We start from the raw sequence: 60,948 nt of genomic DNA, 5'->3' as shown, positions 1-60,948 counted from the left end.
GCCTATAACATATTGGCAAGCCAAACAATTAAGTTCGAGATGGAGTCTATTGAGTCATTATTATACAAGTTCTTGGAAATACATGTATATCAACAGTTTGCTTTTAGGTACCCACTAGAAAAAAAGTATACGCTGACAAATGTCCTTTGCTTGCCTGGGGTTGTTTGTGTTTCTATGAATGCCTGCTACTACAACGTCATGACGTCTTGAAACAACGTCTTTCAATAATGGGGCTTTTAAAATCAGCCTAAATGGCTTAGTAATGCTTAGCACTAGGGGGGCGTCTGTCAGGGGGTAAGCACCATTTAAAATGTCTGTCAATTACTGTAACTTATTCAAACTACACTAAGGTAATATAGAATTCAATTTAGTGTGGTATCTCAAACATTGAATCTGGCACCAACATAAATATTCCTCACTAGAGGGCGTCTGTCAGGTGGCAAGCACTGTTTAAAATGTCTGTCGTTCATAGTAGATGATTTACCATTAAATGGTCCTTAATCTGACAAATTTTTAGTTGGTATCTCCAATACTGGATCTAGGCCCATATAGACCCCCCTTCAGGGCATATCTGCCAGGGGGGTGGTTACCCCCAATATTGTCTGTCATTACTGTTTCCATAATTAAAACACCTCATTCATCATGTATAAATTGGTTTCACTCAGTACCTCTAATGTTGGATCCAGACATGTTTTTAGGGGTCAGTTTAAGAGGGCTACTGTGGTCAGGCCCCTGATATATGCTGGCAGACGTCCACTTTTATTATTCAAGGAAATACCCGCAACTTGCTATAAAGGTGAACATTTGTATGTCCTTCGTTGGAGTTCGAGGGCCTGGGCTGCCATACTATAATGTCTTATGAGCCTCGGAAGGCGTCAGGAACAGGTTTCAAGATGTCAACTTGACTTTTAAAGATGTCAACTTGACTTTTAAAGATGTCATCTTGACTTTTCAAGATGTCGTCTTCTAGCTTTAGTCACAATGCGTGCAGCACGATTTTGTATCCTTTGCGACTTGGAAATTTGTTCATCAGTTACTCCAGAAAGTATGACATTGCAGTAGTCAATTCTGGCGACACGAATGTTCGAGCCAGTGCAGCAGTTGCACTTTCAGGTATAAGATGACGGATTGATCCTATTTGTTTATGTGAGAGTCAAAACTAAGGTTTGAATCTAAGAACACGCCAAGATTTGATATCGGAATATCTGAATTGCCTATTTTGGCAGATTTCACAATGCAAGTATTAAGTCTGTGGTCAGGTCCAATAAGGAAAAGCTCAGTTTTGTCGCCGTTAAGCTTTAATATGCTGGCGGACATCCAGTTTTTAATACCGCTTAGGCAACTTTCCAAATTGCCAATGGTTATAACTATCGACGAGGTTTCCAAGGGATTTACTATATAGTATTAATAAAAGTTATTAATGTCAACTCATAGTTAGATATGAGCCGAACCACTGTAGAGAAGATCCAGCTATTCCGTAGTCAGTCTTCAGTCGGTCAAGTAGGTTGCAATAGTCGATTGTGTCGAAAGCAGCTAGCACACTGATACTTACTGAATCGACGGATGATTTTAAAGCGTTGATGACACAACCCAAAGTTGTTGCAGTGCTATGTGCGGGGCGATAAGCTTACTGAAACTCATCAAAGAGCCCGGACTGGTTTAAGTAGTCAATAAAATCTTTGAGAGAAATGTTAGATTAGATACAGGATGGTAATTTTTCCAACAGTTGTGGGTCAAGCGTGGACTTCTTGATTAAAGGCTTAATGACTACCTATTTCTATATTTCTAAAAACATACATGTATATCATATTTTATTCACTGATTTATCACTGCAAATATTTGACCTGGATAGATCTATTTAACACAACCCCAAATTCGACATTACACAACCTAGCGCCAATCAATTTCACACAAATATCATTGTATTACAGACAGTGAAAAATAACAATCACCGTTATAAAATACAAAATTGATCTTGGAATTATTTCAACTTATAAGTCAATACAACACAATAATTGTATTACTCCGTAGTGAACACCGGGGACAGATTCAGACACGCAGGAAATGTCATTTGCATATTCATATATTTGTGATATATCAATAGATGTATCGCCACCTCGGTGTCGGATTTAGATGAAGGGAGGGCCTAGGCTATTCCACTTGTGAGGACCCTCCCAAACCCTGTCCTCACCCTCACGATAACGGAAGATGAGTGTGTTTTAGGCACAATAAAATTGAGCAAAGCCGAGGATGATGACGTGTTTAAAAAAAAAGTGTAAGAAAGACGTATTGCAGTGTCAAAAAGGTTAAACCACACCCTGGTTGAAGGACCATTGGATCTGGCGGTCCCCGTGTAGTACCATGGGTCGTCTGTCAGACGTGGAAAGCGGACATACCCTAAAACCGGTCGCCACATCCGGCATATGACCCATATTTCATATTACCAGTTATTTAATACAGTTTTTCCTTTTCTTAGCTTAGAGCAATCTCCTATTACGTGTCCTGTGTCCAAGTTACAATCTATCATGAGTTCAGTTATTGGGTGCTCGATTTTAGATTCATTCTTATCTGGTCATACACATTTACATTAAGTGAAGGTCCCCATTATCGAGGATGGTTAATTTAAGTGAATGATACATGGTGTTTCTTATAGTCAGTAACGAAGACATGTGGTGATAAATACATATCTTATTACCCCAAAAGACGGCGTTGATACAGTGGGTCATTTCAAGTCCCGGGTTACGCTTGTGTTATGGTTGTGTTGTAGTGGTGTATAACTGGTGTTCTTTTTAGTGCCTTAACCCGAGCCCCTCGATTTAGCACTAGTGTTTACACCAGTGTCTAAACTAGTTTAATACCAGTGTTAACACTGATGGAAAATAAAAAACACCTAACACTAGTGTTATCTTTAAATGTTGCACAGTGTTTTTGTCTTCTGTTATTTGCATGAGCTAGCCAACTAAAAAAAACAGAGGTTGCCAGGCAAGATACACCCACCTTTTCACGAGATGGATAGTTAAAAACAAAAGCCATTTTTCGTTCAATCAGGGGTCATAATCCAGAAAGTTATGGTCTGAAATGCGTAAATATCGACAAGACCTGAAAACTTTAGGACATAAACATATATTTAAGTTTCATGAAAATCGGATAAAGATTGTGACCTCTTCGTATTACACAATTTGCGTACAAAGAGCGAACATTTTGTCGGGCATTTTTGGTCCGATGTTCACAAAATTGAAACACAACCGTCATGTAACGGTGATCAATGTCTACGTTGTTTTTTTTTAAATTGGATACAACTTGTGACATCTAGAGAGTCCACAAGCTAAAAACATGATTTTTCGTATAATCAGGAGCCATAGTCTAGGAAGTTATTGTTATATATATGCCAATATCGAAAGGATAAATTCCAAGTTTCGTCAAAATCGGATAAATATTATGACCTGTGGAGTGTCCACAAACACATTGTGGACGGGCGGACGGACGACCAGGGGCGACGACATAATACGTCCACATGAAAATGTGGGCGTAACATAGAGCAAAAGAAAGGTAATTGTGGAAAACTAACCGCTTCCATGAAATTGAGTAACTAGGATCTATATTGAATTTTTGTAGTCTCATTTGATCATTATTCAGCAGGCTTGCGATCAACATTTCTTTGTCTTACGTTTTGGCCACATATGAGCAAAAAAAATCATTTTAAGCCTTTAAACTAAATCTAAAATTCTTAAAAGAAATTCCCTTATTGTCGTCTGTTGTTTCACACCAGTGCTGAAATAAATGACTTGAACTAAGATTTATTTTAACCCCTAGGGGTTATAGTGTTAGAGTTTTTTTTAACAAGATAATAACTTTTATGAAGTTATTATTATCTAACAAATTTTTATTTAATTAGAAATAATTTTGCACAAAGATCCTTGTCTCTATATTTTTTTCATGTAAATTTGTTTCTTAAATCGGTAAATTGATACTGAAAATATAGACAAATTGAGGGGTTCAGGCACAAGTTAGTGTTGGGTAACACAGATACGACACTGGTGTTGATGTTGTGTAAATATATCCTTGTTTAACACAACCTCAACACCACAGACCTTAACTCGGACTGATTTCAAATACAGAGGGGGACTGAGGTTGAGTTAGCACAGCGCTACACCAGTGCTACACTGATCTAACTGGTGTTAAACACTACACCATCTTAACACAGGACTTGAATTGACCCAGCGTCGTCGGTTTCTGAATATCAGTGATGTGTGACATGCGCAAAATCATCCGTGTGTGTCCTCTCTTATCATTCTTAAAAACAGTAGGAGGAGTATATTGATAAAGAGAACTGAATTTACATTCTGGAATTGATAATTATTTCATCGAAATACGGTTTTAAACGTCTACTAATGTCCTCGAAAAGGACCACCAATCAACACGTGTGTGTGTGGGGGGGGGGGGGGCATCTGGCCTACATTGTGTGTTGTAATAGTCTAGACATCGCACGATATAACTTTGGAGTATGTTTCATACACTAAAAAAAGTCATGACAAATGCAGCATGTGTTTATTCGGAACTCAATACGTGTTGATGAAGTAAGAGTAAGAGTAATACATGAAAGAATTAATCTATATGTGTACCTTACATAAAAAAGATCTTTTATAATCCCTATTATCAATGTTCGTCTTATATACGACGAATCAAGCTGTGCTTCTGTATTTTGAAAAATAACTCACATATTTTTAAAAGACACCTCCGACTTTTCATGTATACCAATAATTAATCATGTAATACTGTAAATGTGCAAAGTATTCCCGAACATGCGTTTATTATGCTATTCCAGGCCGAGTGTACAGTAGTCTTTTTTTGGGACCAGCAGGAACTGGTCGCTAAGCGCTACACTTCGTCTTCTTCTAAATCTTCTTCTTAGGGTGACGCTCTTTGAAAAAGCCCAAGGCCCCGTCAATTCAAGTCCGATCGACATGAAAAGTGGCATGCTTGTTCTTTAAACAATTCGGCATCGATTTGGTCAATAAGATTTTTGAATTTTATCCAACAACATGGTCAGTTCCTGGTTCATAGTACGATCGTACTTGTTTAAAATATGCGTGCTCTTGCAACCAAATGCCCACTCTATGCCCACCTGATATAAGTGGAATACCTAAAAATAATCGTTTCAAGTCCACAGTGCCACGGCCTGAGAAGTCAGGGTGTGCCGTCAACGTGGAAAACATTTTAACTATTTGAGGTGTTCCGCATTAGGCGGTATTCTACAGTTACGCTGTATATTTGTGTATCACGTCCGCGGTTAGTGTTTATTGGACAGCGAGAATATTAAGTCCTCAGTTAATCGATTTCTACCATTCACATCATATACGGTCACGTCGGAGAAATAAGTTATTTCTGCTACATCTAAAGTTAATTGAGAAAAAAGAAAGGTGAATGTTACTATTATTATTATCATACCTTTGACAAAACATCCGATGACCTGTGTAAGATAACCGTTTTCAACCCGTTGATCGATATTAAAAATCAAGTCATCTAGTCATTATATTACTTCTGACTCTGACTAAATTTTCGATCGTTTTATCTGGCATAACATAAGAGATTATTGCCGAAACAATAAGGATAAAATAATAAGTAATCAACTATTGAAATATTAATAAGTAGCGCAAGTTCAAGTAGTAACACTTGTTAGCACGTTTTAAGCCAGTTGCAATTGTTTTATATTAGTTTGTGAAATATAGTTAGTGATCTGCCATTCTCCAAATTACCAAAGAACTCAGTATGAAAGACTAGGTTTTGTTATTGACATTTTGATCCACACATCTTAAGTTATACTGGGTCCCCATATATGCCCTTTGTATTCTACAGGAAATGGCTTCCGGTTAAGGAAGATCCCACGCTTAACTTAAACAGTGTATTCCATGCAAGTAGTATGTCTTAACTTTTAGTTTTATGTCGAATAAACATACATACTAGTTAAACTCGTCTTGTTATGAAAATCTGTTTAAAATTTAGATTGATGAATTGTCGTTAGACTTTTGATACCAATGTTTCATAAACAAATATTCCATAAAGGGGAATTTTAGTCCAGAAATATCTCGTTTTCATATGAAGGACTATACGGGAGCCTATTGATACGTTTACGGATTTGTCCATTCATTATTTGTTTTCAATTAAATATCTTGAAAATGTAAGTTAGTATCTTGAGAATTCAAGTTAGTATCAAGTTAGTATCTTGAAAATTCAAGTTAGTATTTTGAAAATTCAAATCGGTATTTGAAAATTCAAGTTAGTAGTTTAAAAGTAGTTTAAGTTAATATGTTAAAAGTCTAAGTTCGTTTAAGTTAATATGTTAAAAGTTTAAGTACTTTTAAGTTAATATATTAAAATTTTAGGTTTATATCTTAAAAGATTAAGTTAATAAGTTGAAGATGCCTTCCCATGTACAAACTTGGTGATTTGATGATATATTTGGACTAAAAACATATTCATACTAATTAATCTATCAAAAATGTGCTTCAAATCCCTCTCAAAACATTTACTATCTATTTACCGTACATATTGAAGCCTAAGTTAATTCTTTGATTATTCTTTAATTCTGCCATTATTTTCCGCCATCGCATTACAGAGTCTGTTGTACGTTTAAACCCCTCAATGTTTCCAAAACCGCTTAACCATTCGATCAAGAAATAATAACCGCTTTCTAAATCAAGCTGGCAGACAATAAGCCGACAGGCTAACAGTTAGTGATACCCTGACATTTGTGCCCAGTGCTTGCCCCATGGCTGTTTTCAGAGAATCCGGTATTTTTTCTAGTAAGATTGGGTGTCTCTGCTTTCTATATATACTAAATTTGCCATACTTTTATTGGAAATAACTACCCTATAAATACTTTCGTGAGATGTATCTTTAATGTTTTAAAAGTTAATATCTTAAAAGTTTAAGTTAGTATCTTAAAAGATTAAGTTCAAGTTGGTATTTGAAAATGTTAGTAGTGTAAAAGTTCAAGTTAATATCTTAAATGGTTAAGCTAATATCTTATATTTTAAGATATTACCTTGAAATTTCAAGATATTAACTTGACTTTTCAAGATGTCAACTGTAACTTTGAAGAAACCAACTTGCATTTCAAGCTACTTACATGAATTTTCAAGATGCCATCGTGAATTTGCAAGATGCCAACTTGAATTTTCAAGGTAATAACTTGAATTTTCAAGGTACTAACTTGAATTTTCAAGTTACTAACCTGAATTTTCAAGATATTAACTTGAATTTTCAAGATATTAACTTGAATTTTCAAGACACCAACTTGAATTAACAAGACACCAGGGGTAAGACTTTTGTGGAATTTTTGCTCTTTAAATTAGTAGCACTGAATTAATTAATATCTTTGGCAAATTATTGGATTCACATATATGTAGCTACTTAAATCAAAATGAGCAAATGAGTGACAGATTGTTACATAAAAAAGAGTCACAATGTGGTAAACATTCAATTCTATGTTGATAACATATCTTGTAGGAAATTTCTCCGGTAAGTTTCCACTGTCCACATAAGGTTGGGTTTCGACGTCATTAGGATAATTGACCAATCTCCCTAATTATTTACATCATATTTGACCAATTAGATAATTGAGCGTCAGGGCCCGAAGCTACAAAACTATCATATTTGTGAGAATTCGAGAGACAGCAGACAGATTCTGGCAAGGAAAAGATGTAGCAATTTCTATCAGCAGTGGGGCGAGTGTGGCTGGATAGGGTTTGAGAGAATGACTTTTGTAGTGTAATCTACTATGCTTGTGTTTATGTATCCAGCTATGATATATAAAATGTAAAAACGAACAGTTGCATCGTTATTCCTAGTAAGACAAACATCTTAACTACTGAGGAGACAGACGTCTTACTATTTAGATAAGAAGAGAATACACAACGTGAAGGAGAAGCAAAGTGAAAATTCTAGACGATCCCAAGGCTACTAAGATATGTAGTAAGAAAAGATCCATGGGTCATACGTAGGATGTGGCGACCGGTATTAGTAGTGTGCCGCTTTCCACGTCTGACAGAAAGGCCCATGGTGCTACACAGGACACCAAATTTCAAGACACTAATCTGAGATTTCAGGATACAATTTTGTATTTTTAAGACAAATCAGTTTTATCTAACTCTTCAATCAAAGGGCGATCATCACTTTAAACTGTTTCTTAGAAGTCAAGTTAGTGCCTTGGAAATTCATGGTAGTATCTTAAGATTCAAGTTAGTAACAACTTGTAAACAATTACAAACAATCATTCAGTGAGGATCCATATTGGGGTTATCATGATTATAAGTAATATTACAAAAACGATTATTACAGAGTTTGTGCGGCCTCTCATTCTTCTACCTTTCCAATCGTTTTCAGCCCATTGAATACGGATAATGACGATGATAATGTTAATGATGATGCTGATGATAAATTACTGGTATATTGCTGCCGGAATGGAAATTTTGCGATCACTTGTTGGAGATCCGGATTCCCAGAAATAATTTTTCCCATGTATTCGATTGTTCACATACAGACTGTAAGACCTCACTTATATTAGTTTCGAAAATTAGAAGTTTTAAGTGGCTGAATCAATAAAAAATATTCTTTCAGTGACTAGCTACTCCTGTGGTCAAAGTGGGCCTGTTCTTGGATATAGAATGTTGAACCCATCCAATTTATATTACCGGTATTGATATATACTTGTAACGTCCTCGGATGTGAGTGTGTGTGTAGTCGGGTGTTGGTGTTCACCATACACAAAGTCCCCATTTGTCGGTATTAAAACACAATGTGCGTCCGCGGTTGGTCACATCGATAAATGACTGTTCTTTCGCGATATTGTGCCATGTACCAATTTTAAACAGTTATATTGTATTTTTTTCCCATGTGTGGTCAATAGAGGGGGGGGGGACAAAAACGTAGTTATTTACAGGTTAAAGACCACAATAAGTGTCAATTCCACAGTATGACAGTATAGAGCAAATTACCTCGTGTCCTCTAATAGGGGCTCGGTCGCTCGTAATACCCCAATTATTTGTAAACTCGTGTGTGTCCGAATTTCTTCGGTGGAAAGTCAAATGCATAAAATCTATAAATTGGGGTATAATTTATATCTTTTCATAATCATTTAATGTAATAGAGTTCAGAAATAACGGTGCTTTTCAGCTACATGCACTATTTATCAAGACCTAGATTAGCAGGATCCATTCAAAGTCCTCGATTTACACCATATACATGTATCTAAGGTGGCCGACATTCGCCTAATCAATATACAAGAAAATCCGAAACTGTTGGATAAGACCCTATAAATTATGAACATATATGTTAACGTTTTTGGAGCCATTCTTTAATTTGAAGGTATGCCCAGTGGTGTTAACTGGTCCTTTTAGGCAGTAACAATTGTTAAAATCCATGATCGCCGAAATCATTCGCCTAATGTATATACAAGGAAACCATAAACGTTTGACTTAAGACCCTATACATGTATTATGAACCTATGTATTAATGCCTGGGGCCATTCTTTCATATGAAGATATACCCAGTGGTAAACATGCATTATGCAAGAGCTAAATCTGTCTATTGCAGGTCTTTCTTTAGGTCTGAAATGTTATCTAAATTATTAATTAGACATTAATTAACCTATCCAGACCATAATCAACTCTAGATGGCAGCGCTCTAATGATGATAGAGGCTAGGCAGAAATTTCAAACGCTTAGTTCTCGATTCATACTGGATCAACCTGCGACCGAAAACCCAAATTTACCAATAAGTTTAACTTTGGTATCTGAACTAATGTTTTGGGGTTCAGTATTTCACTTGACGATATGCTCAGAGTGATTACTTATTGTCCCATTTCCGGGACAATCAGGGTACGCCCTGCCCCCAAAACACGTGGTCTCGAACTAAAATGTACGATCATGAAGAAATTATTTACCAATTTGCTCTACATAGAAAGAAGAATGCCGCTTCAATCTCAGTTTGCTGGCCTTGATAGTTTGCACCAGATTTACTATTAAACATTCTGCCAAAGTCAAGGCTATTTGGCACAACGATATTTTTTTCTATTCTAATTATACTGGGACGCCCAATGTGGAATAACTCTTGGAAGTTTACATGAGAAGGCGATTCACTGACACACGGGAACTTACATGCCAAATAAATAATCGTTTAGCAATACTTTTGGGGTGATTCTAGGTACCCTGCTAAGAATAAATGAAAGCGTTGGCCAAGAAACTTGTCCATTCTATCAAGAAGAGCTCGACAATAACGAAAACGGCCATTGTTGGTGGAAATGGTGCATTACGTATCAATAATGCTAGCACCGATTATCACCATGCAGACTGGCACTCATTCTTAGCACGGTACCTCAAATCACCTCAAAATGTGCTGCTGAACTCAAGATTCATTACTGCTAAAACATAACTGGTCTTACAATATGATACACAGAATAATTAGATTAACATTTTGGTAGTTATTTATAGAACAGATCCCATGTTTGCTGGCTTTAATGGTACTCAAATTGCGCGTATTCAAATGTGACCTGGAATGCAGAGACTACAACAGTTTCCGAGGCGATACTCGAAAAATCGGCAGCACGACAGCAAACCAAAATGATAGGTCGCTAATATCGCGGTGTGTAAATTTCCTAATTTTTACTTTTCGAGTTGCATTTTTGCTTGCTATGCGTGTTAGCGCCTTTCTTACAAAAATATGATTAAGTTAAAAGTCCACATCACGCTACACAAGCCAAAATGCAACTCGAAAAGTAGAAGTCCGCCACATGTATTGAAGTTTTACCTTACCTTGAGGTTACACCAAATGTATGACAGTAAACACGTATTTTAGCAAAAGTTGGCCCAGTTAAAGAAGAGCAACTCCACGTGTTTTAGAAATCATAGATGGCAGCACGTTTCATTCTATGCAGAGCAAACTGGTAAATAATTTCTTGCACATCTATTTTCTTATCTGGTTTCACTCTTCTACCACGACAACAGATTATGGAGGAAAGGGTGTCCCACCAAAAACATCTACGTACCAAATATGTCAGGAGATGAAATAGTGCAGAGTTACCAATATTCGTAAATTTGGGTTCGCGGCCACATGTTTTTGGGTAGGGGTTACCCCGAAAATGGTATAAGGAACCACATAACACCACTGAGCATATCTTCAAATGAAATATTGGCCCCCAAAACATTAGTTCAGATATCAAATTTGCTGTAATTATTATTATAAAGCAGTGCCGAGTTATGCATATTCCTATTTGTGCATTTGGGGTTTCGGTCTCAGGTTGTGGGGCTTGGGGTATCCCCGAAAATGGAATAAGGGACCATTTACAACAACTAGGTATATATATCTTCAAATGAAACAATGCCCCAAATAATATTAATTTAGAGGCCAAACTTGCTATTTTATAATAAAATAGTGCAGAGTTATGCCCTAATATTAATTAGGGTTCTGGGCCGCATGTTTTGGGTGTAATACCCCTAAAATGGTAAAGCCAAACGATTTACCCCAACAACCTAAGGAATAGATTTTCATGTATTTCTCTCAAAAATTGATGATTTTGTGCTTGTCTGACATTTACCCTAAAAATTCGGGACTTTCCGGTACCCCATTTGGGAAAACTTTTTTAAGTACCAGAAACCATCAAATACCCTTTTCTTGCACTTTTTTTAGGGGTTGACCCCTTGTTTTCATAAATTGACTGCTCTATTAAGGATAGCGCTACTCCTCTCGTGAATGCCCAGTGTTTTCGATTATATTGGGAAAAAAAACAAGATTTCACACTAAATTTGAAGGAAATGAAAAACACAATAGAAACGGCAGACTTCATCGTTTGGCAAGATATCAGAAAAAGCGGAGGCAACTCCGGGTTAGAATGTCACGGAATGTCGAATATCGATAGGGTTTATCCTAATGTTTCACTTCAAATTTGATATAAATTAGTTAAAATATAATTTAACCATATGTTAGTCCCGAAATGTCCTAGTGTGTGTATTGTAGGGTCCATAGTTTGTGACGAGTCGACGTTAATGAATACTGCTAATGAATATTGCTAATCTCCCTTAATTAATCATTGAGAGCGATTTGAGATTTTCACCGTATTTTTAACCCTAACTATTATTCGCTAAAAGTGTCATATTATATTTACAAATGAATTGCTATTTTGACCGTTGTAAGCGATGTCCAAGATATAGTGTATGGGAGATAACTCAAAGCAGAGAGAGAGAGAGAGAGAGAGAGAGAGAGAGAGAGAGGGGGAGGTCATTTCGGGACTGACATATCGTTCAATTTTATTTCAATAATTCGCTGCGCGTAGGGGTCATTACCTGTGGGAGGAAAACGGAGGACCCTGAGAAAACCCATGAAGTTGGATGGGGATCCTATTCCTTGTCACGTACAAGCGTGAAATCGAAACTACGCCACTTGGTTCAATGACAGACCTCATGATTCAACACGCACGCGTTAACCATTCTGATATCCAACCCCGTCAAAGCAAAGAGCCATCCACTTGTGACACTCCTTGATGATAAAAACTATGTGTTTTGTGTTGTTGTTTTCTGTTGGAAACCACACGATTAAAAACCGGAACATTTGTGCATGTGAGAGGCAACGGGACGTAATGGCAATAAGGACCCCTAAAACAGGGATTGTTTCAGTCAAACCGGGGCGAATGGTAACCCTATCCGGGACATGTTCATGTTTAAAGATGAATATCTATGCGTAGATTACCAGCAATATAAAGACATAATCTTTTTTAAGGTATTTAAAGAAAAGGAAATAATGATGATTGCGTCTCCTAATTACATTTTGGGTCCGTGGGTTAGATTATGTTTAACCTTGTGGGTTTTCCCCCGGTTCTCCAGTTTAACCAACTGCTAGGGTGCCCTGCTCGTCAGCGGAAACTTGAATATAAACTGTACAACACTATTTGCCCGTACACCAAAGATCTGCCCTCCTAATTACTTGAGTGTAGGTAATGAATGGATACGTCTGCAACAATAGAGCCTCCCACACGTAGCAAATTTCCCAAATTAATGCAATAACTTAATAAACTAAGTTTATTTAAAGCAAATACAGTACAAAATTGTAGCGAATTTCTAAAAAAAAAATGTTGAAACTTCATTATACTATTTATGTAGAGAGCGTTATGGAAAACAACATCTATAAAGCAATATATATGCAGATATAATTACAAACAATGAATTCTGTGGGTCAATACAGAAACCTGATAATCCGTAAAAAAATTTGAGATTAAGAAATGGTGTCCAAAAATCGACTAGTTCAATACCAATCGCTATCAAAGATTATTTTTTAGAACTTTAAAATTAAATTATGAAAATGTTTTATTATTTTCTATATGATAGAATACGGCAATGACTATCACATTATACATGTACTTTACTGTGAATCTGGATATAACCCACTATCAACAAGACGTATAAGGCACAAGCTTATTCTTATGTTTAAAATGGTCAATAAATTGGTTCCCCCTTTCTTAAGTCTTCTTCTAGTACAACCTAAAATTTTCTGAAGTAAATCCTTACCCTGTTCGTAATAACAATGAATTGAAACAGATAGTTTCTCTAATTACTATAAGAACTCATTTTTGCCTTCAACAGTTGACCAATGGAACAGTCTTTCTTACGATACGCAAAACGCCTCCACTATAAAAATTTCAAAATTAAGATAACTGTGAACGATCACAAAATACCCAAATATTATTACTATGCAGAAGGTAAATTTCAGATTATACATTCCAGACTTCGTAATTATAAAAGTGCTCTAAACTTCCATAGATTTTTAATGCATATTTCATATAATCCGACAGCGACAGCGACCATTATTTTCTGCACTGCCCAAATTAATCGTCTCAGCGTATCTCAACATTCAACACCTTCCCATTTAAATCCAAACATACAAAGGCGTTCCGATTGGCGACCCCAACGAAAGTAGATCGTACAACGAAGTGATTTTTAGTAAAGTTCACAAGTATTTAAAACTAACCAAACGCTTTGAATAAATGAGTTAATTGCCAGGTTGTGTTAAATAATGATAATGACGATGATAATGACGATGATAATGACGATGATGACCATGAAGATGATTTATTTATTTATTTACTTATTTATGTACTAACTTACTTATTTATTTATTTGTAAAAATCTAAAATATATACTTTTGAAATTTGTACATTTTAGCAATGTTATTGAAATCTATAATTTACATGGAGATAATCTATATAAGCTATGGCTTGTTTTCAGATCCACAATGTTATAATAGAAATAGAATATTGTTTAAACCATATTAATCATGTAGCACATTTTTAACCATGATGTTAGGTATCCGGTTTATGTATCGATCCACAGATTTCTATCAATAAATATTTTATTATTCTAATAAAGAAGATAATTTATTATGGAATTATGGTCTTTTAAAGTCCCGATGCGTCATTTTAGCTCTCACTTGCAAACTACAACATTGTGAAAGACGAATCTCTAACAGGAATATCAGTCCGTTCAGTATTTTCAAAGATATGTGGAATTGAAATTTTACCGATCTATTCTGCTCGTTGTGCAATAAGCCCGCCGTGATTTATTGATAGGCCCTTCTTTTAACCGGGACATTATCTAGTGTTGGTATTTTGATTTTGTTTTCTTGATTAAATGTTAAATAATCTATCTGGGTACATATTAGCGTGGATTAATCTGTGAGAAATTTGATATTTTTGCGAAAAATGCAAATGGCGTATTGGGACTTTAATCCAATATATGTAAGAAATATTTTGTTTTTAAAAAAGATGTAATCATAATTTGGTCCCTTAATCCAATATTTTCTAGATATGTTTAATATTTAGTTTTTTTTTTTAATTAACTATGAAACTAATTTGGGCTGTATGGAGAGGGTTTGGCTTACTAGACAGCATACAATAGGAGACGTATATGCCCAAAAAAGTGCAGAAATGTATTCTATAATAACATAATATTAAAACAAACACATACATAAAGAGGCACGTTATGTAGTATAGGTTAGTGTTCCTCGGTCATCTCATTTCTTTTTTAAGTTCATAATATAAAAGGATTTTAATTTTTATCAACAATAAACCTTATAGTAAACTTTAAATGAAAACAATATATGAAATACTAATACAATATATGAATACTTGAATCCATAGGAATAGAAAAACATTTTTACGGTGGCATTAATGGATATAACATTAGGGTGTTTTAATTTTATCAGTAATCTATAGCGAAACGTGATACTTTAATGTGGATTAACTGGAGTCAATATAATTACCCAATATGCAGTAGCAAGATTAATAAAAATATTCTGAATTGATTTCTGTTTCTTTTTTTTTAAACTTAATACTCGTAATTGCGCGAGGGGAGGTAATTTTATTTTAGTCACGATTGACCGGTCTACTTTTTGCCGCAGCACAGAATTCTAAAGGCTTCGTGGACGTTGCCTGTCCATCTATACACGGTCCATGGTGTTGTCAAGTCTCACAATTTCGCTCAGAATAAAGTAATTTGTCTGAAATTTACAATATATTCATTTTTCATTATCTGTTTAAACTATATATTATAGAACGACGAGCATAATGCATCTTTGAAGTATTATCATATATATGTATAATTAAAATATTTGAAGCATAATGAAGTGTCAACAGAGACCACTAAGTGGGAGGCACCAATGCGGGCGTTGTTTCGTCTGTAGAGTCTTCAACTGATCTTATACGCCTGCAAAAAATCGATATAATAAAAAGTCTTATGTTGAACCCATGTCAAGGTTCAACATGTAATGCAAAAGCAGATTTCATTCAATATTTTCTTGTTGATATACATTTAAAAGCCGATAGTCTAAACTCTACGCAGAGATGTATACTCTATACATTAAGTTAATGTTTTTAGGATTCTGTGGGGTGCAGCGGTTCGTGATGCCCTTGGTCAAGCCTTGTATGCACCCAAGACTCAATAAGTCAAACATTGGGACTCATAGAGTGTTTACAGGGTTTAGGTGACAAGGGCAGCAACTTTGTTCTTAACCAGATGAACAATTCCAACATGTTGGAAAAAACAAAAATCCCGTTGAGCGTTTGCAAGAATTGTGAACGGCAGAATCAATGGAAGGGTGGACATGAGTGCTGACAAAATCAAAATTATTCCCAATTGAAATGTGTGTGTATAAAATGCAAAGAATATAAACGTACCTTCGTATACAACGTAAGAAACTTACACCAACTACACCACCCAGTAATAAAACTATGACTGATAGTACTACAGTTGGTACAATATCAATTCTTGTGTTATAAGCTGTAGGCGTTCTTGTTGTGTCAGTCACCTTAGTTGTTGGCACTGTAGACTTTTCACTGAGTACAGCGCTTGCTGTTAATCAGTACAGAAAATAACCAAATTGTGAATGAGAAAAAAAAACAACAGTTATATACGATGGCCTTTTAGTGCTATACGTTGATTTATACATTTTTCTTAAAATTTACCTCATGTGAGAAATCGCAGTGAAACTATGATAAATCCGCGGTGTAAACCTTTCCTCCCCGGTGTAAACCTTTTCTACGCGGTATAAAGTTTTCTCTTCTCTGCAGAGAAAGCATGTGATTTACCACCGCGGAGAAAAAGTTTTCACCGCGGAAGAAAAAAGGTTTACACCGCGGAGAAAAGGTTAACACCGCGTGGAGTACACTGTACACCGCGGAGACTGCAGTTGAAAGGTTTTTCATGTTTTTTTTTATTTATCATAGTTTTTACTGAGATTTCTCATATGAGGTAAATTTCAAGAAAAATTATAAATCAATGTATGGCACTAAAAGCCACCGTAGTTATATACTAACTACATGTGCGAACAAATCAAGCCAGAAACACAAAGACAATATTTATTTGGAAAATATTGTACAATTTATAGGCATAAAAATGGAATACAAGCCAAGGGGTCTTATATTGTATAAGTACAATTGTACGTAGTATATGTAGAGACAAAGCACAAGTACCAATAAGTAAGTAAGTAAGGTTTTTGAAACCTGGCTTGCACGTGTCAGCGGTGATTTTTGTGGGGCCGTTAAGGAAAGACTGCTAAGTCGTGCGTTGTTTTTTTTCGAAATCGAAGAAGAGTAGCCGAAAAACGCAGCCATAATTCAGAGCTGCAAATATTCCAAAAGACCAATTTCAGAATATCAACATAGACATACAGTTTGACATAGACATACAGGCGGGACTTACAAGTAAAGTATCGTCAATCGCCAGGTCATTCGGATATGGCAAAAAATCGATGTCCACCCGTGTACACATTGACGTGTACGTAACGTTACGTATTACGTCAGACATGTATGAGAGAATATATTATTATTTCAACTCACCTTGTCTTAGTTGGCTGCCATTACTTGAAACAATCGTAATAATATACGTTACATTAGATCTCTCGAAAGGGATGGGGTTGAAAATGGTTAATGAAATGCTTTCTATACCATTTGACACGGATCTATTAAATCGCATTCTCTCGTCATTGATTGTTTGTATAAGATCACCATTAATATTCCATTTGGCTATCATTCGTTTCTATATATAGGGAACATATTATGCTAATTACATTGAAACACAATTATTTTACTAATAAAATTTAAATATAAAATTGTGCTAATAAAATTTAAATATACAATTGTTCTAATATGAATGAAACATACAAATGTGTTTATGAACATAAAATCTTCTTTCCCATTTCTACATAGGACTAAACGAAGTTTTTTGGTGTGTTAAATTTCGATTTTGTTACGTACACGTCCAAAATGACCACCTACATCAACATCCCCAATCCTTTCGTCCAATGGGGATTAACTATAGCTCGACACCAAAAAGAGAGCGAAAATGGTGTTTAACGTCCACTATACACAAACTAAGCCATTTCGGGAATAACATATGGTTCAGTTTTATTTAGCAGTGGGAGGAAGCCGGAAGACCCGGATAAACCCACGGGGTTGGAAAGGCGACTCTTCTGCTCCTCGCCACGTTCACGCTGGTAATAGAAACCATTGCACTTGGCACAATTAATGACCGTATGATCTAACGCGCACGCGTTAAACCATTCGACCATCCAACTCCCCGATACAAAAATAAACCGACCCATCAATTATTTCTGAAGTTCTTGACATATCCTTTTCCACTTTTTGCATGCCCGTTTTTGTTTATAGTTTCGTCCAAAATTGATGGAAAAGTTTTAAATTATGTTTTTCTGTGAGGATGTTAGTTTACAAAATATTGATTTGATTCCTGAAAGTTTACTGTGATGTAGTTAGCAGAGGTACATATGCTTACCGAGGTAGATAATATTATTTCATTCTCAACATCTGAGGGAATGTACGACCAGGTTAATGTTCCGACAGAACAGTTTAATATAACACAACTTGTTATACTAGCATTCATATCTGGTAGTGTGCATCCACCTGTAATAAAAATTAGCTATGTTTTTGCTTGGTTAATTAAACATACCCTGTCGCATACCCGATATCCAACACTGCTTGTATTCAACCGGGCGATGAATTGGATCTGGAATTTAAAAGTCGAGGTCTATTGGGTTTAAGATAATCTCGGGACCGAAGGCCACCAGCAGAGTACAGCAAACTATTGTTAAACGACAAGTAAATGGACACGTCTGCATTTAACTCGAAACTTGTCTGGGCTTAATGTTCCATTCTAACCCAATATTTTAAGGTTAATAATATAATGTTATGTACTTACTGCAAGCACCAAACACCGTGATTACAACTAAAAGTCGAAGCATATTATGCCGAAGGGCCTTGGAAGAAGGGAATTTTGATCTTTTCAGTGAAGAACGTTGATCGATATCGTCCGTCACGTACTTGTCAGGTCCACCAAACATTAGGGTGATTACATCTAAAAATCGAAGCATACTATGCCGAAAGGTCTTGGAAGAAGCGAATTTCCATCTTTTCATTGAAGAACGTTGATCGTTACCGTCCGTCACGTACTTGTCAGGCCCATCTTCTGTTGAATCTACTTGGTCGACGCTCTCTGAAGAAACTTCCTCATTTTGAATATCTAGCATTTGCATACTGCGGCTCATTTTCGTAGAGAGCTTATCTTTTCGTAAGATTTCGCCTTCTTCGAAATGTCTACCATTTGCTGGTGAATATACCACGCCCTCTGATGCACCATGATATTTTGCGGACATAAAATTTAGATTAATATTATCCTGTGCCCGAGCGTAAAGGTATAAATATCCATATTCCATATTAATGTTTTCCTTGGTTTCAGTGACGTTTATTGTCTTGGTATTAAAGAACTTATACATGGAGGCTAAAAAAGCTAACCCTTTCGCTTTTGTTTCAAACGCTATATTATTCTGAAATAGAAATGTTAAGGGCTGTATTAATCATTCAAATATCTCATCCCTGAGGTCCAAAACGTTTGTTGCATTGTGATTCTTTTAATTAATAAAATTCAAACGTTTTATACAGTGAGGCAAACAAGGACTTATATAATTCAAATATAGAATATAAAGTTCATGTAGATTCAACGATATATATTAAAGCATTCGCAAGAATCTACAAAGATAGCATGGGCCATAATTCTACAATATATGTCACGGAGTTCACGAAATTTTATATGGCAAGGCCAATAAACATATAAATAATACTAATAAATAATAATAGTTTACTTTCGTTCATTTAATTTTTTTGATCATCAAATAACCCCGGGCAATATTAGCATGACCAAACTTTATATTTAAAAATAAATATACATCTACCGGGAGTATTTACCCTCCCCCCCCCCCCACACACACGCACCCCAATCTGGTATGTATTCGTAACTGGACGCTTCCGCATATGAACTAACACGTACATTATTTGTTATGATAACGTACAAGAGATGTCATCTCTGACACGAATATTATGCATACATACCTCAACTTGAAATTCGGAAATTGAGTACTGGTTGGTCACCATTTGAGAGATGTTGTCTTTACTACGCATGATCGTAAATCCCTTAAAGAAATTAAAAGAAAAACATAAATGTGGGTAAATTATTATTAGCACTGGATTGTGTTTATCATGATGAACATGCGTTTCAAACCTTGCAAGCTACCCAATTTCTATAATCCTATGACCGCAACAATTGATATAAATAACCAAGAACCAAAATATTGAAACCATTTGGAAATTGAGAAAATTTGAAGTAATAAATTAACCATCGGGGAAAGGTTGATTTAACATATCAAAATAAATAATTATCTAATAATATATTACTGTGGTTGGCACAAATATGCTGAGATATTTAGACTAATGGTAAAAAATTGTTTACTAGACAATTTAAAGACGCATTATGCAAGAGCTATATAAATTATTAATTAGACATTTATTGTCAAGATCATAATCAACTCTCTATGTCATCGGATGCTCTTGATTTTCAACAGATTTAAACACGATTTGGGGTTAGTGACTTAATTTAACAAGAGCATCGCTAACGCTGCAATATAGGGGCTTTTACGGGTTTTCATTTTGACGTCATTTTCGGTCATGCGCAGACATTGGCCTTATTCTTAGACTGAAACCCATAGGCCAGTGTGTGTTTTTTTGTGAAAATACCGTCGTACAGTAAGCTTCTTTTACATAAAATGGAACTGAATGCCATTTCTATATACGCGTAAGGTTTACCGACCGATGACAGAAAACGATATTTACAAAAACTTCGATATAGGAAAGATACGGCAAGTTTACCAGACCCGTAATTGGCTGTTTGCAATTGAAACATGTGGATGACTGATCCGTGCTCAATCGCCCGAACTAAACTTAAGTGAAGTTTATTACGCATTTTACGGTCAAACAGATGTTATATATTAATTACGGGACTATTAACACAAAAGATTTTTAAAAATGGTCTATCCTATTTACATTCAACTGCCGACTGGACAGATCTTTGCGAGGTTGATATATCGTCTGCTATAGCACTGCATGCCACGACCCTACGTCCTCGACACAAAACACGGTACTATGTTGGTCTTTGTTTGAGGCTGTCGACTTGAAAATAATTCCAGCTAATAATACTATAAATAGTATGCAATATGCAAATAAGATTGTTTATGCATGCGTGCGTGCTGTTAGCCAATAGCTATTGTAAATTTCCCCGCGTTTAGACGGCTCTTACCAATGATAAAATAGTTATTTGGTGCACGGGGTAAAACTTCAGCCATTTTTATAAATTTTTCTCTTGATTGATGGGATATGAATAACAGAAAGAATAAAACGACGATCAAGTTGAATCTGTGAATATTTTTTAAAACCGTTTTTTTTCTGTTAATTGTAGTCACATAAATCGTCTTGGCTCAGTTTTTGGCACTCAGTGAAATTTTAATCCAATTAGTTTATCTTGCCGCAACCAAGAAGAAGAACGATACATTTGTGTCCATTTTATCAATTTCTAATTCAGTATTTGGTTCAGAGAACAACTGTTGAATGAAAATATGTAACTGGACTCGGTGCATTCTATACATTGTGATTATTATTTGTTCTCTTTTTTATTAGATGTGATACGGTCGTGCTTAAATTTTAATATCGTCTTGAATAATTCTTTTGTGGAACCGCAGGTCACCATCTCTAATTACCCATTCTATAAATATGCTCTATTTCATGGCATTTTACAACCAAACAGATGTTATCTATTAATTGTTTGCAGTAAAATTAAAACAAAACATATAAATCGGCTTCATACGGCAATGCATCTTTGTAATGCTTTTGCGTACTGCGGTCAACTGGGCCGTGTGCGAGCTTGACATATATCGTCTGCTACAACGCAGTATATCGTCATTAAAACAAAAAAAATAATAACTTAGACATGATTTGAAATCGGTAATTTATTACGAATGCTACACGCAACTTAAAACAAGAGTGGCATTAAAGAATACGTTTTCTATAAAGAGAAAAAGAGGGAAAACCCCGCTTTCCCTAGCATTTACCATGTTAAGATACGGATAGAAAAAGGCCAGGCCAAAAATAGACACCGGAAGTACGTCACGCGTAAAAGCTCCTATACGTCCACATTCCTGCTTTGATTGATATGGTACTTTTTAAAATGAAGAGAATGAAATATGAAATGGCTGTGATATGACAAGAGGCGAAGAAGGCTAGGCGTTTGTTTTGCCAAATTTACAGACAAAATATTATACAAAAAAAAGTTGGTGAGACACTGCCCCAAGGGATCGGGGCATGCACCAAAATAAATAGTTGCTGTCTTTACGGTATAAGGAATAAATATGTAAAATTCCAAGATGATCCATTCAGAATTGGAGCCTGTAGACGATAAATACAAAAATTGGGCGTGGCTCTGCCCCTGGGGGTTAGATATGGAACAATATACATGTAAATAGGTACCAACCTGTTATTGAAAAGATTGATATGCTGAATTTGAACAAAATCTGTTATTTATTGCAACATGTAGAGTATTTACCGACAGAAACTAACAAAAAAGTGGGGGTGGTACCACACCCCTGGGGGTCGGGACATGCACCAAAATAAATAGTTGCTATCCTTACAGTATAAGGTATAAATATGTCAAGTTCCAAGATGATCCATTTAGAATCCAAGCCTATAGACAAAAAACACAAAAATTAAACGTGGCACTGCCCCTGAGGGTTGGACATGGACCAATCTTAAGCTGCATCATTCCAAATTGGATCCAAATCTGTTAATAATTGCAACCTGTATATCATTTACAGACATAATATCAACAAAAAGTGGATGTGGCACCGCCCAAAGGGCAGGGGTTGGGGTGGAGGAGGGGGTCGTGCACCAACATCAATAGTTGCCGTTCTTCGGGTATAAGGAATAAGTATACCAAAGTTCCAAGATAATCCATTGGGCGTGGCTCTGTCCAAGGGGCTCGGGCATGCACTAAAAATAATAATAGAGGTAAGCCTTAGAGTATAAGGAATAAGTATAAAAAAGTTTTCAAGACGATCGATTAAAAATTGCGGGCTGTAAGTGACACACAGACACACAAAAATAAATGGACGTGGCTCAGCCCCTGGCGGTCGGCAATGTACCCCAAATGATATGGATGTTCCTTAGGGTACAAAGAATAAGTATGCAATGTTTCACAGAGTAGTGATAGTTAAGAAATGCGGTCTGTAGATAACAAACAAATAAATACAAGAAATAGGTGTGGCTCTGCCCCTGGGGGTCGGGCATGCACCAAATACAAATAGGGATCATCCTTAGGGTATAAGGAATTCATACGTAAATTGTTCAAGACAATTGATTAAGAATTGTGGCTTGTAGGCGACACACGGACACACAGAAAAGAAAATGGGCATGGCTTTGCAAATGGGGGTTGGGCATGTACCAAAAACGATAGGGATGTTCCTGAAGCCTGTTTTCCACTAGGCGAATTTTTTCGCCGCGAAAGATTTCGAGCAACCGCGCTTGTATTCAATGGCTGCTGCTTTTAATCTGAGATATATACTCTTGTTAAAGGTAAGATTGATTAAAATTTTACTGCTACGCAGACGTCAAATTCAGTTCAGTCATTTTGTTTGCGGGGAGAAACGCGAATGGGGTGGCCTTGACATCGTGAGTTGTATTACCACGTGAGAGTTTACGGAATTCTGATTGGCTTGCTCCTTTTTTCGCGGCTGGAAAGTAGAAACTGGTCGAACTCACTCTTTCGCAGAGAAAAGAGCCAGCGAAAAGTGTGGCGTCGCCTGAAATTATACTGCGCATGCCTTCGCGCGAAAAAATTCGCCTAGTGGAAAACAGGCTTTAGGGGACAAAGAATAAGTATGCAAAGTTTCAAGATGATATGTTAAGAAATGAGGTCTGTAGACGACAAAGAAACAAATACAAGAAATGGAAGTATACAAATGGATAATCGAGACATTACAGAGAGAGAGAGAAAAAAAAGATGGAGTTTAACGTACACTCGACACAAACTAGGTCATTTCGGGACTAACATATGGTTCAAGTTTATTTCCATAATTCGCTTGAGCGTAGGGGTCTTTAGCAGTGGGAGGAAGCTAACCATTCAGCCATTCGCCCATCCAACCCCCCGAGACTTTACAGCGTTACCGAAATGACAATCGAGACTCTGCTATTCTTTAAACAGCTCTAACGTCGTTTAGAATGAAGGAATTTGACAAAAAAAAATTCACGATATTCCATTTCCATTATCTAGTTTTAACTATGATAGGGAGAACTGTCAGCTCTTTATCTAATCTTACCTAATGCATCTTTAACAGAATTAGATATCTCCCTTTATACAACCATCCCCTATTTTTAAACAATGTTTATTTCTACATCAATTGCTGTACTACTAAAACAAAATGTATAATCATCTTTTTCTTTCCCATTAAAATCATTAGTTAGCCTTTGATAATATTTATAACAGAGAATATAAAGTTCATGTAGATTTGACGACATATCAAAGCATTCACAAGACTCTACAAAGAAGGCCATGATATTAACCCGATCGGGTGATAAATTTTCAAGCCACGAGATTCTACAAAGCGAGCAATTAACCTCATATGAGAAATCGCAGTGAAAACTATAATAAGTACTAATAAAAAAAACCCATGAAAAAAGCTTACACCGCGGAGAAAAGGCTTTTCGTGGTTTTTGGATTTTCACTGCGATTTCTAATATGAGGTAAACTACAAGAAAAGGGTATAAATCAACGTATAACATTAAAAGGCCATCGTAGATTTCTGGCAATAATTGACCTACGAGACATGACTATTATTTAATTCTTTCAGTTCAATAAAATATGTAATACTATAGGTTTTATTTTAGTTATAAGTAGGGGTGGGCTATAAAAGTGAACGTTTTCAAATACCATCTCTGCAGAGCTAAATTTGTGCAGAATTCATTTCTGATCATTTTGGTACCAATTATATTGAAATCGGATGAAAATTGAGAAGGTGCAGGCAAATTTAGTGACCTAGGGGCTGGGATCGCGGTTTTTTGCTATAATATAGCATATCATGTGTTTTTTTCATATCTTGGTCAATTTTCAACATATTTTGATAATTTTTGTGGCTATTTTAATGTATTTTATGTCAGAGAATACAATGAGAGTGTTAATTTTTACTTTTGGGTGCAATTTATCTCTGTAATTTGTCAAAATTGTAATTTTTAGGATCGAAATGAAAATTTTTCAAAGCTACACACCCCTCGATTGAATAATTAATTTAATATTATGAACAATTATTATCGAACATAGAAAACAGGTGAACATAAATATTTGGTTAAGGTAACATTCAAGCTGAAAAGGCACAATTAGTAAAATGAACGAAAAAGAACATCAATCATCTCCCAGTTCTCAAGGTCAAATGTCATTGCTCTTTTTCTCAAATCCCATGATCCAATAATATTACATGGCAGAATCTGAATTACGTCTACAGTCTGAATATCAGTATGTAAAGGATGTCTCCATAGCTGGCTTTCATTGGAAATGCAACGTTCTAAATGTTCTACCGTGTATGTTCCATCAGTATCTTCAGATATACAAATCCCAACATACCATTGCCTACTGGTACAGGTGTCCCAAATAACTACACACGGCTCGTTGATGGTCACTTCTGGCTCAGATATTTTTTCTCTTTCAGGACTCTGCTTATTAATTGTATGGACACCAAAAAATATGAGACTCATATCATCCTCAGTAGGCATGTCAGGAATATTTATATCGGCCATATCCGTTTCGGTTGTCAGAATTAATGTCAGGTTTATTTTCATTTCGGCTGTGGACAGTTGATTCAATTTGTATAAGTGTGGGCGTGTCTTTGAGTCGTGCGACGTTCGTTTTCGATAAGAAATTTCACTTTTCAAAATAGACTTCAGACTTTGCTCGTCATCAGCATTTTGTATAATTTTTTCAAGTTCATTGACATCTGTAATGGGACTACCCCAAGTTTTACACTTTTTGAGTAGTATAGAACATACTCAGTGGCTTTTAGGGCAGCATTACAGTCTTTCTTTAATTTTTCAATATTCAGAAGTTTTTGTCTCTCCATCTATTGCTGTTCTTGTTTATCAAGTATTTTCGACAAACTCTTGGTTATTTTTTCAACATTGACTGGTGGAGATTTGTAAACTGTCATCTCATCGCGAATGCCTCTGCCAGTGAATCTTTTATTTGAGCAAGCTGCTGATCTCTGGGCAAGCTTATCAAATTTAGCAAGGTCCCTCTCACAATCAAGATTGTCTGTTGGCAAAAATTCTAAGAGAGACGGCTCCAGTTTATGTAAAGCAGTGGCTCTACTTGATGCATCTGACTCTGGACCAAAGCCATACTCACGACCTCTCTGTGTAGCAAGGTCAGCAGCTGCTTTGTTTGAGCACAAACTAAGAATATGCTTCTCTATTGCTAATGCTGGCTGTGAAACCTCAAATGAATAGTTAACTTCGTAGTTACATAAGGTATCTAGACTATTGGTTGAAAGGTCATCATACAGTTTTGGTAAGATATTAAGCAAATCTTTTTGTGAACACAATTCCACCATGTTTAAAGATGGCAAAGTGACTTTGTATGTGAACCAGGAGAGGATTTTCAGTCCAATAACAATGAACTCACATTCCAGATATACCCTACAAGCTTGAACAAGTTGATTGTTTGACTTTGTTTGGATCAAAAGCTGCTCATAATCTGAGAGATGATAAAGTATTGTTGATGCAGTATAACCAAGTTTAGCGAATCGCCTCTCTTTATAAATGCTATGTTTCTTTGTCCTGTTTTTCTCAGCAAGTATTTTAACAAACAATTCTCATTGTGAAGACAGATGTCCATCATTTGCAACAAGTTTGCAATCAAAATGGTTCGCAGATCAAGTTTATCCTCCGCCTCTATTAGAACACACAGATTCCCTCGATCAAACACTTCACATGTGTGACTGACACATAATAGGTGGAATGGAATGTGCGTTGAATTTAAAGTAGCTGCAATTGATGCTTCAACATGCAAGTTCTTGGACACAGAATCGGTCATAAGCGTAGTTACTTTCTCCCAAAGAATGTTAGCACTGCACTCTCCAGCTTTTGCAAGCCTCTTGAATTCTTCCACAAGCAATTCAGTTATCGTTTCTCTGTCTTCAATAGCAAGTGAGAGAGGCCGCAACCTAAAACACTGTCCATTATTGATTTTGACAATGAGTGAAGTCCAATCACCTTGGATGCGCCTTCTTTTTGTTGTATCATAGTGAATAGCTATCACATCCTCAGGGTCGACATCCATCATAGCAAGTGCACAATTTCTCTCTGCTTGAATGGCTTGAAGGTGCTTTTCCCGGTTAATCACACGAGCTGAGGGAAGGACAAATTTATACTTCTCATAATCTTCTCCTGATTTTGATCTCTTACGACCAGTTGGGGTATTGGCTTCCGAACAGACTTCAGGAACTTCATCAACACTCAAATAATATCTATCTTTAGTGAAAACCTCACATGTTGCTTGAAAGGCTGTTGTGGCATTAACAGGTTCTGTCTGGGTTGCTACTTCACTGAAACATTTTGTCAATCGTACTTTGCCAGATCGCATCTTACATTGAATAAGCATTGTTTTATCTAAATTATAACTGGTTTGACAACCTGTTTCATTATCATCATCATCTGAGCTTATAACATTGTGACTAAGACTGTGTTCAAATGTTTGTTTTTGTATTTGAAATTCGAAATTTTCATCAACTTGGTCGCTTAAGGCCATCTTCCTGGTTACTGTTTTTTGAGAATTTTAAGAGAATTTCTTTTCTTGGTTGTATGAACTTTTTGGACCTGTGATCTATAATCTTTTAAGTACACATCTAGTTTTCTTTTGATACTTGAAAATACAATAACATTTTCTTTTGAAAATGACTTATGCCATAACTCTTCAATCTGATAGCTAAATGCCCAAGCAGCTTCTTGCTGTTGTCTAGAACCATAGGTAGGAGCATAAGATATTATACATGAAATACATTCAGACACAGTTGGTAATGTATCCATAAATACAAAAACAGGTGTATTCGACGTCATTTCAATTTTAACAAGGGTCCAGTCAAACTCTAAATCAAAAAATTTTGGAGGGAGGCCATTTTGAAAGAAACTAGTCATAAAGGGACATCACTCTCTCATATAATATTGTAGGCCTATACAAATTTTTCTTGGTAAGCTGAAATTTTTTTTTATGCCCCCGCGCAAAAGGTTATTTTCTGTAATTTCATAGTGAATCTGCACCCAAAAGTAAAAATTAACACTCTCATTGTATTCTCTGACATAAAATACATTAAAATAGCCACAAAAATTATCAAAATATGTTGAAAATTGACCAAGATATGAAAAAAACACATAATATGCTATATTATACCGAAAAACCGCGATCCCCGCCCCTAGGTCACTTAATTTGCCTGCACCTTCTTAATTTTCATCCGATTTCAATATAATTGGTACCAAAATGATCAGAAATGAATTCTGCATAAATTTAGCTCTGCAGAGATGGTATTTGAAAACCTTCACTTTTTTGCCCCCGTATAGCCCACCCCTATTATAAGAAAGGTGTTCTGTTTAATATAGAAATTCGTTATCTACATGATGTGTGCCGAAAACTAGGGTAATGAAGTTGTAGCACCATGGGCCTTTTTGTCAGACGTGGAGAGCGGGAATGCCAGACCGGTCGCCACATCCTACATACGACCCATGCATCTTTTCTTACTACATATTTCTGTAGCCTTGTGATCGTCTAGAATTTGTCTCTAGCTGTCTTTACTTCTGCTTCACGTTGTGTATTTACTTCTACAGTTTTCTTAAGACGTTTGTCTTAACAGGAATAACAATGCAACAGTTCGCTTCTACATTTTATATATATATATATATAGCCGAATACATGTATACAAGCATAATAGATAACAATACTAGCTAAAACCATTTCTCCACCCTAGCCAGCCTCACGGCTGTCTAGGAATTCAGATGGAACCTCTCTGGAATCTAAAGGAAGTCTAACTTAAAACTTTACTATGATTTCTTTTATAAGACTCCTGCATATCACGCAAATGATATGATTGTTTACTTTAAGCCAAACGATTCAATTGGAATAATTCCACTCACGTGTAATCTGGTGGTATATTATTGACACATGTTTTGGCTAAATAGCTCTTTTTATGTGTCAACTGTCAATTACAGACTAAGTTGATTTAGTACACACTATATATAATATATATGTGAATATGTGTGAAACTATTAATTTGCCAAATATATTAATTAATGAAATATCAAGTCATCTTATTTCCCTATTCTTTGTCTATAAATTTAAAAACAATGTCGCAACGACTATATCCAACCTCGTGGGTTTTCTCCGGGTCCTCCGGTTTCCTCCCACTGCTAAAGACCCCTACGCGCAAGCGAATTATGTAAATACAATTAAACCATATGTTAGTCCCGAAATGACCTAGTTTGTGTCGAGTGGACGTTAAACCCCATTTCTCTCTCTCTCTCTCTCTCTCTCTCTCTCTCTCGCAACGACTATATTGTTACATTTCTTCCCCCTTTAAGAATATATATAAAATATAGATATTCTAACTAATTATTCACGTAACAGGCAAATATAAATGATTACTATACTATAAGCTGTGAAAGAAAACAGAAATAATCAAAAATCAACAATCAAAAGTCGCATGCAAAAGCTCTTCAAAAAGTTCATATGTACTTCAAAGTCCTACGAAAATTCACTAATCCTAAACACAGAAAACACAGATTGTCTTTTTCAAATCTTCAAGTGTCCTAATTTCAAAACACTATAACACATCACGTAATATTTATAAAGTTCAGGTTTCACTTTAAATTCTGTCTCAGGATATCTCAATTTGGTAAACTGGTAAACCATTTCTTCTACTTGGATTTGTATTGGTCTGTTTCAGCTACCTTAGTATCAAGTGGAAACTTTCTTTTTTTTTCTTCTAAGTATGATTGGTTTGTACAATTTTATCCGTCAATCAAACATGTCATTGCCATCAGACCAAGAACTAACTATTCCTATTTTTTTTTAAAACTTTATTTTGATATTAGTCTAACATTATTATTTCGAAAACTTACAAGTAACTCACTCTTAATCAAAATTAAACTTTATTTAATCATTAATAAACTTTGATGTGTCCCTTTAATTATAAATCTTCAAACTAACTTTGACCTCTTGACCTTATCATAATATACAATTTTATAATTACGTTTATGTTTTATAATTTCCGTTTCTGTTTTAGAATTCCTACATTGTTATTTTATATTTCACCGTCAGTAATGTTACCTTTTTGACCTAATCATTTACAATTTTGTATTTCGTTTTTTTATAAACATTCCTGTCAGACTGACACTGACACAAGCTGAGCTCACACTTATGAAAATACCAGACTATAATTTATCCAAAATAGAACTGTCCCAAATAAACGACTGCAGTTTCATTCACCCAGAACACATTCCACATTATATAAACATTCTCTTTATTATTACATTAGCCAGGATGACACACAGATATGGCCACTATCTGAATGACATCCCATTTTATCCTATATATTTTGACTTTTACACACGTCAAATTTAACACAGTGTTAGAACCTATTGTTTATAATAATCAGACCTAATGTCAAATTACACATTCTAATCATCTCGCATGAACAATTTAAAGCAAAATTTAATTAATGACAAAATAACATTTAGCAAATATATATTTAACGTTTATATTACGTTTCTAAAGCAAAAATTTAATTACACAAAATCATATACGGACAAAATCTACCGTATACTTCCACTTTTCTAAGAAAGTGTCGTATTCTTACCTTAACCTCGTATTAAACCCGTATTAATGACTGCGATAATCTCACAATTTAACGAGCCGTTAATTTTAGTTTTTCCCCAGGAAAACTATAACCCACATCTCTATATTTAATTATAAGGGATTTTTTTTCATAACCTAACTTTTTATTCAAAAGTTAAATTACTTAATTTTGAAACCTTGGACTAGAGCTTCAAAATTACACTATATACGAAACAACAAAAAACACAAATTAACGAATCACAGTAGAAAGCACGGCCATCTTGGAAACTAGAGTTAATCACTCACAAACTTCATCCTTAGATCTGCCATTTTTCTACTGCGATCCGGAGACAACATTAGTTCCTTACTTTATTCCCTATTCTGTTTCCTTATCATTATTATTCCTTAGTTATATCAAAACAATTTTTTTTCAAACCTACGCCCTAGAGACCCTCACTTTAACTTTAATTTTACTCAAATTCACTACAGGTCATGTTAACTTGATAATATACATACCTATAGCTCATGATATTATATTGTTTACTAAACCTGTCTATCAAAACTTATGAATGAATACCTTTATTTCCCTATACAGTTAAATTTCAAATATTTAGATTCTAATCAGATTTTAACCTTAAATTAATATTATTTGGTCTGTAAACAAATTTAACACATTTAATTTACCAAACAAAATGTATTTACCGACTTTTGAGACTATTTCCACCAAAAATTTTCCTCTGTTGCTGGATTGTACAGATCTTTTATTTTCTTTTTAACGTCTTCAAATATGTATTCTTCTTCTAAAGTGACTTCTTACCCTAAAGGTCGAAACTCCGTTACGGCACCAAATCGAATATTTAGCACCATGGGCCTTTTTGTCAGACGTGGATAGCGGGAATGCCAGACCGGTCGCCACATCCTACATACGACCCATGCATCTTTTCTTACTACATATTTCTGTAGCCTTGTGATCGTCTAGAATTTGTCTTTAGCTGTCTTTACTTCTGCTTCACGTAGTGTATTTACTTCTACAGTTTTCTTAAGACGTTTGTCTTAACAGGAATAACAATGCAACAGTTCGCTTCTACATTTTATATATATATATATAGCCGAATACATGTATACAAGCATAATAGATAACAATATTAGCTAAAACTATTCTCCACCCTAGCCTCGCGGCTGTCTAGGAACTCAGATGGAACCTCTCTGGAATCTAATAGAAGTCTAACTTAAAACTTTACTATGATTTCTTTTATAAGACTCCTGCATATCACGCACAGAAAGCCTGTTCATGGCTCTGAACCTGTGCAATTAACGATATGATTGGTTACTTTAAGCCAAATGATGCAATTAGAATAATTCCACTCACGTGTAATCTGGTGGTATATTATTGACACATGTTTTGGCTAAATATCTCTTTTTATGTGTCAACTGTCAATTACAGACTAAGTTGATTTAGTACACACTATATATAATATATATGTGAATATGTGTGAAACTATTAATTTGCCAAATATATTAATTAATGAAATATCAAGTCATCTTATTTCTCTATTCTTTGTCTATAAATTTAAAAACAATGTCTATATTGTTACAAAGTAGCTTGCATTATTCTACTACTATCTTAGACTAACTCACCGACAGTTATGTCAGTATCCATTGCTGGAATAGGGTACTATAGTCCAGTCATCTCGTGCATGGATTAGTACAATTAACTAGAATAGTGTTGACGTAAAACGGTGCCTATACGAAACACTTACCCAAAAATGGTAATTGTCCCGCCCTAATAGATGACGCATTATAATATCTATATAGGAGAGATATGGTTTGATTTACCTTCAGATATCATGATGAGACCGTAGGGAAGACATCATTCGGAGCTCAATGGGAACATACCCATAGCCTCCTCGGCTTAGAGGCTAGGGCGAACACATCATCCTAGCGCGAACCTTATGTAGAACTATCATAACTTTGTAGTTTGCTGTAATTGGTATATAAACATAGTAACAACATAAACGGTGTTCCAGAGTCAGTTAATTGATGAATGAAATAATTGATCCCACAACGTGAAGTCGAAGGAAGGCCAAGAAGAAAGTGTCACACATCTACCCATAGTGTCACAAATATAGCTGACACTTAACTCCAACTTCAACACACATATTATATTTTAAAGTTTTGTTTCTTTGAGTTACACAAAAGTTTTAAGAGGTTGCCTTCGATTCTTAAACAAGTAATACCCAGGCTTTGTTGAATTGAGTCATAATTCACTATAAACTTGAATCTTTGGTCACAATTCATTTCATTGAAAGTATGATCTAATTTATTATTGCCTTTGCTGGGCATGATAATATATAATAGAAAATCCATAAATGCGGGTAAATTTGCACATGATTGTGTTTTTTAGGATAAACATGCGTCTCAAACCCTGCAAGCTAACCAATTTCTACAATCGTATGACCACAATAATTATATAATCAAGAACTTAAATATTGAAACTATGGGAAGTTGAGAAAATTCGAACATTTATTGCCAAAATAAATCAACCATCGAGGAAAACTTAATCCAAATAAATAATAATTATCTAATAATGTATTACCGTGGTTAGCAGACTATGCGGAGATATTAGGCTATTGATAAAAAATGTTTACCCGGACAATTTAAAGGATTTTGATAATGATTTCTCTCCCTTTATACACCCATCCCGTATTTTTAAATAATGTTTTTTTCATGTTCATTATTTCTACATCAATTGCTGTACTACTAAAACAAAATCTATCCTATAGTTATTAAAATCATTAGTTAGTGTTTTGACAATAATTGCTTTTAGTTTCCAATCCACTGTAAGCAAAACTATATATTATATCGTTAAACAGGAAGTAATATATTATATGTCTTGATATGTACCTATATTATGTCTATTAACTTTTATTTCATTTTATCAGTACTTAAACAATATAAAATATATCAAATGAATACATACCGAACACCTTGTCTTGTAATTGATTTATAGTCCTGTCAATCTGGGGTTGGATCCAAACTTATTGTATACTAGTAAGTGCAGTTCATAAAACTTCTTTGATAACTTTGAACAGTGTCATATATTTTATTATATTTCGATCAGGAAATCGAAAGTGACGTCATACACAATGACTAATGGCTTGTAATGGCGGCATACAGAGGTTCATCATGATCCATGTTGTCACTATTTTATCAGTCCTACGCGTAGTTGCTGCTCAGTGTGTGGTACGTATTTCCATAATATATTTTATAATCTCAAATTAAATGAAGCGTACAGAGGGGCAATGTAAAGGTTTACAATTTTCGAATCTCAAGTTGTGATCGACGCTATCTTCTTTCCATGTTCGTTTCACCCCGAAACTTCTTTTTAAAAGCTAAAATTTCAGTTCGTTCACGTGTGGTCAGGGCTTTTCTTTAGTGTTTCGGCACAGCATTTATAAATGTGTAATGAAACTATCGAATATATGATATATTTGTATATAGTTTTAAGGTTTCTGTGGGTTTACGTTATGACATTTACATTATTTCACGGGCTTAATGATTCATGTTAACCGAGGTCCCGTGTATACATAGGTGTGCACGTAAAATAAATCCCATGGCAGTTGGAATTCAATATAAGTTTAGGTCACAAAATTTTGGGAAAGGAAGGTATTAAAGTTAGCAGAAAATCTAAATGTACAGCATGAGCTTTATTTATGAAACGGTATATGGTCAATCTGATTTTCATACTAAAATCATTTATAACTGAAGAATCAATGTGGTTTTCAAAACTGTGGGACGACAGAAACTGTACAAATGGAAATAAATTTAAAACATATAAATTGTTAAAACTGATCTAAAAGTGGAGGATTATGTTATTTGTGGTATTCTTCCTTTATCAATAGAAACAGGTCGCTAATCTAAACTCCCTATTCACCTAAATAATCGCATATGTCCTTTGTGCTCGTCATGTATCGAGTACGAAATCCATTTTTTTTAATTGGCAGTGGTTTCTACTCAGATTTGTAAATCTGGATGTTAATAATGTTTTTTAAGAATTTTAAAAACTACCCTCGCTAATTGTGTTTTAAACATGTTAAGACGAAGGAGTAGATTAATCTGAATGTATTTTATTTAATTATTTATTATTTTTAAAGATACATTGCCCGAAAGTATCTTTCGGGTGGTTCCAATAACAGTATGGCAAATTTGGTATATATGGAAAGTATAGACCCCCATTCTTACTAGAAAAATACTGGATTATCCGAAAAAAACAACATGGGCCAAGCACTGGGCAAAAATGTCAGGGTATCACTAACTGGCAACCCGACTGTTGTTTGCCAGCTTGTTGTGTGCTAGCTTGACTGAGGGAGCGGTTGTTATTTGAAGCACATTTTTGATAGATTGATTAGTTTGAATATGTTTTAGCCCAAATATCAAATCACACAGTTTGTACCAGGAAAGTATCTTTCATGGTTTGATTTTAGAGAACCTTGAATAACTATGTCCCGTAAGTCGGATTGGGCTTGACACTGCTGTTATTTTATGTATATTTTATCTAATGTATATATTTTATTGTATGCAGTGTATGACATTTTAATAAACAAATTACTACTACTATTACTACTGTAGTGCAGGACATCAATTTTTAACACTTCGACATCGTTTACGGCAATTCTTGACCCGACTTTCTCTGCCATCAAATGTTATCCCATCCTCCCACAAATGACTCAAAGCCTCATTGGGTGACTTAATTAACCGTCAGATTAAACTTCGTCGACAAAAGAAGTATAATCTTCCAGTAGGGGTCGACCTCCTATTGGCTAATCTACTGTTGTTTGGCTATAACTATCTGCGTTAGGTAGAATATGTTATCTCGGTCCAAAACACCCCGTGTATTATAGTTAGGTAAGACAAATAACAGTTTTTATTGTAGTCTTGAAATTATTTTCTAAGTAAATTGAACATTTATATTTCAGTGTAACACAGATTTGAAAAATGGTATTAGCTATTTATTTATTTATTTATTCATAACAAAACAACCCTTCTAATTCTTCTAGACTTTTAAACGAAATGTTAGCTTGAAGCTTGAAATTTCTATTATTTAAGTACACATTAATACAATTTATTTTACACTTTTAAAAAAAGACACTCACTAACTTTTCCAGTAATTAAAATTAATGCCGTTTTCTTATGTAATTAAAGAAAACCCATTATTTCGATTAGTTCAATTTTGTATTAGTTTCCAATTTATATTCCATTTCAGATATAAGGATCATTTTGAGCACTAACAAAGTCAGACTATCTGTTGGTGACGTAGGCTGTCTCTGTTGTTACATACCCGATCACTATGCTACACTGGCATTCAAGAAAGGCAACAGAGAAGTTTGCACCATTATAAATTTCAAAGGAAAACCCTGGGATGACGACAAATATGTTTGTAAACAAAAGCCCGGGCAATTAATTGCAGTTCTGGAAATAAAACATATAGATATTGATGATAACGGCGAATGGTCTTGTGAATCATTCGGAAAATCCAGTCCTACTATTAAGTTGGTAGTTCAAGGTATAAAATATATTATTTTATGATCAGTAGTGGAATACCGCGTTTTATCAGTGAAATAAAAGTATTATTCCACTGGCTAGCAGTAGTCCATGTTGTTTATACCTAAAATGATTGTAAAATCATAAAATAAATAGAACATTTGTCGTTTTGTCGTGAATAACATATTTTATTTCATCTCTAAGCAAGAAAACGTTTATATTTTCACTCATGCTACGCATTCGTGAAAATATAAGTTTTCTTGCTTCTCGATGAAATAAAATATGTTATTCACTCTAAAACGACAAATATCCTCTATTTAATAAGAATGAGAATAATATATGTATTCCTTAGTCAATTTTTAAATGAATGTTCTAAACGCTCTAAGTTTTGTCGGTATTGGTATTTTTTTAAAACTTTTATTCAATTAGACCACTTTGTTGTTTTCCTCCGTGTAATTATTACTGATTTCGTTTTGTTTTGATAGTACTGATTTCTACAATTGGGTCTAGTAAATACAACAATGAACAATATGAAAGGATTGAACTGGAAAAAGTAAACCCCAACTGATGTTTATCAAATGACTTTTCCCTTTAAAAGTGTCGAATACAGTTAGTTATTAGTTAATATTCAACGTATTCAACTTCAATTTCTGGCCAACTTGTTTTTTTTTTATTTTAGGAACATTACAATCCGAAACGGATAATTTTCGTAAAATATACACAACCACTGGAATAAGAACTACCATTTATACGCCAAGAAGTCATGGAACGTCTTGGAGGAGTTTGCAAGAAGGAGATTCATCCACTTCCTACACGATCTTTTTTCAACCCAAAAAAGAGAAAGAGGCCCGTGTGCATAATTTCATTACCATAATACTTAGCATAGTATCATTTCTTATTGTCTTCATCCTCATCGTGATTATTATTATAAAAGTCATAATTCCATGTAAGTTGATTAAATTCTTTGGGATTGAATTGTTCTAAAATAAATATAGTTGCAGTAAAAAAAATTGAATCTCAACTTACGTGCACCATGCACGTGTACACATATTCAATTTCCGTCTTATAAAACAACAGACCCTGTCGCCAAGATGTGTAACTCAAAAGAAATTGAAAGACTGAGCAAAGTTTGGGTCGTTTGGCATAGGTTTGAAATGCATTCCTGCAATTAAATCAGCATTACACTACTCTTCCTTTTGTGTGGGTGCGAAAATAACGCCTTCATTTTGATTTCAAACTGACTGAATTATTTCACTATAGTACATTCTGAGTTTCCGTAAATATTTCAAAGTATGTTTAGAGTAAATACTTTTTCATTCACGTTTATAATATCTCAGAGAAATATAGTTTCTTTCATATTGGTTTTATTATTTCAAAATAATTCCTGCTGGAGGGCAAATTTTCGTTGCCAGGCTCTATTCTTAGAATGTATGGGATCCATTCTACTGAAAAAATAACAAGCTCATGCTGAAAATTATTTATTTATTTTTGTAGGTTTAACAAGGAAAAGGTATAGTGAAATACAACTGAATCATAGTAACAGTCCGAATAATCATATTTACGACTCAATTCCAGAAGTAAGGGATGCAGCAAGTTTTCCCCATCATTTTTTACAAAAACCTCACCCCGTCGTTAGATGTTATCCAAGCAACACAGACGATTCTGCTGCCAATAGAATGAACCCAGAATCATTTTATTTAACTCCTATCCTTATTTAATCATCGGGGCACAAATTGTCCTAACAATGACCAAAAGTATTGAAATTATGCGTTCATCCCATAGCGAGTACTTAATGTTGGCACACATACTTTGATTAAATTAAAAACAGACATCTTGTTGACACAATTATGTGCACAAATGCTTTGTGCATATAACAACGTAAAATATCTGAATACAACCGTTGAAATAGTTAAATATAGTTGTATCATATTACGTTTTATGTACTATGATCCCGAGTCCTTTGATAAAATTATTTCAATTGAATTTAGAACTCCTTATGCATAATTTGCAATTCCCCGAAAACATAGAATACGAAGAAGTTATATGAACCAAATCAAATGTATTTATAGAAGTGATATTGTGTTGTTAGGTGATAATACAGGTAGGACAACGCAATATCACATTTCGTGACATTAAAGATTCGGTGTAGGTTATTAATCTTTTGATGGGTAAAATGCCACACGTTGTATATCCAGGAAACTATATTCATCTGGGCTTGTTATTATAGCTTTGAACTCTTTGTACATTTTGAAGAGCCTTTTCAGATTATTAATTGTTGATTATTTTCCTATAGATGGTGATTATACGATCTGGACTATTGAAGGTTTTACATTATAAACAAATGTAATGTGAAAACATCAGTATTCAAAATCAAAGGCGGGGCTACTAGTACTTTTCCACATAAAATATATATTTAGATCAAGATTTCTACATGACATGAAAAGCGGGGCTACTAGTACTACTCCATCTAAATATATATTTAAGTCACGATTTCTACATGACATGGGGTATTTTCGGAAAAGGTAAACTTCCTCGGTTATTTTAATTTGATCTTCTTTTAAAATAAAGAAATGTATTCTCTTTGTTGCATTTGTGAATTCGGTTTTAGCTAAGTTAAAAAGGCTTAATAATCATTCTGAATAAGAAAATATTGTACAAATTTTGAACAATATCATATACAGAATAAGAGTCGATTCATTCAGTTTATTATCGAAAACTACAGTGCTAACACCTCCAAACCACCAAAAAGTCTGTACCACTCGTACGAATATTATCTGATTTAAACATCCGCGAAGTCAAAGATTTTTAATTCCTCTTAAATAATAACATCAATGAAAACCAAAGGGTGGGTAAACCAAACCTCTACTTTCACTATACAAATAGGCCCAAGTAGATGGACAACTGCTGCTTGCAATATTTATATCACCCTAATATTATATACTATTCAAAAAAGTAGGGGATATTTGATTTTGGGGGCATAATACTAAAATATGCAAATGACTACGAAAAAAGTCACTATAGAACCTAACAGAAGAAACATTTCCAGTTACATGTGACGCCCAAACGCACCAATAGCTACCGCATGGAATGCAGGTGATGCTTGGGATCATCATGGGGGTCCAACCCAAGATTTGCACGACTCTGACTTTGAATGTTACAGTCATTGTGGCATTGAATTCCAGGGTGGAAACATCAGTTTAATTGTTTTAGTGACCAGAAAACAAATTTTGATATGCGTCGGCTTACCCAAAATGAAAGGTTAGGTGCCCTTGGCATGCTACAGATCGGCACAACACAGGCGGTTGTGGCGCGGACGATGAATGTTTCTCAGTCTGTCATAAGCAGGCTATGGTCCAGATACCGTGATACACAATCTGTACAGGACAGACCACGCTCAGGTCGACCAAGGGCGACAATTCAAGCCCAAGATCGATTTATCCGTACCTTGGCCTTGAGAAATCGTGTCATCACAGCAAATCAGATCAGCGCTCGTCTTCAAACAGACACTGGTGTGAGAGTGAGTGGCCAGACGATTCGGAATCGACTGCATAGGGGTCACCTTCGCGCCCGACGTCCTCGCGTGATCCCTTGTTTGAGAGATCATCACATTCAGGCAAGACGTCGTTGGTGTAGGGATCGTCAACACTGGGATAATCGACGCTGGAGCAATGTGATGTTTTCAGATGAGTCAAGGTTCACTGTTGATTTTTTGGACAGACGTAGGAGGGTGTGGCGTCGTCGAAACGAGCGCTTCCAAGACGTTAACGTCATCAGACATGATCGATTTGGGGGTGGTTCTGTTATGGTGTGGGGAGGCATCACTGTTGCTGGAAGAACGGCTTTACATGTTGTTGCAGGGCGTGTTACAGGCCAGTACTACCGGGACAACATCTTGGCAGTCCATGTTGTGCCGTTCGCACGACGTCATGGCCGCCGTTTCATCTTCCAGGATGACAACGCAAGATGTCACAGGGCCAGGATCGTTACAGGTTACCTCCAACAACAGAACATCACCACATTACCTTGGCCAGCACTGAGTCCCGACCTCTCCCCCATCGAGCATGTCTGGGACATGCTTGGACAGAGGTTACGTCAACGTCAACAACGTCCTGCCAATGTCCAAGAACTTGCTGCTGCGTTGCAACAGGAATGGGACAATCTGGACCAAAATGACCTTAGACGTCTCATTAGGAGTATGCCACGTCGGATCAATGCTTGTTTGGCAAACAGAGGAGGATTTACCCGTTACTGACTTGGTTGTGATGCTGTGGTAACTTTGCTGTTTGACCCCGGGTATCATTTTACCCTTATAATGGTCAGTCTGTGCCTTACTTAGTCTAACGATCATTTGGAATAAATCGATGAATGTGAACTTCATTTCATTTTGTCATTTGTTTCTTCGTCAGTTTCATTAGGTGACTTTAATAACACTTAAAAATCAAATATTCCCTACTTTTTTTGAATAGTATATGTCTTCAAACTTGTTCGAATTGTTCGTCTAGTCCTTAAGATAACTCTATCAAATGTCGGAGTCGTGCAACGGGTTTCTGCAGATATACTCCCCCTGTCACTACAACCGTGTATATTCCCAGCGGGGAAGAGTTCATAATACAAGGCGTCTAATAGTACTACGCGTTTATTTTGTACTCAGTTCTGTATTGAATGGTGAGCTTGACAATTAATGATAATTGCGTTATCTATACTAATATTTATGACTGTCGTCTGGCTGTCTGTTTATTTGTCTGTTTGTCTGTTCAGGGTTGGCGGTAATATTAGGGCTGTCTCAAGGCTGAAATTTGGTGTGTAGGGGGTACCTTGGACCGGGGAGTAACATAGGCTAGGTACCGTTGGCCTATCACTTTGGTTGCGGAGTTATACTTAACTTGAAATCAAACCTTTATCAGACATAAACCCTTGTAACGCCCGGTACCCGAACAACTAGTATTACACAATGTAACAGTATTTCTGACAGTTTTATAATATACTGTTAAAACATCATACCGATTAAAACATTGCTACACCATGCTGATTTATTCATCTGAAAATCAATAAAATATTTATAAAACATGATGCTCGAAGGAAGAAACAACTTTATTAAGCGCCATTTTTCTTTTTATCAGACAAACTAGACAAACAAGAGACCAAATGGGTCTTAATGGTTGATATGTTAAAAACGTTAGACGACAGACTATGCATACATATATCTCGTTAGTAAAAAAAAGAGCGGATATAAATAGCCTAGGTTTAAACAATATTTTATTCAATAATACGTAAAGATAAATTATGTAAGGTTTAGATAAAGAGCTGACGTTCTTGCTATAATAATTACAAAATATATAATGAAAAGAGGATATGTCGAAACTTGATTCTGAACGGAGTTATAACCGTTTAAAGAACAGTATAGTCTCGATTGTCATTGCTACCGCTGTTGCGATAATAAGCAATGTCTCGATTATCCAATTTTAAAACTAAATTATTAACTTGCAATCGTACTAAAATCCGCTGATTAATGATTCTATTTCACATTTCAGGCCAAACGCATTGTTTTATCGGGCAAATGAGAGAGAGAAAAATGGGGTTTAACGTCCACTCGACAAAGACTAGATCATTTCGGGACTAACATATGGTTTAATTTTATTTCAATAATTCGCATGCGCGTAGGGGTCATTAGCAGTTGGAGGAAACCGGAGGGCCCGGATAAAACCCACGAGGTTGGACAGGCAACCCTACCCCTTGTCACGTACAACCGGGGATTCGAAACCACGCCAGTTGACTCAATGACAGACCTCATGATACAGCACGTACGTGCTAATCATTTGTCCATCATATCTGAACTAGTGGATTACAGTTACTTGTAGTAAAAAATATTGTAGGGTCTAATTAGAAGGGTATGTGGGGTGTGGGTTTATATTTTAGTGGAAAAGATCACGTGGTTTCAATGTGATTTCCAAAACTACTGACATATTCTGGTCTCCATTACTGCATAACCATATTGCTCAACCGGTTCACTCCCATTTCGACTACGCCCCATTTCGATTACACCCCATTTCGACTACAAATTTTATTACCCTTAAAATCCTGGGCCCTGTTTCACGAAATTTTAACTAAAGATAAAATCCAAATTTTAGTAGATACTTCAATTTTGCTTGGCTAAGCACTAAAATCAATCTGATATTATCCAATCAAATTACTAAAATTTGGATTTTATCTTTGTTAAAATTTTGTGAAACAGGCCCCAGACCCCCAACTAATCACCAATGAACTGTTCCGCCGATTAAAAGATGTAATTAATGTAATGATTAAATTGTTAAAATAGCTTATTCATTATATATTATGGCTTGTTTTCTTTAACATCACAGACAAAATATCAACTCAGAGTACATTTTTGTTTTGAATATTTGTAGTATTTGGAGATTACATTGAGTTTAATACTTGCTTATCTATATAAGATAAATTGTTTAAAATTTTGTACATTGTCTGCGATATCACCTCGGTGGAAGCGGACGTAAAATACAACTAACTCATCATCATCAAATTTTGTACATTTAATTTTTCAAGTTCACTATCATTCAGTCAAAATTTGTGTTATTTGATTAGAATTTCTTTATATCGAATATCAATAATAGAGGAAACTCCAGACATCAACAACACCGATGAATTTTAATGATTATGTTACCAAATTTCCTATTTGTTTATGGAAACATTTTGAAATTGTTGGACCCAGGAAAATAACAACCTAATAGTTTCCACTCAAGAATGAATAAAACCATACCACACAGTCATCCTAGCCACTATAGATTCATTGACATAATTCGAAATATTGAGAAGTGCGAATGATCTTGTTTTGTTACATATTTTATACAATTTCTATGTAAATTAATTTTTCATTCTTTTTTTCTATTTGTTTTGTTAGACGCTGGGATGTTTTATGGAAGAATCTATTTTAGTTATAGAGAGGGTATATAAGTAGGGATAATAAAACCACCAGATAATCTGTTGTTATAAGCTGTAGTCGAAATGGGACGTAGACGAAATGGGAGGGTACCGCTCAACCAATGTCAAACATATCTCCTGGCTCACCAGACTCTAGTAGTCACCCAGCCCATAATTTCTGAGTAAACACCCACCCACCAACCCTCGCAAGACCCTGGGGGCCCATTAACGGTATACATATTGAACCTGTGTGCTCAAATATGGTCCTGTGCGACATCAATTGCAAACGTTTGACAGAAAGGGAGATGACTCTTTTTTTTTACCGTTAATGGATTTCCGAAATGCCGTATGTTCCGTTCATTATGTATTCTGCATTTTGGTATGAATTAAAATTTAATCAATACCCTAATACCCTATTCTTTGCCGAGGATGAAGGCATTGGGATTTTTCGCCAATATTTATCTTTATATCAACTTCACAATGACTATAATAAATATAGCATTTACTTGACAATTATGACGATTTTGCTTGAAAGTCTCAGGATTTGTGTTCCTGGTGTTATGAGCTTTCAAAAAGTGTATAGTTTATTTAGCAAGGAGGACCTTGTAGTGGAATTGTGTTTCTAAGCAAACTAGAAATTTTGGCTGCAGGCCTATTAATTTACAGTTACAGGTGTATCATCAATTTCATGAATCAAATATTATCCCTTGAACGAATTAGGTGCTCGTACATAGATATAACGACTGTGAATGACATTCATTGTCTAAATCAGTGGGAAATGACTTTCGTTATTTGTTCTACATCTCACGTTCATAAAAGAGTTGGAGTTTCGAAGATGATAATGATGGTCGTTTCTGACTCTTTGGGATGTCTTAGTTGAACAGTCGTATATACAGGGTACATACATGTAGGTACATAAAATAGATTATATTGAAACATTTGTTTTCTAAATATTTGAAAGGGTCGAACTGAGAATATTGTTAATTGTGGTATGTAATACCACCAATTCTCCCAAGGCGGGAATCTACGATGATTGTACTCTATGCTGGGCTGAACAGATATTTTATGGAGATTTAAATCTTTTTGGAAGATAATTGTTTATCTCAGGACTATGTTTCGTCGAGATTGCTGAAAGTTTCACTATTATATTGCAGATTTGGGATCGGTTGTTTTCTTGCGTCTGAATGTAAGGGGCAGATGGTCCGGATTGTCAACGTTGTGACCGTAGAGACAAGCAGTGGATGTGCCCGAGGAATTTACTTATTTAGCATATTTCCAAAGACTAAGGGATCTCGAATTTCTCTAATGTTTAAGTGGGCTTGAAGGCATGAGAGACTCAGAGAGAATTTCAGTTCGACATCTGATCTCCTTGATGTTTTCTTTGCTTCTAAGATAGTAAATACTGGGAGTTACAGAAGGTTCTAAGAGTGGAGACAGATATGATAGCGCGATATTGTATCTAGTTTTATACATTAAACATACATTATGCAAGAGCTAAATCTGCCTATTACAAGTCTTTATTTAGGCTTCAGTTGTTTTAGAAATTATTAATTAGACCTTTATTTACATGACCCTCGGATGGCTTGGATACAGCTTGGATTTAAACAGTCGTCCATTTAAAATTAAATCAATAAATGGCCGACCAAGCTAACGTTTACCGCTAGTCACTGACGTCATTACCGGAGATAATCGAGAAAATATGGGCGGAGTTATCGTCTGTCGATCAAACGATCGGTAATTCTCGTAGACGGTGCGGACACAGTTGATGCCCATTTAGAGTCCAAACTTCCAACTGTGACAACTTCGTTCAGAATAAAGTAAATCGACTGAAAATTTCAACATTTTCTTTTTTTATCATCTATTTTTGAATTATTATAGCAAGACTGGCCAACTCTTTTTTAATCTCTTAACTAATGTATCTTTTATATACCTCAGCGTCTTTCCGAGAGTGGAACAAACCCAGTCTCTTTACAGAGTAAAGCATGCAGAAAAGTGCCCCCTCCGACCTTTGCTCGCTTACACCTGTCTTTGATTTGTACCCGGTTCATAAATAATTGTGGTTTAGCAGCGTGGAGTAAAGTAGTAATATTCTGTTTTTCAGGGGCTCAAATCTAACTACCCATGTCACCAATGTTTGTCATCGATGATGATAGTCGCACTGGTCCCCGGGTCTTCGCTTTTCAGATATAGAGACGTATCATCAGCAACAATCTAATGTTTATCTTATTTTCACTATGTTATTTATATCTATTATAGCTGAGGGCCTAGTACCGATCACTGTGGAAAATTAGCAGGGATTTAACTTGGTTCCTAGGCGCTGCCATTTCTTGTAACAGATTTTTAAAAATTTTAAATACTGAAACCACAGCAGTAATTCTCCCCGAGTTCCAGCAGCATCCATATCTTTGATGGGTGCATCATTAGTACCTGTCAAATACCTTGCTTATGTAACAGAAAACTATTCTGGTATTTATTGATGTAGATCGATGACTCGACAGAAGAAGTGTGTTAGGTCGATTAGTTCGAATAACCAGGAAGAAAGTAATTCCGGAATGATGTTAATCTGGATTTATCGAGAGAAATGTTTAATATGATGTTAATATGGTATTATCTCTAAGGAAGTTAAAGATATGTTTACAGATGAGTTGTTTTTGTATATCGCGACCATATTAGCAAATTGTGGTACAGTGTGCATAACTAATGATAGATTAAAAAGTCTAAACAATGGATAACTGATTTCTTTTAACTGATTTCTTTGTCGGGTTGTGTAAACAATGAGTTACTGTTTTTGTTCCACAGTTTTCTGTATCGCTAATTTTGTTCAACTATTGTATTTTGTATTAATTGATCTGATTAAGTGTATTATTATTTTCGAATGACAATCGGAGTCTAAATATCTATTCACTGCTTTTTTTTCTATTTGATCAAGTCTAATCGCGCTCTTCTTCCAGGAGTTATCATAGTTATATCTCTCTTTGCTGTTTTGCTCAGTAAACTTGCAAATTGGACACATTAAACCTCTACGTCAGAACTATTGATAAGCTCATATTGATATGTCCCCAAGTTTAGCGTTTCCGTAATATCAAACCGTTCGTTCAAAGCAGCGTTGATGTGTACGTTAAACGACAGTTTGCGATATACTGGGCAATGGTCACTACATAAATTATCTAATACATCATTTTCAGTTGTTCATCAAGTAGGGCTGGTTCGTTTACGTTTTCGTACCTTCTAACAAGCGGTTTCGCAATCCGACGTAAGATAATAGCTAGATGGCGTTTATTTCCACTCCATGAACTTCTCGCTCCTGGCAAAGTTTTCAATCGATTTTTATTGGCAGATGTACAACAAATCAAGCAGAACATTGCATTTGAGCACATTCTAGACAATCAACAATATGCACAAGGCCTCAGAAAAATTGTGGAAAACTCAATATATGAGACAACAAATATCTTCGTTTGCATACCTACGTGAATCCACCCCCACTCGGGGCCTCGGATTTTCGTCCCACCGGAAGGATTAGACAGCTTTCCTTGTCAGCCGCCCCCCCCCCCCCCCCGTCCTGCATCACTGACAATGGGGAACCACACCGGAATATCTGGATGAACTTTCTCAGCCAATGCAGGGATCGAATACTCGACCTCCAGGCTAGCGAGCCAGCGTCTGACCCACATAGCACAGTGACCCCCTTTTGACGTTACAGTTTACTTTTGGGTTAAAAACGACACCTATGTGTTTATGGATACATCTATGGATCGATAATGGTTACATAGTTAGAAGCAACATCATGGGTATTTTTGTAGTAACAGTTAAATACTTGATTAAATTCGAACATCTATGCCGTTGGTATATATATATATTCAATATTTATATTAAGTTTAGCCTGTGTAGTGGTTGGGTTGTCTGCGAAAGGTCTCACCGTTGATATTAGAAAATATCATTAATGAATATTAAGATAAGCGGGGACCTAGCATTAATGCCTGAAAGATAACCTTATCTTGGTTCAAATATTTCGTTTCTGATATCAACTGCGTTACGTTTGTGGAGATCTTGTGCCAAAATCGTTCAAATGCATTACATATGTAGAACGTTTGTGCCTTCATGACATACATGTGATTAGACTTCTGTGTAAATCGAGGGTCACGTGGGTAGCCTGGTTTGGAATCCAGTTATAAGATCACAAGGTCGACAACGTCTGTATTTCAAAAATCAATATTAATTCCCCTCATATGATTAAATTAGTAAAATCTGTAGATGTATTAAAATCTTTTCTTCAGGAGTATATTCTTTAAAATATAATGCAAACATGTAGTATTGTTAATCTAGAAAGGTGGCATGGGTAACTCGCACGCAAAGGCTACCTGTTGGTGGCATTCATAATCTACAAGCCGTGCTACACCACCAAACCACAAAATTTGGTTCAGATGGCGACCAAGAGGTTATATTTACTCCACTGAACCATTCCCAATTACCTTCTACTACCACATCTGTGGAACCAAGAAATATAAAACCAGACACTGAAAATACATAAATTGTATTGTTTTAATTCTGAAGTGAAACATTTGTGCTTTCAAAACTCCCCCTGTTTTGTTTTATCCGACCATTATAATATTTACAACCATACATACAAATTAACAAAAGAAGAGGGGTGGAGGTATTCTTTCAGATTTAAATTCTAAAAAGTCAACTTTGCGTTGAGTGGACACTCAACCCCATTCCTCTCTCTGCTCGGATTTTCTTACTTCTAAACAACCGTCAAGTTATCAAAGACAAATCAAGGAGGACTAACGTTTATTGTCACAGCTCAATAATACATATCACTATATTAAATCATTTATCAGTAACTATTTATTTCATAATATAGCTGAAGGCATTTATCAGTTCATCACCTTTTCATTATCATTATACTTTGTCAGTTCAAAACTGTTCCGACAAGTCGTCCATTTTGTATCTGATACATGCAATCAATTCAATATCTGTTTCAATTACATGCATAATTTATCTATCTACTCGTTCATAAAACTACGTCATTGACATGGGATACCTTATAGTTCAGTTTGATTCTTGGAAGCAGAATTCAGACTGAGATATCCGATGAGGTCGAAAATGTTCTTGATTTGCAGCTGAATATGCCAAATTGACAGTGTTAACTATTAACTGTCAAACGCCCCGTGGAGACTTAGCTGTGAACTGTGACCAACCGAGATTAAACATCCGTATACAATGCTTACAGTAACGTAAGTCCTTTTGCATGCACCCTATACATATCATGCAAATGTGTGCTTATTATACACGGGAGGTTGGATGGTCGAATGGTTAGCGCGTGCGCGCTGTATCATAAAGTCTGTCATTGAGTCAACTGGCATGGTTTCAATTCCCCGGTCGCGTGTCCAACCTCGTGGGCTTTCTCCGGGTCCTCCGGTTTCTTTCCATTGCTAAAGACACCTACGCGCAAGCGAATTATTTTAATAAAATTGAACCATGTGTTACTCCCGAAATGACCTAGTTTGTGCTGAGTGGACGTTAAACCCCATTTCTCTCTCCCTCATGTCCGTTTTGTGTGCAGCAATTAAACGCTAATTATAATTTATTCAAATCATAAGGGAATAGAAACTGTGTTAAATTAGATTAGTATGGTAGCCTATAGTCGCAAGTTCGTCCGTCAATGTATTTCTCTGGTAGAACGCTGCACCGTTGTCAAGGGTTTCGGAACACAATATATATTATGTCTCTTGTAGATGATGATTTAACTTTCTAATTTTACCGTGCATATAAACTGTTTTTAAAACTATGTTTAATATTCTTTAAAGATACACTCTGTAAGGTAAAATGAATAATTTGAAAATTTCATTCAAATTACTCTATTGCGAGCGAAGGTATTAAAGACAATAATTCCAACCACCGTACTGGTTGTTCGAAGCTAAGTCTCGCTTCTCCATTTTTTTTTTTTTTTTAGCTTAAATTAAAATATGGCTGAACTTGACTATTGATTTTTAAAAAGCTTTTGACAGTATTAGCCGTAAGCTCTATTTCACGTTTTCCTCGAAATGTAATAGGATACATTGGAACTCTTTATAAATAAGTTGGGAAATTAACAATGGTTTTACTACGCCATATTTGCCAATACAGAGGGTTGGGGTGAGTGGTCTTCAGGGCGAACTGGACAGCATCAGCTCAAGAAACGGTTAAAATATTAGATGGATTGGTCAAACATTAATTATATGAAGTGGTCTTAAGGTATTGTAAGTCATGGAATGCCTAATTTCCTAATATTTGGCAGTCTTAGGATTACCGATGCCATCGACCTTTTCCAGTGCAAGGAACAACTTGTAAAAGAGCTGCCCGAGTTTCAAATGGGGGTCCGCAGAAAAACATAAGCCGGCGTTCCTAGAGAAACTCTCACTACAGATAATACGCTAAGTGTTATGGCGTTTATATTGAAATGATTCTAGATTATATTACGGAACTCTAATAACGTATATGAAGACATCGTTTGGCCAGCATGAATAGATTTTAGAATAGGCATCACCTATCAAAAATACATTTACGATAAACGAATCAAAGAAATTAGATAAGTTTCATCGCACGATCTTATTGATTTATCTAGATCTAGGATTATGAAAATTAACTAAACTAAGAGTACGTTTTGTAGATTTCAGGAATAATGTGAAAGTAATCTATTTGAAAGTACACACTGTCGCTGTTGAAAACTGATATTGTTTCTGTAAGGATAATCAACAAAGTACTATAATGACTACAATTACGTACAATAATCGATAATTAAAAAAACAGTTTTTGAAAATGTAATTGATTGTATTAACGCTTGGACAAACACGTCGCATGAAAACCTTGTTGGCAACAAGGGCTAATTTAAGACCCCAGACTTAAAAAGTTTTATGGATGCATAATTTTATTCAAATACGATCAAACTACAGCTTCATATAAAGACTGATTAATAATCAAAGTAAAAAAATATTTGAGGTAATAACAGCAAAGATATGAATTATAATGTATTTTTGAAACCATCAAAATCTGCAAATAACTTATTTGTCATTTCCATGTAGATTTGTTTTCAGATCTAGATTACTAGAATGACCAACACAATATCATCAGTAAGAAGATTCCAATTACAAAGGTAGCACCAAGTGCAGAACAGATTAGGCACTTGTAATCCGCAAAATGTTTAAAGGAGAGGGGAGGGGGTCCACAAGACCCTTGTTTCCGATTATGTAATACTTTTAGTTTCTTGTCAAATGGTGAATGTTGCCACTGCCTCACTTCCGTTCTTTTTACAGCATTACATGTATACCTGACGCTTAGTAACTGAGAACAATGTATAAAATTCTTGGTGGACAATTATGAACCAGTTCTACACAAATGGATATTGTCGTGTGTATTGCATGATGGTTTGTGTGGGTGTATATTTCAATATTACAATTTGGGGTACAGACATGAGGTGTAGAATAATTTGTCGTCACTGCGAAGACATTCTAATTCCCCAAGGTTCTTTGTTGCTTAAGGCTTAACGTCCGCTTCCATGTTATACTCATTCGACACCACTTTTCGACCAAGAAAATTTCATTTTGGGCAAAAATGCATCCTTCTGTTAGTGCAGAAAAGTAGGAATTTAAACCAAATAATATTATCCGGCGTATGTTCTCAGAGAATTAATGTAGGGTTATCATACTGTTAATCTATAAAGGTGGCATGGGTAACTCGCACACAAAGGTTACCAATTTGTCACACACATAATCTACAAGCTGTGCTTCACCAATACCCCACAAAATTGCAGCACAGTGTTCGGCCCCGCCTCCATTATTTGGATCCCCAATCAGCCAAGAGGTTATACTTATTCCATTGAACCATTCCCATTTACCTTCCACAACTACATCTGTGGCACCGAGATATGTAAAATCAAATCCCACATTCACTGAAAATACAGGAAAAACCAGGTTGCAGGCTTCATTATAATTTCACAATATTTGAAACGTTTCAAATACTACGGCAACTACCGAGCCAATTTAATTACTATAATTTTAAGAAATAAATTAAAACGTGAGTAAAAGTAGATCAAATACACTTTACCAAGATATCCAATTATACAGATGCGACACTATGCCATGGCGTTGTTTTCCGTTTTAAAACGAAACAGCACAAATAATGACATTAAGCGATACTTTTCCGTAATTTGACTTTATACAGCAATTTTTACGCGCTATTTTGAAACGTCATTTAAAACCCATTACAGAGTCTCCCGCTATCTTGTGAATTAAAATGAAATGGGGTTTAACGACGGAGCAAATGAAGATGGGCATACGCCACATAGTATGCTACGAGGGACAACGGAACTACGGCCTTCTCTTATTTCGAATTTCAGCTTTCAAGGGTTCTTTTACGTGCACGTCAATCTGTACACGGGACATCGGGTTTTCGTCCCATCCGAACGACTATACGTTGTCCCTTGACAGACCCCCCGTCCTAAACCACTGTCAATGGGGGAACCGCTCCTGAATATCCAGATGAATTTTCTCGGCCAACATCGAGCTCGAACACGGAACCTCCAAGATAGCGGGCCAACGTCATAAGCACTGAGCTCACCACGGCTCCCATCTTGCGAATTTAAAACGGTAATTCTGTTTTAAATGTTCCTCGGGTAAGCCCGAATCCCTAAACCTAAACGCATTATAAATACATGTGCATTACACGAACAGAAGACAAGGGTAACCTACCAAATAACTGTAATTACGGAATAAATAAGAGATCAATTCTCATGTAATTTTCTGTCAAACGCACAATGATCTGTACATTTTGACGCTACTTAGTCCGGAGACATCATTTCTTATTTTCTTAAATATAGCTCTTGGACATATACCTTACTTAATGTTATTCATTATTTTAACTCAAATTAAAATTTCTACCTAATCTCTTTTGTTACACTTGAGTTATCTTAGTTTAAGTATTTACGTAACCTGTACCCCTGGTCTGTTTCGCCGTTTCATGGCCAATTTACTAGGAAATAAATATAATGCCCTTACCCCAGGGGTTTTCAACCAAGGGACCTGGGCAACGATTGCATGCTTTGTGGACACGGGTGACGACATTATTCTCCCACATTTAAATGCATTTATATAAAAATTTGCCTTACTTGTTTCATTAAGGGTATCTACAATAAATTGCCATTTTTCAGCAGAACTGGGCATAAATAGGTAACCACCGTCCTCCCGACAGCGTGTCAGAGCATCATTCCAGTTCTTGAAGTCAGAAGAATTGAGAAAAGTCTTGAAGCAAACGTTGTATGTCTGATTGTAAATATAATCAGCTGGGCATGTATCTGTGGGGAGAAATATATAAACGGTTATGATATTTTTTTGCCAAGACGATGCTTATCTAAAAATGAATCGTATGCATAAGTAGGTGCCGGCAATAAGCTCGCATTAAATTATTGTACCAGAGTTGAGTTCAACGTTTTGTTTTCAATTTTGAGAGAGAGAGAGAGAGAGGGTTTGGGATTATTTTCTATGTCGATGAACTTGATCTACCACATTAAATCGCGTAGCCTACGGCAGTCCAGTGACGCTATATAATCCATGCAGAGAAAAGATGATTTACTAGTTGGGGCCTTTCGTTCAAGAGACTTGTAGAAGAGACCAAATACCATTATGTTCATTATTAAATATTTAAATAAAATATACTACAGTCTATTTAGTTTATATTCGACCGATGTCATGTCTTAAGGCAATGAAATGGAATGAAACAAAACCTGCTTTTACTGAACTGGAACTATTTAAACAATTAATGTGAATTAGTGTGAATATCCAATTGGAAATAGCAAATAAAAGATGGTGCAGTGTAAATGATTTCTTATTTCCACATCGATTATAGTAATAAAAACAGTGAAGTAAAAGTTAAAATATTATGATGCTAACCGGTTATATGACATAATGTCACCAACATGGGGTTGTTGTTTAGACCACTACAAAAGTGAGTGCACTTGGTATATTTCTGTATACTGAAATGTACTCGACTCATCGAGATTTAATGTCGTAAAGAAGGTAGCACAGGGTACTATAGTGGTCTCACGCGTGCGTTTTAAATCATAAGATCTGACATTGAATCAAGTGGCGTGGTTTCAACCCAAAGGAGCAGGGTCGCCTACCCAGCCTCGTGGGATTTTCCCGAGTCCTCTGATTCCCCCCCCCCCCCCACTGATATAAAACTATTACGCATCGGCGAATTTTTGAAATACAATTCTACCATGTTAGTCCCATCTGTCTGTCTGTCTCTGTCGTGATCTAATTTCCCCTTCGACAGAAGTAGATGTAGATTACATATGCGAATGTTGACATTTTGAATGCAATTCCAGTTAATTATTCTCAGATTAATATAATCTGTTACCTTAAAAAGTTCGTAACAACTAATCGTCAACATACGTTTTATAAAATAAAGGCACGTAAAGGTATACAAATTAAATATACTTACCCGGAAGACGCCAATAAGTAACCAAGCCTTCAATGTAGGTAGAATTTTGTCCTGAGTAGACCCGCTGGTTAAATATATAGCATTTCGTCGGATTGCTGTTAATTTTATAAGAAAAGGAATCACAATTTAACGTTCCAATACACTTCTCTCCACATTCATTTACAGACAAATCATCAAACACATTCTGATAATTGTGAACTAATCGGTTTTTAAATTCAATCATCTGAAACAGGATATCTGGACAAGCGTTATAAGTTAAACGAATACGTATCATAATGAACAATATAATACAGAAAACCAAACTGATATTCATATCTGCACTACGCTTAAGAGGAAACTCTTGAGACAACAAAGTAAGCTATCGAAAACAAGACTCAATCATCCATGTATCCATGCCGACAATACGGTTCGAATAACAACGAGAATAATATAGCAGACAAAGAACTTTACGCTGGAACAACAAAGGACAGCATTTTTAAAATGACATGTTTAACTCAACTAAATATAGAGAACTAGCTTAGACTCAACCAGCTACTAAAACATTAAAAACGGGGAGTTGCAACTTAAATTGATAAACGTAAATGGTAAATATTGTGATGTGCTTTCCAAACAAGCCAGAATATTCTTTATACAGTTGTTTGGGCTCGGATTGTCTTACTTATACACGTATTATAAACAACCATTGGCTATGTAAACATACATCCAGTCATAATTTGTAACATAAATTTGCTTCCATTACTTCAGTGTTTAGTAGGATTAGCTCTAATCACTGCGAGGAGTATGGTAAACATAATGTTTTAAGGATTATTTATTGACCATCCAGTTTGTTGTAATAATCGAAGCTAACAAAGAAATTATAGATTTGATGTATATTGACGTCTTATTTATTGGTGTTATTGCTATATTCTTAAATCGATGATCTGCTTCAATATTGAGACCACTCGGTTCAGTGTATTCTTATCAGCATTAAGTACACAACTTGGACAACGCAGAACACTTTAAATAAACCAAGATTTCTAATAGAAAACCTAACATCAATAGATGCTTTTATGTTGATGTCAGTCTGTTACTGGATATCAAATTCTTCAGTAACATATTTTTTGTGAAAGCCAATAAAAATGTGAATATCCTCTGAATACAAGTCATCAAGCATGTCACTGAAACTTCTCCCCCTAAATTATGGTAACCCACTGACAGTATATCACGAGAATTCTGGGTAATTCAAACAGGAAGTACACAAACTTTTTGGAGGGAAAGTGGTTTTCAGCCTGAATCATCTAATATATAAGACAGTTGACGATTAACACAAATAAAATGGGGTTTAACTTAATACTGTTCTGCTCCTAAACTTGGCTAATGAAGACGGGTATACGCCATACCGTGTGCTATGAGAGAATTTTTGCTCGGGCAGCGGCGCAACGGCCTACTCTTATATCGAATTCCAACTGCCAAGGGATCTTTTACGTGAACGCCAATGTGTACACGGGACCTCGGTTTTCGTCCCATCCGAACGACTAGACAGCTGTCCTTGTCAGACCCTCCGTCCTGCATCACTGACAAGGGGGAACCACGTCAGCTAGTTTCACAATATCGTGCAATAGGTGTATTAATGTGATTTTTAGGTTTAACCCCGCAAACAATGCCAAAATAGTGTTTTCACTGCTTACAGAAAACTGAAATTTAATGAGGGTGACCCTCCCACACACTCCCTATCGAGCTGCCGCTCGGTCTGCGCAGCCTCATGCCTGGCACATACTGTCAACATTGTATATTTTTCCGTTTCCGCCCCTTCCCCCCCACAATATATATTTCACGGCTACGTTGCGACGGTACCAGCATACCCAGTTGTTGACACCCATTACATCACTCCTGTCTAACAAATCATAAAGCTGTGGTGTTACGGTGGCGGCATAGTATTTCACCGTAACACCACAGCCACTCTAACCATTCATAATACATCTAACTATCCCTTTACAGCACTTCACTCCCTACACATTTCCCCTCGTCCTACTTTCCCAAACGTCATCAACACATCGCATACATCCAGTTCGCTGATTAACCCTTGTACCACGTCTACTGGATACACCATACCCTACTAGACAGTATATAATAAGCCAACAATGAGGCTGATGTCCCCCGCCGAAATCCAGAAAAAAATAGACGACACATATTAATCAATTCCAGGTTTATCCTTTTCGAAAGTAGCGCGCAATCAAACTGATTACCAACTATACACTAAGTTTTATCACTCTCTATCAGATAGAATCAACGTCAAAGAAATTGCTTAGCTCTGCTTAGCTTTAGAGGGGAACGTTAAACACTGAACTCAGTCAAGACATTCATCTAATGAACATCAACATCAAGTTTAATAATTCTACCTCAATTAAAAGCAGAGTTGTTATGTCGAAAGTCTTGACCAATCAAATTGCTTCACTCCCCTTGGCCTAAGCAGATCGAGTCTAAGTAGAACATTCTGATCAAACTTAGTCAAGGTAATGATATAATAGCTCTCACATAATTAGAACAAAAGTTATCGTGCGCAAAAGCTTTAAACAATCGAATTGCTTGTCTCTGCTTACCGTAAGCAGACAATGTTCATCATTGAACTCCATCAAGGCATTCACCTAATGAACACCTACACCAAGATTTAACATTCTAGCTTAATTAGAAAGAGAGTTATTGTGCTTCGAAGTCTCGACCAATCAAATTGCTTATCGCTCTGCTTACCTTCAGCAGAAAATGTTCATTATTGAACTTAGTCAAGGTATTGATGTAATAAAACTATACACCAAGTGTCCTCACACTCACTTAATTACAACTAAAGTTATCGTGTCGCAAAGCATCAACCAATCAAATTGCTTATCTCTGCTTACCCTAAGCAGAAAATTCTCATCTTCGAACTCCATCAAAGCATTCACCTTAAACATCTACGCCATGCGTGGACATTCTAGCTCAATTAGAATGAGAGTTGTGTTCCAAAGTCTCGACCAATCAAATGCTCATTATCGAACTTAATCAAGGTATTGATGTAATGAAACTATCATAAATATCCTATAAAGACTAGATAGACGGACTAAGACTAGTAATTATTTCCCCTTATTTCATGATGGTGCGAGTTATAAATAGACAATTTTTCCCTTAATTTTTTTCTCCCCTCTTCCTGCATTTTTGGGTTGACTTTTTGGTCTAGAATTGGAGAAAAGGGATCAAATTTGCAATTTCATAGCAGTTTTGGGTTATACTGATGATATTACAGCGGAGGGATAGGGGGTGTAAAGTGTCTTTCTGCAGAGCAATCATTGTGTCGGAAGTGAGATTTTCACCCCTGTCAACTTCAAATCTGTGTAGCAAAAAATCTAAATGTTCAACCCCCTACAAAATTATGATGAGGAGATTGCCAAATGTTGTCCCCGTTGTGCCTATAAAGATTGGAACCAACGGAATGTTGAGCAAAAAGCTACAGCCTGTGATGTTACAGTCATTTAACATTGAAGTCAATGGGCAAATAATTGCTAGTCTCAGTCCTGATGATATAATGAAGCATGGCCGACTCGGGATGTTGATATTTTTTCAACGGCTTGTTTCCTGAAGTTTTGAATGGAAAGTGTCAGAAATGGTAAGAATACTGCTTTTTTATTGCCCAGCAGTAAGTTTTTTGACTATTTGGTATCAAAATAGCCATGGTTGGGGGTATCCGTTGGTTGAGTGTGAATTTTGGGTTGTAAATGTGTAACATTTTGTTCACAATGATATCAAAACATGGTTAGGTCTAAATATTAAGGCCAACTCAACTGCAGATTTGGTCTAAAGTAACGAGATGTAAACAAGACTGACCCTAACCCAGTCCTTACCCTAACCCACAATCTTGTTAAAAAGCATGTAGCCTAAGCCAAGACCTAGTCCTGACCCTAGCCCAAACCCACAATTGTGTCAAATAATCATGTGCCCTAACCCTATTTACATGTTGTGACCTTGAACCAAGTCTGCAGCTGGCCTTAACATTTAGACCTAAAATGTTTTTGACATCATACAATGAAATATTAACATGTACACTCCAAAATTCACACCTGTGTGACTTTTGACCAAACATGCAGTTGGCCTTAATATTTAGACCGAACCTCAAAACATGGCATCTACCTTTGAGATTGGCTTAGACTTATGTGACACTCAAGGTTTACTTTTTTACTGACTGTTAACTGGTTTCTTTTTGGAGGGCCAGTGACGGGCTGTTCGCTAGAAATAAAGAGGTTTATTTCTATTTCCAGTTGAAACCATATTTTTTTCTTATTTTCTCACTGTTTTTTATTGCATATTTATCCCCAGCCTCCTATCATTTCAGGTGCCCGGGTAATGTTTCATAGAGAGGAATGATTGACCTCAACACAAGTATTAAAAAAGCAAAACAGGTGAGATAAATGTGCATTTCATACACTTTAAGAAGTACATCCAACCTGATCCCCACTTCTGCTCACTAATAGTAATGGGCTGGAAATTTGGTACTGCACAGGCCTGTCTTCTCCCCTTGACATTTAACTGAATGACAGAATTCCACATTTTGACCATTTTCTGGATGTCAATGACCATTTCCCTGGATAGTATTCGCCCCAGAATTCTCATTCTCATCCAAATTTAACATGATGCATATCAATTTCATCCCTGATCTCTATGACACCTGTGGTGGAAGTGGAGGGCAAATCGTAATCAGTTTGGGTTCCAGCCCCGAGGACCTTTGTAAACTTTGCTTTTTGGTGATGACTTAATTTCCGAGCTTGAAAAGGACGCTTGTGTGTTTATCATGGCCTCTCATATTGGAAGATAACATTAATGGCTTGTGAGTTGATCGACGGTTGTGCATATCTCTTGGTCAGGAAAGTTGTAGGCACCATCGCCATTGTAAATCATTTGACAGGCCCGAGTGAACGGGGCGACCTATGATTGGTCAGCAATGTATCAGATTCCATACCGGGGGGTGGGGATGAAAAAACTGTTGTAGTGTTACATAATCAGATTATTTCAACTTACTTATCCTGTGGAAATACAGCTATATAGGAGATATTTTGAAATTCATAGGCACTGCATGTTTCAACATTTTAGATTTGACCACAATTTGGCACTTGAAACTATGTTAACAGAGAAAAACTTGTGGTTTTCGATGAAAGTGTTAACAGTCTAATATTGCATCATGATTACTGTTTTAAAGTATTTTCGTGTTTGATTTATACTGAATTCATCTCATCTTTTTGAAGAATGCATTTATGTTCAAAAATAAAAATGTTCTGTGGAATTCAAAATTGATGTGCTTTTAAATTATCAGATTCCAAACTGGGGGTTGGGGATGAAAAAGCTGTTGTAGTGTTACATAATCAGATTATTTCAACTTACTTATCCTATGGAAATACAGCTATATAGGAGATATTTTAAAATTGATAGGCACTGCATGTTTCAACATTTTAGATTTGACCACAATTTGGCACTTGAAACTACGTTAACAGAGAAAAACTGTGTGGTTTTCGATGAAAGTGTTAAAAAGTCTAATATTGCATCATGATTACTGTTTTAAAGTATTTTCGTGTTTGATTTATATTGAATTTATCTCATCTTTTTACAGAATGCATTTATGTTCAAAAATAAAAATGTTCTGTTTAATTCAAAATTCATGTGCTTTTAAATTTCTGTCTGAAATTCCGCAGTTTTCTGATGTATTATAGTGTTTGCAGAATGCCGCACAGCTCATCTGAAAATGCATAGATTTTCATATTCTTTGGCCAGGGAATTGCATATATGTTTGTTTATTAGATAACAACAGATTTGTTTAAACTGCAGAAACATGTGAGGTATATAGGACTAAGACTAGTAATTATTTCCCCTTATTTCATGATGGACGAATGTAGTGCGAGTTATAAATAGACAATTTTTCCCTTAATTTTTTTCTCCCCTCTTCCTGCATTTTTGGGTTGACTTTTTGGTCTAGAATTGGAGAAAAGGGATCAAATTTGCAATTTCATAGCAGTTTTGGGTAATACTGATGATATTACAGCGGAGGGATAGGGGGTGTAAAGTGTCTTTCTGCAGAGCAATCATTGTGTCGGAAGTGAGATTTTCACCCCTGTCAACTTCAAATCTGTGTAGCAAAAAATCTAAATGGTCAACCCTCTACAAAATTATGACGAGGAGATTGCCAAATGTTGTCCCCATTGTGCCTATAAAGATTGGAACCAACGGAATGTTGAGCAAAAAGCTACAGCCTGTGATTTTACAGTCATTTAACATTGAAGTCAATGGGCAAATAATTGCTAGTCTGAGTCCAGACTATTAGCTACTGACTTCCGGTAGAGTATAGTCGCCATATTGGAAGTTGCTACGTTGGTTGGAGTCAAAACACCGAGTGCATTACATAAGCACATATACATTTATTTACAATGCCACGGGTGTTCTCGGGCTTAGTGTAGGCCGTTGAATTGTAATTTAGCCCCTTAGAGCTATCATTTGGCCGTATAGTTTCTTCGATCTACATTCATGCATTGTAACGTAAACAAGGTAAAGTGGCCGTGGTACTGGCAATAATTCATAATATGTGTCTTAGTATAGGCTGTTACCAGAGGTGAAATGTGACACTGGAATCAAGTATTTATGTTTCATGAAGACATTCTTATCCCCACAAATTAATGAACATATGAAATAATTCTGCCTTGTGTGATCAGTAAACAAATTCATGGTAACAGACTGACGCGTGTGCAACCTTATATAATTACACATTATTCTAAAATTCTATGAAAATGTCTCAATGATGATCATGGATAAATATATTGGTAACTGTTTTAAACACAGAGTTAAATTGAAGAATAAAACTTCACAGCTCACCCGATACAAGCAATATAGAAATAGAAAACCTGATCGACACTCGAACAAAATGAAATGAAACAAAAGGAAATGAAATGGGGTTTATGTCCTACTGTTCTGCTCCGACTGGGCTAATGAAGACAGGTCACTCAAACAAAATCAACAACCAAACTTTTTGGAACCCAGCAGGTATGTAAGAGCTAAATCTGCCTATCGTAGGTCTTTTGTCTGGCTTCAAATGTTATATTTAAACATTTCTTTATATAACAAGGCCATAATAAACTCTCTAGACCATAGGATGGCTCCGATTTTATGTAGATTAGAACACTGCGCCCATTAACTAATTTAATCACCTTAG

General features: G+C 35.8%; 1 protein-coding gene and 1 long non-coding RNA gene across 2 annotated transcripts; one reads left to right on the top strand and one right to left on the bottom strand.

The window, feature by feature from the left end:
- Positions 1-15,211: 15,211 nt before the first annotated feature.
- LOC126832339 (uncharacterized) lies at positions 15,212-19,284 on the bottom strand. Its single transcript, XM_050563092.2, has 5 exons — positions 18,756-19,284; positions 18,333-18,460; positions 17,381-17,579; positions 16,220-16,394; positions 15,212-15,749 (listed from the first exon to the last, which is right to left on the bottom strand). The coding sequence occupies exons 1-5, from the start codon at positions 19,267-19,269 to the stop codon at positions 15,686-15,688; spliced, it is 1,080 nt and encodes a 359-aa protein (XP_050419049.2). The 5' UTR covers positions 19,270-19,284; the 3' UTR covers positions 15,212-15,685.
- Positions 19,285-33,950: 14,666 nt separating this feature from the next.
- LOC126832338 (uncharacterized) lies at positions 33,951-38,915 on the top strand. Its single transcript, XR_007684667.2, has 5 exons — positions 33,951-34,043; positions 35,777-35,798; positions 36,064-36,363; positions 37,021-37,287; positions 37,836-38,915. It is a non-coding gene; the product is annotated as an uncharacterized LOC126832338 (long non-coding RNA).
- The last annotated feature ends 22,033 nt before the right edge of the window (positions 38,916-60,948 follow it).

The sequence above is a fragment of the Patella vulgata genome, chromosome 9 (assembly GCF_932274485.2).
Source record: "Patella vulgata chromosome 9, xgPatVulg1.2, whole genome shotgun sequence".
Taxonomy (NCBI): Eukaryota; Metazoa; Mollusca; class Gastropoda; family Patellidae; genus Patella; species Patella vulgata.
Note: the sequence above shows the minus strand (reverse complement) of the source record. Positions and strands in the feature narration are given on the sequence as shown.

Coding starts and splice junctions, on each gene's coding strand:
- LOC126832339 (XM_050563092.2), bottom strand. CDS start 19,269: ATGGAATATGGATATTTATACCTTTACGCTCGGGCACAGGATAATATT. Junction 18,461..18,755: donor CACGGTGTTTGGTGCTTGCA/GTAAGTACATAA, acceptor TTTTTATTACAG/GTGGATGCACACTACCAGAT. Junction 17,580..18,332: donor AAATAATATTATCTACCTCG/GTAAGCATATGT, acceptor CCCTATATATAG/AAACGAATGATAGCCAAATG.